The 72,089-nt window shown below is 39.9% G+C and overlaps 6 protein-coding genes across 6 annotated transcripts; 1 reads left to right on the top strand and 5 right to left on the bottom strand.

Moving 5' to 3' along the window:
- Window positions 1–6,813: 6,813 nt before the first annotated feature.
- LOC310926077 (transmembrane protein 275-like) lies at window positions 6,814–7,359 on the bottom strand (the record flags this gene model as incomplete). The annotated part of the gene is made up of 1 exon (XM_083888177.1): window positions 6,814–7,359. The coding sequence occupies one exon, from the start codon at window positions 7,357–7,359 to the stop codon at window positions 6,814–6,816; it is 546 nt and encodes a 181-aa protein (XP_083744303.1).
- Window positions 7,360–10,287: 2,928 nt separating this feature from the next.
- Window positions 10,288–16,815, bottom strand: mknk1 (MAPK interacting serine/threonine kinase 1). The gene is made up of 14 exons (XM_083887969.1): window positions 16,729–16,815; window positions 15,957–16,018; window positions 15,430–15,532; window positions 14,804–14,902; window positions 14,616–14,713; window positions 14,358–14,437; window positions 14,199–14,272; window positions 13,976–14,080; window positions 13,842–13,897; window positions 13,655–13,750; window positions 13,356–13,550; window positions 12,644–12,808; window positions 12,488–12,531; window positions 10,288–12,398 (listed from the first exon to the last, which is right to left on the bottom strand). The coding sequence occupies exons 2-14, from the start codon at window positions 16,008–16,010 to the stop codon at window positions 12,179–12,181; spliced, it is 1,389 nt and encodes a 462-aa protein (XP_083744095.1). The 5' UTR covers window positions 16,011–16,018; window positions 16,729–16,815; the 3' UTR covers window positions 10,288–12,178.
- Window positions 16,816–17,685: 870 nt separating this feature from the next.
- On the bottom strand, window positions 17,686–21,022 carry mob3c (MOB kinase activator 3C; the record flags this gene model as incomplete). Its single annotated transcript, XM_083887654.1, has 3 exons — window positions 17,686–17,972; window positions 18,694–18,896; window positions 20,605–21,022. The coding sequence occupies 3 exons, from the start codon at window positions 21,020–21,022 to the stop codon at window positions 17,943–17,945; spliced, it is 651 nt and encodes a 216-aa protein (XP_083743780.1). The 3' UTR covers window positions 17,686–17,942.
- An 8,263-nt stretch (window positions 21,023–29,285) lies between these two features.
- Window positions 29,286–44,960, top strand: elovl1b (ELOVL fatty acid elongase 1b). Its single transcript, XM_083887475.1, has 9 exons — window positions 29,286–29,409; window positions 38,309–38,391; window positions 42,769–42,869; window positions 42,954–43,144; window positions 43,311–43,391; window positions 43,513–43,569; window positions 43,652–43,757; window positions 44,027–44,163; window positions 44,246–44,960. Exons 3-9 carry the CDS (start codon window positions 42,800–42,802, stop codon window positions 44,597–44,599), a joined length of 996 nt encoding a protein of 331 aa, XP_083743601.1. The 5' UTR covers window positions 29,286–29,409; window positions 38,309–38,391; window positions 42,769–42,799; the 3' UTR covers window positions 44,600–44,960.
- A 1,516-nt stretch (window positions 44,961–46,476) lies between these two features.
- Window positions 46,477–56,421, bottom strand: zfyve9b (zinc finger, FYVE domain containing 9b; the record flags this gene model as incomplete). Its single annotated transcript, XM_083888176.1, has 16 exons — window positions 46,477–46,638; window positions 47,359–47,538; window positions 47,629–47,734; window positions 47,980–48,142; window positions 48,421–48,501; window positions 49,104–49,254; window positions 49,371–49,475; window positions 49,594–49,676; window positions 51,319–51,543; window positions 51,630–51,785; window positions 51,925–52,047; window positions 52,850–52,961; window positions 53,068–53,267; window positions 53,352–53,451; window positions 53,628–54,433; window positions 56,358–56,421. 16 exons carry the CDS (start codon window positions 56,419–56,421, stop codon window positions 46,477–46,479), a joined length of 2,817 nt encoding a protein of 938 aa, XP_083744302.1.
- Window positions 56,422–58,136: 1,715 nt separating this feature from the next.
- Window positions 58,137–60,407, bottom strand: ptgfr (prostaglandin F receptor (FP); the record flags this gene model as incomplete). The annotated part of the gene is made up of 2 exons (XM_083888514.1): window positions 58,137–58,460; window positions 59,616–60,407. The coding sequence occupies 2 exons, from the start codon at window positions 60,405–60,407 to the stop codon at window positions 58,137–58,139; spliced, it is 1,116 nt and encodes a 371-aa protein (XP_083744640.1).
- Window positions 60,408–72,089: the final 11,682 nt, after the last annotated feature.

The following is a 72,089-nucleotide window of genomic DNA, read 5'->3' as shown; positions in this document are numbered from 1 at the left end:
CTGCCCTGCACATCAAACCCATCCCCGGTGGGCTTCTGTGTTCAACTCCAAAGTTAAAACCCATTACTGAGCTATCAGCCCGCTTGTAATGCTGTCTAATGACCTCATTTCCCTAAGTGTCAGCCCTGTCAGTCACCAGAGGCCCTGTCAGCTCGGCCGTCCATGTCCGAGGTGCCCAGCTTGCTCAAAGGCATCACTGCCACCGCCGCCGCCGCCGCTGCACCACATCTCAGCCTGTTCTCATCAAAAACAGGATAGAATGCTCAATCTCTGGAAATATGTCATGGCAAAGTGAGTGGGGACACAGGGGGTAAGAGACTTTAGAGTGAAAGACCCGAGTATTTCATTTACCATATCCACTCTATTAGTCTGAGCGGCACAGTCAATCAGGGCCCCATTTTGATTTGAGAGGAGTCGGGGGACAGAACTGGGACACGGTTAAAATGGCTGTTGGTCGTGGCGTGGCTATTCCAGCTCTGTGTGAGGACTTATGTGCATGTATACCTTATAGGAGTCTCGCTTTGTCTTTAATTGTTAATGAAAGAGAAAACACTGAGCATGTGCAGAAGAGGCTATCAGCTGAATGTGTGTGTTCACTGTCTACTTACTGGGTCTCCCCTGTTGTAGCCCTTTGTGAACTGATTTGGTAAATATGGAATGGGGCCCCTAGGCCACACAGGCCCAGCCCCTCTTTAGGAGTGGATAATTGACTCCTTTTGCCTCCTTGATAATTCATTGCTTGCATATGCCAGCTAATACATCAGCTGAAAGCGGGGCTCTGGTCCCCGTCTCCCCTGACACACACACACACACACACACACACACACTTTCTCTCTCTCTCTCTCTCACACACACACACACGTTTGCACAGTTATTCTTCTTAGGACACTGCATTGGCTTTGGCTGATTTGAACAGCCCTAAACAAAGCATTATCCTTAACCTTAACCATAACCAGTTCATGCCTAACTCTAACCATAACCTATAACCTGCAATTCAAATCTCCTCAGTCATGAGGTTCTGCCTCATTAGGACCAGGTTTTGGTCTCCATGGGGTCTACTTGTCCTGACAAAGTCAGTGTTTATTCCAGTCCTAAAGAGGTAACAAATATAAGTACACTGTACACACCATAAAAATGGGGATGACAAATAGGAGCGCTTCTCGATGTATAAATGAATTATGTCTTCTAAATACTTTGAGCAGAGGCGACTGTCAGACACTGTCTTTTTTTAATCTGTGACAAAATATGACCCAGAGTTAAAGGGAGGGAGAGCAGGGGCTGCAGGAGAATGAGGCGAGAAATGAACGAGCAATCAGGCCATTAACATGCGGCGTCTGATTCAGCTTTGGTGGACATTTGCACATTTATCATGAGGTGGAAATGTATTACACCCCACCCACCCCCACCCTTTTTGTCATATTAATGCAGCCCCTTCCGCTGAGATAGATTAGGATTATTCCAACAAGACACAGATATCATTTGTTTTACGACAGCTGAGTCAGCGCTCGACAACAGTCGTTAGGAACCGGCCGCTGTTTCAAGGAAGTGAAGGATAAAATAAAATTGAGGGCACTTGATTTTAAGAGGTTGTAATATTAAACGTCTGTTTTCGTCCGATGACTGTAGAAATATAAAAACAGGTTGTAGAAAGAGCAGGAGCCGAGTCTGTGATAAAAATACAGCGGTCACTCACCGAGTGATATGTTCACAGACAAGGCCAAAGACACTGTGACCTTGTTATTGTTCTATCACATCTTTCCTATAGCTGCTAATGTAGGTCTAATGTAGTGTATTACCTGTGGGAAATGTTTAATTCAGAGATGACCTGGCTGTGGTTCAGGGCCTCGGGGGGGGGGGAGAGCAACCAGGCTCTCTGACCAAGCACAGCTCAGAGGTCATGATATAAAATAAGTGTAATTTGATTAGCAAGACTAAATTAAAGTAGAGTTTCAGGTGAAGACCAGCGAAAAAGAAGTCCATACAACATATTTGTTAAAATACTTGCTTCACAGACACATTCATACAATAATAATACAAATCAATGGAGGAGTTCAAGCATCTCAAAATGACAGGCTGAAAAGACAACTGAAAAGAATAAATGAATGTACCAATATTATAATAATATAATAATATATCATGCACACTCTTATGTAATATTAATGTTAAGATAGTGATTTAATTATAGGTAACTGTATAACCGATTCCACTGCACACACAGACCACATTGTTACAAATCCGAGAAGACTTCCCCCTCTTTATTGTTAAGGATCTAAAATGTCCTTTAAACGTAGACTAAACAGCATCAGAGAACAGAGAAACTGTGCACATTCTCTTTATAATTCTGTACAGTGACATCAAAAAATAATTATTATAATTATTGTGTTACTTTATCATCTACAGCTGACACAGAAAGACAGTGTGCAGGGCGATGCTGCCCTCTAGTGCCACAACACAGTATTGGGAACTTCACTTTACTCTGTGGGGAAATGTCAAGTAAGTTATTTTCTTTATTAATCATTATCATTATTAATAATCAATGCATGCACTCGAATTTAGAAGCAAAGATGGGAAAGCCATTTTTTATCTGGATCACCAGAAGAAGAAAAATACAATAACTTTAATGTTGTTTTTTTTGTTTTTTAATGGCAATTTTCTCTATAAATGCATCGGTGTGTGACGTTTTTACATCTTCTGCAGAGAAAGTTGCTGTTCTCCATGTTGCTCTTTTGATGCTCAAACTTGCAGATTTGGGGAATTAGGCAAATTGGACACTCTAAATTGACCATAGTTGTGAGTATGACAGTGGGTGTTGTATCTGTGGCCCTGTGATGGACTATCAGCCTATGTCTGGACTGGCACCAGTGCCCCCTGTGACCCTCATGTGTAGGATAAAGTGGTTAAAGATGAATGAATTGCTGATTATCTTTACCTTGGTTATCTTGCTGTCTTTCACTGATCTCTGTTTGCTTCTCTCTGTTCCCTTAACATGTAGAATTTCGCTTGTGTGATCGCTCTCTGGTGATCAATAAAGTCTGATACTGAATATGTATATGAACTTGGAGGGTCGACAGTCATAAGACTGAGCGATGTGTGTCAATGGAGCTGTTTTCTGTTGGGTATAATTGTATTCATAAATCATATGATGAGTTCTCTCATTCAACATGTGCCTCTTTGTGGTGTAAGATAACGACCTCAGTGTATTGTGAATCATTCAGCTCTCACTGTGCACTTGTGTGATTATGAACCATCAGCCTTGCAATCAGCACCATTACAGTCGCTTGTCATTACTCTAATGAGCGAGGTGGAATGAAATTAATTAAGATTGGCTCGCAAATTATGACAATTTCGTCGACGGCTTTCACTCAGAGGGATGTTCAACGCGTCATGTTAAAATGAATCCAAGAGCAGCAGAATGTCTGAGGGTGGTGTGACTGGATTATTAAAACATAATTTAATCTCATGCTGCTGCATGAGTGGAGTTTGTCTCATTGCTCAGAGTAACCGGACAGTTATTGTAAAATGAATTACCTTCACTCCGAGCTCGCTGAGGTGGAATATTACGCACTAAACTGACAAAGTCAGGAATCTGTTCTCATTTGTTTTGGTTGAGCTGTGGTGAGCAGAGGGTTATTGTCACAGCAGTGGAGGTTTTTTTTTGGTGTTTGTGAAAAGGAAGGATCCCCACAGAGAGTCTTCAACAGTGGGGACGAGCAGAAGCAGAGGCAGGGGCCAGGATGATGACTTGTTCTGCTTTTCAGCAGAATGTATTATTTATTCCTTTTCACCTGTAAAACCCTTTGAAATACTGTGATCTATCCTTACACTATACAATAGCATACAATAGAATCCTGGCTTTCTTAAAGGTCACATAGAGTGGTCCTGTTGCACGTATATGTGAGTTATGGAGGTCTACTTACATATATTAAGTTGTTTTTATGGTCAAAATCCTCCTAGTTGATGTAAACGAGCCGATTGAAATCTGTCCTTTTCGAAGCGCTTGTCAGTCGCGCTATTTCAGCCATAAATCTCGCCCGAGAAGACAGAGTGTGATGTGATTGGCCAGCCAGCGTAGAGCCTTCCCACCTGTGTTGTGATTGGCCAGGTATCTGGAAGTGACGTAATCTATCACGTCAGCTCTCAGAAGCGCAGCTCCCTCTCTGGAGCGGTGGATGCATTGCTACTCATTATCAAAACATTGTTTTAACAGTGTTTAAAAATAGCTTCGTCACGACTCTCCGCCGCAGTCCCTTTATGACTTTAAACCGGAGTCAGACCCAGAGTCAGAAGACACTGTTGCTCGTGAAACACCTCCACAACGGACGTTATTCTTCTTCTGCGGTTCAATGTACGCAACCGGATGTGCCCGGACTACCGCCCGGAGCAGGACGATCGGTTGTTCAGGAGAACCGCTGCTTACGTAACTATAACGGGATTTTCAGTGATCTCGTTGAGCCCCGAGATTACAATAAAACACAACGTTCTCAGCAATGGCTGAACTGTTTGTTTCGAACCGTCAGGCTTCATAAACAAGGTAATGACGCAGATACACACCAAAAAAAACAGCGATAATAGAAACTTCCGGTCTAGTTCCGCTTTAAAACTGAAGTCCAACCCGGTAACACTTGCTTATAAGTAAAACCTATTAGCATTAGTTAAGCATTAACCCTTACCCATTTATCATTTATAATGCATGAATACTCATTAGTGTGTAGTTTATAAATGTTTTACTCATGTGCTGAAGTGTTGGCATGTACTGAGCGACTGCTGGACACAGAGAGCCTTAAAATCCTTAAAAAACCATTCGAGTTCAAACTGCAGACTAGCAGTGTATCAGACCATCTGAAGAAATTACTGCAAGGTCCAGCAGAGGGCGCTGTGAGAGAGCAGACCCTTGTAAGTCAATCAAAGAGCTTGTTTGTTGTAGGTGGATGCTGATTGGAGTAAAACATTTATAACTGTGTTTATAAACTACATACTAATGAGTATTCATGCGTTATAAATGGTTAATTAAATATTTATTAATGCTTAACTATTAGCAGTAATGGTGTGTACTTATTATCAAGTGTTACCCTGAACCCTAATTAATGTGACAACCTTTTTCATGTCCAAAAATATCTGCAGTGAAAAAGGTCTTTTACTCCTAGTTTATTTAAGACATGCTATAAACGTTCTACGTGCTATAAACTAAACGTTCTAAAAACACTTTTTCCTCTGAGGACAATCTGACAGGGACGTTTTTCCTGAATTATTATAATAAGTGCTGTCATTTTGTACAAGAATGAATAATCCTCGTCATAAAACGAGAGGTCGTTCGCTTTAGGTGAACGTGAACAAAAGCTGGTGTGAGTCCAGTAAAATCCTCCACAATCAAAAATGATGAGACAAGGAAACGGCACAAGACTTGAATATGATGAGCATAAAAATTGGACATTAACAGTTAAAAGCAGCTGTGCTCGGAAATAACTTCCATTGTGCCGTTCTCCGGAGCGGTATGACCTCACTGTCACGGAAGTAGAAAATGAGCTGAGGTTGCCAAGACATGTCATCGTCAAATGTATGAGTAAATAAAGAAAGAAAGAAATTACCAAAACTCTCACTGGATAACTTCCGGCACTGTGTAGCCATTCATAAAAAAGAACGATCCACACATGAAAAAAGACCTTAATTGCAACCAGCACCAGCTGTTCTGTTATCTTTTCAAGCTTGTGTGTATGGATGAGAGTGTGTGTGGACAGCAGATGTAACCATGAGTAAACAGGGCTTTTGCGAGCAGCTGTTTGGTTAGATGGTTACAAGTGATGTGCAACGTGTTTGCACTGCAGTCACTGGCTTCTCTCAGATAACCAATGCATTGTATTTACAACCTGTGTTGTCCAACCGTTTGTTTTTGTGTGCAAAGAAACAAAGAATGGTTTAATGTTCCTTTAAACGGCAGACACAGTGACTTACAGCCAAGGAAAATTTGAGCTTTATTTATTAAAACACATGCATTAACATCTGTAATAAGTTAATCGTGGCACTGCAACATGACATTGTACTGAACTTTCAGGGTCACATACATATACACAATGAAAATAAAGACATAATAACACTTATGTCAGGTGCGCATATAAAAAAAAGAAGACGTTTCATCTTCTGTTCCCATGCACACAGTGACGTGCACTGATGATGATCCACAGATTAGATCCATAACACATGACTATAATAAGACAATCTGCCTTTGCACAATGTAACAACAGTAACAACAGTAAAAACACACACACACACACAGGCACTTAGATTACAGTATCATCATCTCTTGTTTCTGGCATATCACCGCTATTAGGTACACCTGTTCAATTTCTATTTAATGTAAAATATCTAATGAGCCAGTCACATGGCAGCAACGTAACGTAACGCATAGGCATGCAGACATCGAGACAATTTGGCGGAGTTCAAGGGAAAGAATGAGGAAGAAAAGTAACGTGGACAGATAAATGATTCCAAAAAGAGAAAACATCCAGTCAGTGAGCAGCAGTTCTCTGAGAGGTCAGAGGTGAATGGTGCAACTTTGAAAGAAAGGCAACAGTAAAGAAGCACTGAACACACAAAGCACATCAGACCTTGAAGCAGAAGCAGCAGCAGAAGACCACACCACTTTGTTATTGAGTGTACCTAATAAAATGGCCGATGAATATGTCCATATCATCATCATCATGCTATAATAATAATACATTTTATTTATATAGTAAAACACTCAAAGGCACTTTACAGAAATCATAATACATAACAGATTACAGATTAACAGTCAGTTCTGACAGGCTGAAGTCCACGTTATGTGGGGGAAGTCTTGTGAGCAGACAGCGTTAGTATGGGAGTCTCAGTTTCGGGCAGCTCACTGGTGTCGTCCTGGCAGGCAGGCAGAGCGGCATCTCCCCCCTGGCTGGAGCCGGACCTGTGGGACGAGCTGGGTGAGTTGGTGGGGCTGAGCTGGACGGCTGTGGTGTCCTGCAGCGTGTGCTCGCTCGTCTCCATCTCAAACGCCGCCGTGCCCATTCGCATCAACCCCCACTTTTCGCCGCCTTTCGCCTTGTGGGCCATTTGGGCCCGAGGTCTCCTGCTGACCACGCAGCACGCGGTGAAGAAGGCCAACGCCAACAGCAAGAGAAGAGGCCCAATGATGATGGGAGGGTTGCCAGTCGGGACGAAGGTGCCAAAGGCAAAAGCTCCCACCAGGGTGATGTTAATGCCGGCCAGCATGATGCACAGGCCACAGGCACAGCACAGAGCCGGGGAGGGCAAGCTCTGGTGCCGCAGAGAGCACGGCTGCGTGACCCTCTTAGGAGCAGATGGTCTGGAGGTCTTTTCAGGAAGTACCATGTCTAATGAAGAGCTCTGAGGAACAATTAGAGACTGTTTTATAACTGTTTATTAGTCAAAAAACCTTTATTGTCAGTCATTATTTATTTGCTAACTGGCGTACTGCCCAGGGTGTACCCCCCCATCGCCCTATGTCAGCTGAGATAGGCAAAGCACCCCCCGCAACCCTCCGGTGGAGGATAAAGCGGTAGATGATGGATGAATGGATGGACTTATTTGCTATTTCACCACCAAAGAATTCGGGGCAATAAGAAAGAAGACCATGGACTTTTGTTCAAACTTGGGCGGGAACAAGTCTTAAAAACCAACTGTGTAGACTAGAAGTGTATCAGACCATCTGAAGTAATTACTGCATGGTCCAGCAGAGGGCACTGTGAGCACATTGATCCATTTTGAATGCCTTCTTGGCTGTCCTGAGAAGACCATCATTAAACCAAAGCATCTAAAATATCAACTGTGTGGAAGTGACTCACCTGTTAGCTTAACGCTAAGTCTTGTATGGGTGTCTTTGTGAGGACCAAAACATGTTAAAAAACATGGGGAGTGAAGACATTAATTTTGGCTGGTCCTCATGCCTTAAAAGGGCTTTTTGATGGTGAGACTTTGTTTTAGGGTTAGGGTTGGACATTTACGTAATTGTGATGTCTATGGTTAGGGTAAGGGCCGAGGGCAGGGGTCTCAAACTCAAATGACCTGCGGGGCCACTGAGAGTCTAGTTTGTTCAGTAAAGTGGGGAAAAAAAAAAGTCAAACTTTTAGACTTTGCTTTATGTAAAAGATGATATTTCACATAATTTCAAAATAAAAGTGTAAATGTATTTATGATGCAAAATGAATCCAGTAATAACAAAAACCCACACAGAAATAACTCATTGTAACTTGATATTAAGTGTTGGGCCGCATGAAATTGATAAGGGGGCCGCATGTGGCCCATGGACCACGAGTTTGAGACCTCTGGCTGAGGGAATGCATTATATCTGAGTGTATGAGTGTCCTCACTATGAATGATGCACAAACGTATGTGTGGAGTAAGCCATGTAATATTAATTTAATGTTGTTTTTTTGTTTTTTTATGAAATAATAGACTAACTGAAAACTTTTGCATTCAACAGATTATTGGCAAGGTACATGACAACCTCCTCTTCACAAATAACAAGCACTAAACTCTATTGACATTTGTAAATGAAACCGTGAAACTGTTAATGCCCCCAAAATTCCTAGTAACGCCCCTGCACAGCAAACAACATCACATATATCCAATAATATCTACAAACTTAGAAAGGTGTCATTATAATAATTACTTCTGACGGAGAGGAGGATGAAAATTAAAGTTTGTGACTTTTGAAAAAAGAAAAAATGTTTCTTAGCAAAAATATAAAGATAAATGAATTTCCTGCAAAAAAGTTGTACAGCAAAGGCAAAACGTGTCATTCATGAAACAAAAGGAGTTGACGCTTATTATGAAGCTGAGGCGACGCAAAAATCATTTTTTTTCTTTCACGTCACGTTGCCACACTTAATTAAACATTAATATACTGATATAAGTGCAGTCACTTACATTGGTTCAGACCCATAATAATCCAGTGCTGTGTTCTCCCGTGGTTCCCCAGTCCATCCTGCTGGACAGGAGCTGGAGGTGAGAGGTGGAGGAGAAGAAGGAGAAGAAGGAGGAGAAGGAGGAGAAGATGGAGATGTCTCTGTTCTCCAGCAGGTCAGCAGCAGAATGAGCTGCTGCTGCTGCTGCTTCGGGCGCTGCTGCTCACACACACACACACACACACACACACACACACACACACACACACACACACACACACACACACCATGCTATGATGACAGACTGCCACTGGGGGGCGCTGCAGAGGACAGCTCAATCAAAGCAGTGAAGTGATTAAAGGTATATTATGTAATAAATGTATAATAAATTAATTATGTATGTTCAATGTAATACATTTCCTTACACAGACTTAAAGGAAACATGTTTAAATTGTATTTATATTTTGCATATTCACAGTTTATGGCCCTGTGATGGACTGGTGACCTGTCCATGATGTACCCCCACCTTTTGCCCTATGTCTGCTGGGATTGGCACCAGCGCTCCCTGTGATCCTCATGTGGAGGATAAAGAGGTAGATGAATGAATGAATGAATGAATGAATGAATGAATGTTCATTGTGAGCTGCAAACTGTGTTGATGTTTTTTGACCTGTCACGCCGCCCAATAATGCAACTGATTTGGTGTTTTTCATTTAAAACAAATAAAAAACATAGATGAAAAAGAGGAATTTGAAGACAGAAATCGAGTCCGCAAACCTCTCAAACTATATTGCTGCCTCATCATGTGATACTTACCCACTGCTCTGACTGAGTTTCTGCTTGTATGACACACTTTCACATTTAATCTCCACCTGATGCTTGCAAAAATTAAACAAATAGGTTTGAATTTGATAAAAAATAAATAAAACAGGCAGTGGAACAGTAAGTTATTGTTTCTGTGTTTGGGAAGCCACTGTATCTGGCAACCCACGAAAGCCTCGAGGGTTGTCCTCAAGGGACACTTGGATATTTACCAACATACACACAGTTTTGCACCCTTTTAGTTTCTTCCATGTGCACGCAGTGAATACATGAAAATAAAAAAAAGTAATCTTGTAATCTAAGCATTTTACAAGCAGCCACATGCATAATAATCTCCGCCCCTCTCCTTATTCCTTTAGAGCTTATAAGAACACTTCAGCCACAGCTGTGAATTTCTGGTGAGAGTGGGGAGGTTTATTACACCCTCTTCCTGTCAGGTTTGTATGGAAGGACCTTCTCTAAGTGAAAGAATAAAACCAAAAGTACTCATTAATTCTGCAGTGAAAAGAATAAGAAATTAACAGTTTACATCACGCAGACAAGAGAGAATGTTTTTTTTTTATTATTGAGCACGGCACACGAGTGAAAATCTGCTCTGCAGTGAGAGTTTTCTGCATAGGACCCTGCAAGAGCTTTGACAAATAAGAGTGGGACCACAATTAAACATCATTACAAACCAATTAGACTACCGTATCTCATTCAGGGTCATTACAAGTTGATGTGGGAGAAACAAACACATTCCCTTCGTGATTCATGGTGAGAGTAAGAGGGTTTTAATGTGGCAAGGGGTTGTTTCATAACGCGCATATTTGCTCTGTGCACATCTCTGTCAATCCCTGCCAGCCTATGAAGGCCCTTAGTTGCTATAGTGATTGCGTGTCCATGGCAACAGTGTGAAATCTGGGGAAATGTTATTGAGATGGCAGCAAAGTAACAGTCCGGGGGAAAAAGGTTGGGTCCTCAATTAATAAACCATTAAAGAAAAAAAAAGTATGCCTTTTAAGAAAATGATCAAAAGCAAAAAAAAACAATAAATAAATAAGTTGATGGAGAATTCTTGTTTCGTTCACCATTCATTCAGTAGGCACGCTCACAGAATCCAAAATACAAAACTGAACGGTATACAAATACTACAACGATTTACAAAAATAAATACTTTCAACACCACCATGGAATAATATCTGAGTCACGTGCAACCTCATCGACTTAAAATAACATTATAATTCCACCTGGCTACTGTATTGTACTGCACACAACCCATAATATAAATCCTCACATTTAAGCTTATCATTAAGATGCACAATAAGAAACTAAGTATTTTTGGGATGACTTTGCAGTTTTCAACAAACATGCATGCAAGTAAGACATTGTGCAAATTAAGAGTCTATGGTAATGTTGGACTCATTAAAAGTCATTAAAATGATCAAATGTTTAATAAAAGGTGATGAATTCACACTTTTGGATGAAACCGATTTATTTGTTCTCCCTTTGGACGAGATGGTGACCTTTTCTTTAAAGTACATTAGTGCTACAGGTAGCTTGTGTTGGTGCGTAAGCTTAAAAGTAAAAATATAAAAACACTCTATTCAATGAGTCTCCACTAAAACTATTCATCTGTTCAGACTCATGCACTTCCTGTAAGCACTTCTTAAGTGTTTTTGTTTTAATCATCTAAACCAGGGTTCTTCAATCCTGGTTGTGGGGACCCACTGCCCTGCATCTTTTACAAGATTCCTTGCTCCAACACACGTGATTCAGATGATCAGGCTTCTGCAGGGCTTGTTGATGAGCTTAACATTTGAATCAGCCGTGTTGGCGAAAGGAAACTTCCAAGACATGCAGGGTAGTGGGTCCCCAGGACCAGGATTGAAGAACCCTGATCTAAACCTCATATATCCACACACACACAGAGACACATCAGACCACATACACATACAGGCTTAAAAAAATAAAACTTTTCTTTAAGTAAAATAAAGTAAGTAAGAAACAATAAGCAGCATTTAAATGACATATTAAGAATTCACTGTTGGACAACAAGAACAAAAATAAAGCCCATTACTTGCCATGTAACACATTGCATTAGAACAGCAATAGCTGTGTAATCGTACTGAACTTATGCAATGGCTGTTGTAATATAGCATAGACTGTAAATTAAAGCGGTTTGCTGTTCACGGGGTTAACTCAAATAAAAACATTTTTAAAACCAAAAGCTGAAAACAGGCAACTTAAAAAAAAAACACCTGAACAAATCTCTGGAGTTTCAACAATCTCCAAGGATGATTTGTCCCCTTAGTGTTCACACTGTAAGTGCCAAGATTACTGGCTAAGGAGAAGAGCTTTAACACCAGGAACAGCTGGTCACTTCTAATGGCTCATTTTACAAAGCACCCTATGAAACAAAAAAACACACACAGGGAGCAGGCAAGAGGCTCAAATCAGTCCAAGAACGACTGTGAACGACTTCAGGCTGCGGGGTCGTCTGAAGCAGGCGCAAAGTCACTGTTGCGCATGGAATTGGACTGTGCGCGTCTGCGAGCCAGTCTGGAGTTGGAAGGTGGGGAAAGCCTCATGGAGCAGACGATAACCGCCACGTCCTCCTGCTGCTCGTCGTGCTGAGAGAGCTGACGGTTAAAGGCAATGGCTTCCGCTGCGAACTGAGTCAGGTCTTTGGTGCTACTGTTCCTAAAAGAACAGAAGAGGCAAAGGAGGATTTAAGAAAAAAACCATGAGTCACATCATGTAATTTATGATAGTATTAGTATATGCCATACCTTTGTAGAACATGAGGAGTTGGAAGACCTCTCTCTGGGGCATTCTGTTAAAAAAAAAAAGGAATAAAAGGAATAGTTTACCTCACCACACCTTAAAATAAAACTGAAATGACACTGAGGAAATTTTAAATTGTGTACATATGAAATGATACATACCCCCTGCACCCATGGGTGCTTTAGAACCTGAGCAGCACTGAGGCGAAGTGTGGCGTCCCGAACCAGCAGTTTGGATATGAGATCCTTGGCTCCTGCAGTGATGTGAGACCAGTCCTTGTCTGGAAACTCATACTTGCCCTGTTGGATGCTCTCAAACAGGTTTCTCTGGAGGACAAACAGTTAGACAATATTCTGTTTAGCTGTTCAGCAATCTGTGTTGCTGTTATTTTATTCATGGGGAAACAGAGTCGACTTTAAACACCTGGTTCAAATTTAGTTCAAAGTCAGTATTCACTGCAGATGTTTTTTTAGTGCTTTTCAATAGAAGAATCTAAAAATACTTAGGTATTGATTAATGTGTCCTTTACTTTTTTGGGTTAATTTTTGTTTTGATGATTTGGAGAAAAATGCACAGAAAAAGCATCTCGGTTTGTGGCCTTACAGTTCACACCCAGGATTATTCAGTTCAGAAATTGAAACAATATTTGCTATTGTACTGTTATTATTTAATTTGACTTTTACACCTTTATTTTTCATTCATTAAGGCAGGGTATGGTACAATGCTTATAAAAGTTTTTACAAAACACCAATGCTAACCCTAACCCTGTTGCACAACTAAAAACAACCTTGAAACACATCATAACTATGAGAACTGAACACTTCCGCCAGTATAAATCAAGACAGACAATGAGTGATTGCGTAGTCTGTTTACCTGACAGGTTCTGCAGGTTTCTCCCCGGTCCCAGCCGCAATCTGTGCCACAGTGACCTGTGAAGGGAGGACTGCCGCTCAGCAGGATGTAGAGGATGACGCCAAGGCTCCAAAGGTCACAACGCTTGTCATAGAAGGAGGCCTCATCAGTGAACACTTCCACTACTTCTGGAGCCATGTACTCAGCTGAGCCACACTGGGAGGGGAAAAAAGCACACAGGAGTAAGTAACTTTATTGTTTTGATATTGATATCCTTTTCATGTCTGTGATAAGAATTAAATTAAAAACTAGGCTGTTACCGGTGTGGTGAGTTCTGGTGTCGTTATGGGGGTACAGGCACTGCTGAGCTTCACTCCACTTCCCAAGTCAAAATCACAAATCTTTACTGGCGACACCTGGGTGGAAAGATGGAGGAAAAACATTATTATTAAGTTAATCTCTGGGCTTTTTTCTCTAAAGTCCATGTGAAAGTGTCTTGTCCTTTACCTGATCCTTGTATTCACAAAGGATGTTCTCCAGCTTAAGGTCTCGATGAGCAATGCCTGTAGACAAGCACACTGTCACCATGTTGTTCAACACCTTCCCTGTTTGCTAGGATAGCTGTTGGGATATTTACCCACCTTTAGTGTGCAAGAAGTCAAGTGCTTGGGCAATATCCCTGACCACTTTACTGGCCTCCAGCTCATCAAAGTACTTTCTGTTCTGGATGTGTGTCAAAATGGAGCCTGAGGGAAGAGGAAACACTTGAGGCAATCGCGTCATGTTGACGAATGAGTCATATGAAACAGGAATGTCAACGTGTACAAAGACACCATCATTTAAGAGTTAGTCATTTATGCTTACCTCCACGTAGCTTTTCAAAGACCAAATAAAAGCATGAGCTGTCTTCAAAGAACTGGATCAACTCCAAAATATTCCTGAATCAAGATATTTTCACATGATTAAAAAATTGTGTGATTCTTTTCATTTAAGAATCTCTATCTGAACTCTAAATACACTCACTTGTTCCCTTGACACTGGTAGAGAGTCTCCACTTCTCGAAAGACTCTGCTCCGGCTGTGTCCTGCACTTTTTTCAATGATCTTTGTAAAACAACAGAGATAGAAAATCATAACATGTTGATTTCACCCCGTTATACAAACACAGCTGCTTGTATTCTTTATTTTCTTACTCTTGTATTTTTATTTTAACTCTAAACAAACAAAGCACTGCAAATTTAATAAATTAAGTTGACTAAATATTTGAAATATCCTCACTAACCTTCACGGCAAACTCCTGTCCATTCTGCAAGCCGATACATCCTTGAACTTTGGCATACGCTCCCTGACCAAGCACTTCATCTGTCAGCTTGTAGAGGTCTGGAAAACAAAGAAGAAGATATAAATTCAACACCAGGAGTGGAATAGTGGGGGTTTTTCATACTGTATGTCTCACAATTATTTTCTTACCATCAAAAGAGCCTGTAAAGCTGTCTGTTGCCCTCGTTCTTTTCTTCTTCTTTCTTTTAGATGTGTCTGGGATGTTCACTGGTTGGCTTTTTTCCAAATCTGCAAAATTGAAAGCAAAATGGACAAAAGGTAAATGGACTGGATTTATATATTTTCAAACAACCACATGAAACCCTTTAGCACAGTTCACAGTCACCGATTCGCACTTGTATACTTTTACAAACAAAACAAAATCCAGACGAGCATCTCAGCTCCATAGATATAATCTGTATCCAAACCAACACTAACAACATTAATCACATGAAACATTTATTGTGAACAGTAATTACATCTGCTCATCTGCAGTTGTTTGGCTAGTTTCAGAAAGTACTACCAATGAGGAACAACAACGGTGAAAGGTCACAGTAGGTATTTTTCTTACAAGACCAAACACGTTTTAAAACGTCTCAATTTGTGGGGCTCAAAGGTGTCAGAGTAGTGTGGATGAGGCATATCAGAAGGATTTATGTAGTGAGGATGTAGCCTTGATCATGTGGACTTAAGAAGTTAATGATTGAATCACAGACTAATAAATGCAAAACTTTGCTGTGTAGTATGCAATTCTGAATAACACAGTGCTGTTGTACCTGATGTGGCCCCAGAAAGGTGTTGTCTCTCCTCAGAGGGGGTGTCATTCTCCTGAGTTTGTATACAGCTCTGCTCCATGTGGCCCAAAGCCAGGGAGTTACTCTGTAACAGAAGTAGTCGCATTGGAGCGTGAGAAAGAGGGTAAGCACAAAAGTAAAAATCAGGAAGTAGCATGGCAGGGAAAGGACAGGGAGGATAAAGTAGAACTAAGGTGTTCTGCCTGCAAGGTCAATACATGTAACTGATCAGCAAAAAATGTAACCACTATAGCAATTCAATCAAAGTGCTAAGCATTACTGATCACGTTCCACTTTGGCAGCCTGCCATAACAGTGGAGCGATAATAATAGAGGAAACATCAGGACAGGCCTTATCTAACCCTGGATATTACCAGAAACAGTCACACTACCAAACACAGTGCATGACTCATAAAGAGTGAGTGAAACTTCTGTTTCATTATACAGAACGTAGTGTGGAGCAGCATGTTTCAGGAATGACCAGTAATAACATTTCAGAGTAGATTGTACCTGGAGAGAGTGCTGGAAAGTTTGCAACTCGGTCATCATGCTGTCCCTCACCATATCTGCACCTGAGAAATAGCACGTAAGAAACATTCAGTCAGTGTGGAACAAACTGTATCAGCAGGAAAACTTGTTTTACAATTAAGGATGTTTATAATCAACATTCAAAGGCTATAATTTGTCATTCTATTTTTAGTTGTTCTTTGATCTGTGCAAGTACAAAAATACACAGACCTATTGATACACACTTATTTATAGAAATACCACAATGACAAATCAGAGCAAAGTCCAAGCCAGTCAGACAACTATTAAAACAGAACAGGTGTCCTCCTTCTAATCTATTAATTTCAGATTGTTTCCAGTTATTGGAGAGAGAAACCTCAAGTCCAGTCTGTTTTAAATGACCTCCCTCATGAGTAAAGAAAAATATGCTACGCTAAACAAAGCAACGGACTGCTATTGATGATACTGATATTCATGTCGGTGTTTCATTAAAAACCAATAACTACCACGTAGAAAACTAGAACAGACGATGTCGTTGTACACACTTATATGAGCAAAATGTATAAAATAAGGATGTTTACATGAAAAGCTAGAGTTTGAGTTGAACTGAAAAGCCGAACTGACGTTAGCTCCAGCTAGCTAACAACAACCTGTCGCTAGCATATACGCTGGACTAACGTTTATGTTCTATTGTAAATTCAGACACCGTTTGTATAGCGTCAAAAGATAACATGTAAATGCAGCAACAACAAAAACAGCAAAGTTGACTTCTTACCTTCCACACTCCACAGATTCCCTCTCGCTCTCTGTCAGAGCCTTTGCGAGCTGATGTAAGCATCCATTACTAGTTGAAATCCATCAGTTAGACAGCTGGTGACGCACGGAGCGGGAATACACACAAAACAGACGTTTGTCCCGCCCATTTCAGCATTCCCCCGTCTCCCATTGGCCAAGAATGACGCCGTAAGAAGCACGCCAAACAACGTGTTCACTCTCGGCCCCGCCCACTCCACGTAGGAAGAGGAGAAAGAGGGGGATTTTTTGTGTGTGTGTGAGCAGGAATCTGAATTTCAAATGAAAGGTTGGGCAGATCGTGACAACAGTTAACAAAGCATTTCACATACTCTGTACTTTTTTTTTACACATCACTTTTTGAATTACAGTTTAGATTTAAATATCACATTGTCTATATATATCTATATATAACTGCAATATTACACATGCACACACATAGTGCTTAACACATTTATTATAACACCTGTCATAAAACGAGAAATAATATAAATAAATAAATATTTTAGAACAATTTCAAAAATGTATTTGTTATTTATTTGGCAAATAACAAACTAAATTGACCTTTTTATACCCAAATTTGAGCCGACTCACTGTTGAATTCTGTTGAGGAATGCAAGTTGTGGCATGAACTTTACATTGGGTGGTGGTCTAATAAGTGTGTTATAGTTGTAGTTTCATTGTTAATGCTGTTTTTGAGTGTTAAATGCACATGAACGTCGTTTTTGTTCAGGAAGAGAGACCCTAAAGAAATCCTAATAGTAATTTTGTGTGATGCAATGCCTTTCAAAACAAAACAAATCCAACATATTGGTCATTTTAGACTGCATTTTATGACAAGTTTAAACTAGAAAACAAAAAAAAACTATATAAAAGAGACGAACGTTCATCAAAAACAATCAATCAATGCTGTATATCTGGACATATACAAGAGTCAAACAAAAACATACATGCACAAGCAAAGGAAAGCTATAGTATTTGCATTGCATTATTAAGTAAAAACACTGGTGAAAGTATACAGCGCCACCACCTGAAGGAAGGCGGTATGTAACTGGAACCTTCCCAGCAAAAGCTTTGAAACCACTCGCACAGATTGGTGTAAAATTGTTCTTTCTATTGAGTATTTCGAAGCTGATGATTTCTCACACGGCTCAGATTACGTCAGAATGTAAACTCCTTTGTCCACATGGTTTTTGCTCAGTTGCATATCTTTTCCGTCATCTCTCTCTGTGGGGGAAAAGGAAAACAAAGGACACGTTTAGCACATCAACTTCATGTAATACTGAAGGAGATGAACGATTGTTATGAGGAGCGCAGAAACACACTGTTCCTCAAGGACAAAAGTAATCACCATGGTTACTAAAGATGGGACAATAAAGCCGGGGGGTCTGTTGTTCACAAGACATATCTGTTCTGAATTGATATCAGTGTCTCATCTCTGCTTAATTGTGTGAGGGGAATTATGCAACATAATGATGATAACAGAAGCCTTTTATTGATGCGAGGAGAACCGTTTTCCATCAGCTCGTGTGTGATGGAGGTCCCTTTACTGCAATTACACAACCTATTTCTCACTGTGGCTGCACACAAAGTCAGCAACTTCTCCAACGTGGGCTGTTGCTTCAAACAAAACTGTTAGTGCAGAGTACAGTTAATGAGTTTCTTTTATTATGGAAAACTGGGGAGTGTGAGAGAGTGAACACTGACTTCAACCATTGTGTCAGACGAAAAGTTATGTGTTCGTGTAGCATGCGCATTGCGCACGCACTAACAGGGAGAAACACAGTGAAGCTCATTGAGAATGGTGCACAGTGAGGTCATGGCAATAGAGGAGGACACATATTTTCTAGCGGCGTGACAGTCGGGTCAGGAGCATGACACAGACAAAGCCTCTCTCTTTACACCCTCACTTCACCCCAACACATCCGAGGTCAAACGTTTATCTCACCAGGGGCTCCAGTTCTGAGTGATCGATGAGGTTGAACTCTGAGATGAAGTAGTAGTAGTGCTTGTAGCAGGTGTTTATGTGCGCCTCTGCGCCCATGTTGCAGACGCTGTCAAAGTGATGGATGTAAACGTGCACAAAGACTCTGAAGAGACGGCTCAGGATCTTCTTGCACACCTGCTGGAAGTTCTTAGGGAAGGGTACACCTAAAGAGGAGGAGGGAAACAAGTGTTACGCCATGATTCACAGTGCCACGTCCAGTGGATGAGAGTCTCCTGCTTGGTTTAAGTGGATCTATGTACCTTTCTCAGCTCTTATCTGTTGATTTTGAGTGATTATTGTAAATAACTACTCTGGTAATAAACACAAATACATAGATTTATATATGATAACCGTTAGATTAGTAAGAGAGAGACAGACAACCGATCCTTCACCTGATATAATACAGTATACAGTCATTTTAAACCTACACAGTGTTTTCCTGTAGTCGTTGCCTCCACTTTCTTCACATACAACGGCTAAAATAAACATAGCTGCGACGCATCCAATGTGAACCAGGCCTCAGACAAATGAGGAGATTTCAACCATAAATGCAATCATTCTTATGATTGAAACCTTCTCACAGATGCATCATCATTTCTCTCTATCAGCCCTTCTTCCTTAATAGACCTGAATTGTATGGATAATATTCAATTAGAGAACATCATTTTAAGCACTATTTTCAGGTACAGTGTTGATTGTACTGGAATAAAAATAAAATTGCACCTGTATTTGAAAATGTTTAAAGTAATATTTCAGACATGCAAGACTTGCAGGGGGTGACATATTTGTAAAATGCAGCAATGCAATGGTTTTAAACCGGTGCAGGAACTTCTGCAGTAGTTTTATAGTAGCTCAGCTTTTTTTTTGACAAAAGCGAAGTCATGTAAAAGAACACGCGACGAGGAAACACATTCTTCACTGTCACAGTAACATGGAGACTCGTGCAAACAGGAAGTCCAAAACCTTTGTCCTTGCTTGTTACTTGTGTCCTACTGGACTGGAGCACATTTGTCCATAAGACTTTTATGACTTTTATCTTTTCTTATTTTGTTGAATCTGTCCTCACTATCTCTCTCTTATCTGCTTTTAGGGATCACAGTCTCATGAACCCTCTTGAATGCCCTCCCCCTCCTGGACAACGTTTGGTTCTAACAGAAAGCTAAGTGTATTTTAACATATCTTTGTCTCACTCTCTTCACAGAGTTCCAGTTTATGTGTCACAAAAACCGCTCGTTATCAAAATGACTTCTTATAGTGTGATTTGTTAAAATGTGTGGTGCACATACTACTGCATTTTGCTGTATGGCAAAATGCCCTTCTGGGATATTGAGGTTAACTTTGAACGTCATGTTCTGTGAGCCTTGCTGTGTGCACAGCACCATTTGGGGACTGAGAAACACCATAGACAAATGACTAGTCTATTACGGGAAAACATAAGATAGACCTGTTCATATCTGTGAGTTTGATATTTTTTTTTTCCACTGTAAACGACCCCCATGTCTATGTCTTAAAGTCCATAAAGAAAAGCAGACGATTGGTCAAAATAAAAGTGCCATTTCACTAAGTGATATGTGCTGCCCCTGAGCTCATGCCACCATTATGCATGAAATTGTCACGTCCAACAAATGTTGGTTGTAAAACGTGGTGCAGAGATAAATTAACACCTCTAAATGTCAGCCCGTATTATTTAATTAACCTCTGCATGAACTTCATCATCTCATTTGCGATGTTGATGACGAAGAACCGTGGGGATCACTCTGCGCTGACACTTGAGACCCCCGCTGCAGCAGAGCATTAGTGTGGGCTGCAGTCAATCAGGTATCAGCTTACACATTCAATAATGGCCTTCATTTGTAGACTCCTCACACACACCTACTCTGGTGGGGAAGATGTCCTCATTATTGATGAGCGACTCTATCCAGTCCATCATCAGGTTCATGTACTTCAGAGCGGGCAACTTGGTGGGTTTCTTGTAGTCGTCTCCGTCCTGCCACCTGTACTCGTACCTCAGACCCCCGGACATGATGGGACACGTGCGCTCTGTGCAGTACTCGCTCACCGTGCCGTAGATCAGGTTGATCCGATTAAAGAAATCCACCACATGAACAGCGATCCAATCATTGTGGCCCTCTCCCTCGGGGAGTTGCACCACTTTCCTCAGGTCCAGACCAGACTTCAGCGAGGCCTGGGCCTTCTTGTAGAGTTCAAATCGCTGGGTCCCAGGCTCAAACCTCTTCTTTGGCCTAAATGTTTTGTCTTTGATGAACACTTGTCCAAGACACAACGCCATTGACTTTTTTCCTATCCCCTTGAGATATGGGGGGAATGAGCTCTCCAGAATAATATTTGGTATTGATTTTTTTTTATAGAGCTTAGTCTTCCCGAGAGAGAGAGGCAACCAGGCTGGTTGCAGCTACAAGATCCCGTCACACAGGGTCAGCATCTGCCGTGCAGAGATTGCAGCGAGCTCTTGTTTTCAGGATGTGGAACATCACCTATGAAAGAGGACAACAAGAGAAGTCAGATTTCTGCTTACCTCTCTACTCATTGTTCAGCCAAGGATGAATGAATAAATAAAAGACAACAAGAGACAATATGTTAAAACGTTCTAGTCAAACATTTTCAAGAACTTGGTCATTAAAATGACCAAAGTCCACACTGAACAGGAAACGGCACAAACCAGTGACTCTATCTTGAATGTGTCATTACATTTATTATATTATATTATTATATTACATGTTGCACTATTATTATAGTACAACAACAGGTCACTGGAGTCGGTGACAGGTGAGAAAATAAATGATATGCTGCAACTCACTGGGGATGTGAGTAGATTTCACAACACACTTGAGTGTAAAAACACAAAACACAACATGGCAGCTGTTAGGAACCAGAGAGTTGGTTACTCCCCCTGGGAAATTAGTCTTTGGATATGACACAAACAATTTTTTTTAATACCTATTAACCATCTGGCAGATAATAACATACTGATTAGGAGTGAGAGCTCGCTGCATGATGTTGCCGCCTAATACCTTAATTACTATCATGAAACGTATCACATAAATGTTAGCAATTGAATATGAAAGGGATCATCCTTAAGTGTGGTTGTATGAAGTACTGCCATACAGTATAGTTATTGCTAGAAGCTTGTATCATTGACACAGCTGCCAGCAGGGACTCCATGAAAAACTGATTTCAAACCAATTAACAAAAGGCTAAAACCTAATAAACTCGAGGAAATTCTGAAGTGTATTATATTCTAAGAATACCAGTGCAGTACTTGAACCTCAGGCTTCACCTGATGCAGCGTCACGTGCATGACGCACTGACTGTCTTGAGTTATCTGTACCATTTCTACTGATATATCTAATCTGGCTCGTTTGTCTGTCTGTAGAAAATGACGCCACAAGATTGTAAAGCAAAGGCCTTGCCAAAAGTACATACTAAAGGCACCCATACAAAGATACTTATCGGTTATATGTACATTTCACAATCAGCAATATTCCTTTGTGCCTCTCACATTGCACAGGGCAAATTTCCTGTTGTTTGCATGGGCTTTGGTCGCAGGGCAGAGTGAAATTTTGACATGGTTGAATTATACATTATCCACTATATTTGACATAACTCAATAGATACAGAAGTAATCAGTTGTGCATCAACTGGCACTGCAAGTACCAAGATTGAATCCGTTGAAGGGAGCCATAAAAGATTGAAATCCTCTGTATGTGAATATGTTTGGACAGATCATTTAGCGATGTATCTGTCACATTTCTACCGATATCTCTCGCATTTCCTGTCCAAACAATAGACTGGTGCCCGTAGCCAGTCACGTGTCGGCTTGAAGCCTGTCAAGCAAATCATTGGACAGTTCTGTGATTAGGACACAGACAGACGTTCCTTAGATTAACAGAGTGATGATTGCTTCTTTTTCTCTTACTGTTAGGCAGGTTTTTCCCATTGGAAACTGAAGTTTATGTTGCTAAACCTCACTCCACGACACCAAAGTCCATAGAGGAAAAACATAATTCTACTGTACATCACTCCACACAAGTTGTCGATCGACCACTGCCGACATTGGTCAATTAAAAAGTGTTATTTTGAGACTTCTGTGTTTGAATTCCTTAACTTGGATTTGCCTAAGCAACACAAACGTAAGTGAATCAACAGAAAACCAGTAGCTGTAGCTCTTGTCCCTGCAGGTGAAAAATTTAGATTTCGGTGTTCAGATTGACTATGTGACATACTCTTAAGTTATCTCAGATTTAAGTAGATGGAGATTTTATTGGGCGGCCAAAATGTGCTTTTCCTTGCCTCTGCTGGTAGTTTTAAGTGAGGATAAGTTTATGAAAATGATAGAACACTGAGGGCATGAATGCACTTTAAATAACCTGAATGATCACATTTACTGGACTAACATGAAAAGGAGAGTTTATTAGAAATAAAGTCTGTCACAACATTGTATTGGTTTCACTGCACTGGAACGTCTCCAGTGCTTTGTCACAGTAAAGATTTTTGGACTTTATTTTCGTACTTTGGAGGATTAAAACACATGTTGCCTCTCTAGATTTGACACTGCAGTCACATTCACAAGTGACTGTGTGGTTGCAACATGACACTACATCCGCATTTGTGTCCTGAGTCCTATTCTGAACTGCGAGTCTTAACATTTCCTGTGGCTGTGACACAAATTGGTGGAAGTTTCTGTCCCTGCATTATCGTCTGACCTCGCACAAGAGACCAAGCACTGATAGGACTCTTTGTTGTGAATGTGAGTTCACTGAGAGAATTGTTCCAGAGCCCTCCTCGCTCTTTGATTAATTCCGAGTAAGCCCTGTGTATAAAATGCACTCACTCATTTGATATTTGAGAGGGGTACTTTTACTTTCCACTAGCTTTCACAGTCTGTCTGAGCCCAGTCTTAAAACTCACCACTGGGGGAGCATGAATACGTGGTCATGAGATGGCTCTGAAATGTCCATAACAAAAGAGCTTGTGGGAAGTCTCACAGTTATAGTGTTTCAATCTCTCCTCAAACACACGTTCAGCCAAACATTTAACTTTAGATTACTGCAGACAATGACTTTTTTAATGTACAAATGTGACAGCGTCAGCATGTGAGACAGAAGAACCCTGTGTGTCTCTGCGTCATGCCTCAACTGTGTCCTGCACATCTTAAGCATGTCTTAACAAGCACTATTGGCAGCCCCTCCACACATACTTTCATGGTTGTTATGAAGTTACCCTGCAGCCATGCATGACAGAGGTCATACAAAGGGAGGGGGTGACAGGGAGAAAACTGAAGTTTCAATAAATAAATAAAAAACACTGCAGAAACTATAACGCAACAGAAGAGAGAGGTAAATCAAAAACAATGAGAACTGAATGGGAAAAGCCTGTCTGGACTGTACCTGGCTGAAATCCTAGAATACTGGAGCAGGGTGGAAAAGCTGTGGGAAGTTGAGTGAGGATTTGGGCGGCTGGTCCTTTTACTTTAAAGTTCCCTGTGTGTGCCAACTCCGGCCACTTTTCCCCCTCCAGCTCGTCTGGATCTTCTCTATCCCTGTCAGACGCTAACAGTCCGAGAGGCTCCCACTTCACTCGGCAGCAGTAAAGGGAGAAAAAGTTGTTTGGCTTCTCTTCCTGTTGATGATGTCACATCCTTACTTTGTCTGCTGGGCCCGAGCTGTCGCTGTCTGTGTGTGTGGATAAGTGGGTGTGTGTAAAGAGGACCTATAAGTTGAAAGAAAAGAAGTCTTTCCAAACCCCTCCTCTGCCCTCCCTCGGCTCCATTTCCCCCCCATTTTTTCCTCATCCTGTAGCAGAGGAGCCAGCCCACTTGTCCCGTCAAAGCCTGGCCCTCTGGTGAAGGTCCTGAGAAAACAACCCTTCTTCTTGAGGCCACATATGGGACTGAAGGAGCAGAGTAATCCCACAAACATTTATGGATGTTTGGCAGTGCGTGCTGTGAGTGCTGCTCCTTTTATTTGTGCAGTCTCAGTAACATGTCATTTGAATTCTTGGTATTTTAAAGACATAGTTGAACTCTGAGTTTTAGCCTTAAATAGTGAATGTGCAACTCACGAAAAATGCTCTTCAAAGCAAATGAGAATCTGTATTCGATGATGAAGGCATGTCTAAAAGTGCAGCAGTCCAGTTTCCCTGTGCCCTCGAGGGCTGGGTGTACTTGTGATAGCTGCCATGACTGTTCCCTTTGTCTTGAATGTCAAAGGGGAACACTAACATGCAGGGGTGTCTATTTCTCTAATGTGTAATGAAACACAAACCTGCAAAAAGAAACTGGCTACACTCTTTGTGACTATTGTTAGTGGGATAAAACACCATGGTGGCACGGTTTCAAGTGACATAACAGTATGACATGGGATTAGATTCAGTTTGAACACGTTTTACATACTGGTGTTTGAATGTGTGCAAACACACCGATTGCACATAATATTATTCAATATATAGACCAACAACTAGAGGCAGCACTTGGTTTAATCCTGACAGCCAGTGCATATTTGTTACCACTTTTATTGAAGTGTGTTATTTAAGTGCATTAATGAAGTAACTGCAGTTCAGCAGCAGCGTTGAGAACTTACAATCCAGATGTCCTCCATGTAAAAGTAAGACAGATGGACATGAAATGTCAGAGCATTATCAAATCATATGTCACACAACGCTCAGTGTGAGTTGTAGAGTTTATTTAAGAACTCATAAGTATTATTAATGAAAATAAAGGTTTACTTAGTTCTGCAGAATCTCAAGACTGAGAAAAAAAAAATAGTTGCAATAACCCAGCATGTCCACGTGGGGTCACTGTGCCAGTGAATAAAATATGGTCTCCCAGCACAACCTTCTTCTTCTTTATCATCTTCTTTTAAAAGTTTAAAAACCTTCATGTGTCAAAAATATACAGTCACAACGTGGCTTTAATTGAAAATGTAATATTGTAATAATGTAATCAGGATGGTATAAATATTTGTATGGGTATGGAATATCTAATATTATATATATATATGTATATATATATACATATATATATACAGTATAATCAAAATCAGGTAGGATAAGTCAAATTTAGATTAGATTTAAAAAAGCCCAAAGCCCTAAAAAACTGTACTCACTAAAATGTGAATGATGAGTACGAACAACAACAACAACAACAACAGTGGTGATAACCACAGGACAGATGTGTGACTCATTGGACCTGCTGCTCTTTCACTATGTCATCATCACCCAGAAATGTGACACACGCAGGGTGAAGTGTAACCAGTCAGGCCTTCTTTCACCTTTGATCACCATTCAACATTACTACTCTCTCATTATTCACCGAATCCACACACAACCTGTCACTCAGAGCCTTTAAAGCACTCACAGATTCCAAACACATTGGGGACAAAGTTCAACTCAGCACACCTGAGGAATAATCGGAGGAGAGTGATGCATCTGTATATATACTGTACATATATTCTGGTATTCTATATTTATGCCAGGAAGATAATGCATCATTATAATATGAGTGCATTGTATTATTACAGCTAATTTATGTGTTTTATCAGAATCTTCTCTGGTGAATCCACTTTTCAAAGATAAAATCCAAAGTGTTTTACAAACAAAAACCAAAAACACAGTAACATATATGTTTATATATATAGATCAGATTGTGTGTCAGATGAATTGTTCTTTCCTCCCCTGGCCATCAAAGATAAGGGGATTGTGTTCGACAGCTCAGAGGGCGGATGATTTATGATTATGTGAACAGGTGACTGTGCTATAAACTTAGCTGCAGGCGCTTGCATACATTGTCTCTGTAATTGAGTGTGACACACACGCAGACTGTCATTGATTTGAAGCCTGAATAATAGATAATAGTTTATTGCTGTGTTTTACAGCAATTGGTATCTAAAATGTAGCATTACTGCCTTCTACTGGACTCTGGAGTCCAACTTTCTTCTTCTTCTTCTAGTTTGGCATTATACTGTATAAGGAAATTAAATCAGAAACATTTGTATAAAACACATAAAACAAAATACTCTGCTGTGAGTCCGTTTGCCTAATGTTATATAGACTACATCATTCACTGAATGCTGCTGTTTTCCTGCTCTCGTACACCAGGTTTAGTGCTATACATTACTATTCATATACTCAAATAGTCTTATATTACCTTCCTTAAGTGCACATTTGTCAAACTCTAGGACCGCGGGCCAGACGTGTAGCCTGTGAGTGATTCATTGGTCTTAAAAATCTGTGTTAAAATAGGTCTATGCTGCTTTAAGGCATGCATTGACCATAAACTACATTTCCCACAATGCATGGCGATTGCATTACCCGCAAAGTGACGGCATCATGCCACAATGATACACGTCGTAGGGTATCATTGTATATGCATCATGCGAAGAGCGAAATTGAGATTGCGACTGTGATCGCAGCAGAATGTGTTCACAAAAGCCACAACCAAAAACGATGTGGCAGTGAAAGCTAGCTTTATTGGATTTTATGATACGGTGGTGTGGTTTTTTTTTTGCAAATGTTCAAAAAGTTCAAATCTTATGCACAGTATATGCAATAGCAGTATTTTTTATTTACTGTCTTTCAAACGGCCCTGTGTATGCAGGTCTGCCCCGACCAGATACAGACTTTTAAAACTGTCAAGAAACACCATCCCGGACCGGGTTACATCTATTATGCATTATATTTGTAACTTGAATAAGTAATAAATACAGAAAGTTATTTCACAATATGTTACGGGTTAGTTACCTTTATTTTACATTATATTTGATTACATTTAGTTACATTTACTCTGTATGACAGATACATCTGACCCTTTGAGGGTAACCGTTATGCTGATGTGGCCCTCAGTGAAAATGAGTTTGACACCCTCGCTTTAGTGTATTTCTGTCTGTTTCTACCATTTGGACCTTGAGTTTGGCAATAAAGTGTACTAAATCAAACTTATCAGCCACTGCTGTTCCAGATTTAACTGTCAGTGGGGTCAAGTGATTCTAGCCTATACTGCGTTAATAATCTCTAAGTGGACATATTTAAATCTTAGTGAATTGCATGCCACATGTAATTACAATAAAGACATTCTATTCTATTCTATTCTATTCTACCACAGCTATTTCAGTTATAAATATTGGTATTTTCAGTTGGACATTAATTCACGAACATATTCTGCTCCTTCATGTAAAACAGGTTGATGCCACTTAAAGGTGCCATATGTAAGAATGTGGCCAAAAACGGTTACTACATTCAAATTCATAATACCGAGGTCTTTTAGGTTTCGTTTTCTGATGTAACTGGCAACCCTTGGTTGCTCGGCAGCTGAGACTCTACTGACTGCAGTGATTGGTAGACGGCGGTAGGTGGCGCCACATGCTAAAACATGATTTCAAAACATAAACATGATTTGCAGTTTGCAAAATGTATTTTTTTTTTAATGCAAATATTTTGGCTTTACTGTTGTTGTTGGTGAGTTCAGTTTGTTATATGAACATTATTCCTGAGTCTCTGTGACATATTAGGAGGATTTTATGGCCAGTTGCTTTAGATTTATCACCTTTAAAGGTGCATTATGTAGATTTATTACATAACACAACATAACATTACACAACAACAGTACAGCCAAAATATTTGCATACATTTTTTTTTGCAGACTTCAAATCATGTTTATGTTTTGAAATCATGTTTTGGCATGTGGCGCCACCTACCGCCGTCTACCAATCATGGCAGTCAGTCTAATCTCAGCTGCCGAGCAACCACGGGTTGCCAGTTACGTCAAAAAATGAAACCTAAAAAGTTTTTGAGGTATTTTGAATTTGAATGTAGTAACTGTTTTTGGCCACATTCTTACATATGGCACCTTTAAGTGAATTATGTATCATAGTAAAAAAAAAAAAAAACCTGTGCATTTTTCCTTTAATGTCAATCCTGTATTGTGTGACTACTTGTTTGAAAATGAATAAAAGAAAGGATGCAATCAGATTTATTTCAGTTAGAAACTTCAGAAGTTAAATAATTAAATATATATATAGAGAGAGATGAAAGGTAACAAAAGACATGTGAGTCACAGAAAGTTAGTCACATGATGTGACTAAGTGCTAAAAGATATAACATGAGTATAGAGCTCATGATAGTATGCATTATGCATTTATTATTATTATTACACATTGTCTAAGTTTCACCAACTCACCCCTGTGTCTTTGCTCTGAAATAATTACACTTAAATACATACTATGATTCAGATGTTTATGACTTAATTTCCCTACTACTAAAAAAAGATATAACATATAATAACGTAATTGTTACACTTAAGTGGCCTCAAGAAGAAGGGTTGTTTTCTCAGGACCTTCACCAGAGGGCCACAGTTACAGGTTATGTTACCTATCGTGACCCACCGCAGATTTACAGTGGAGTGCGTCCATATTAGGCAGCAACAGCTAACTCGAAATGACTCCACCTTTTTCTGTCAGCAGCACCATCAAAGCTGGGCTGGGTCATGAGGAGGAGGAGGAGGAGGAGGAGGAGGAGGAGGAAGATTTAACCCGAGAAGAGGAAGAGGAAGCGGAGCTGCTGAGTCAAGTCGAGACAGTCACAGCGCGCGCGGCGGCTGAGCCACACCATCCTCACGAGGTCCACGCACTCCGCGAGGGTTTTCTTTTTCTAAACTCGACACAAGTGAGTATTATTCTGCACATAACTGTGAACACGACATGGAAACACGTTCACCTGCGTCGTCGTCGGCGGCTTTTAGGTCACTTTCTGCGTTTTGTCTCACGCGGGGGAGGGGAGATAAAGAGAGAGAGAGAGGGAGGGGGTGGGCGTCGAAAACTGTCGACATTGTTTCAAAAATGTCTGCGTTTTGTGTCCGAAATGCACTTCCGCGTTTGATTGGTGTACATTTGTAAAGTGTCCGTTTTTTTGCCGGTGGTTGCGAGTTAGATGCTCGTGGTTCTCACCTGTGCAGCTGAAGACGGAACGGTTCGTGTGTCACCTCTGCTGTTTGAAGCTGTCAATGACCTTTAGTAGTGAGTTTGTGTGTGTCTGAAGCTGTATGGACAAATCTATCCCTGTGAGGACCACACGACTTTAACAGTTATTTTTGTATGGTTAAGGTTAGCTTAAGACATTTAGTTGTGATGAGTAACAACTGTGCGATTTACAGGGGGGTCTGGGGGGGCTAGACCAATGCAAAATTTGAGGGGGGTCTAACCATGTTAAAATGTAATTGGAAAACATTTTTTTTTTCCTAAGGATTTTTGTAATTTCCGTTTTACACACACACACACACACACACATATATATACATATATATATACATATATATACACATATATATATATATATATATATATATATATACTATTTAAAATGGGAAAAATAAACATGTTTGTTATCTCAAAGTGCATAAAATCAAAAAGTCGTGCAATAGAAGCATGTGTTTCTCTTTAAAATAAAGAGAAACCAACACCTCAACGTGCCTTTCAGACTACTGTAGTGGGAGTGGCATCTTTTGAGGGACAGTGAAAAGTGATTCTTTAGTATTTTTCTCAGTTTTTCTGGTGAAAGTTGAATAGACTGGGGTTAGGGAACGCGTTATGTCGTGTGAACAGGTAAGTTGTGACGTGTCGTGGGTCTCCAGTGAACTAATGTCCGTCTCTTTTAATTTAAGGTCAAAGAGCTTAAAGGTGCATTCTTCTTCTCTTAAGTATCAGGTGTTTGTCTCCTTGAGTGTTATTCGATTAATTAATGTCAGAGGTGGTGCAACTGCGAACATAAAACATTGTGAAATCACCTTGAGCTTGACTTCAATTAGTCAGCCAGTTTACAAAATAGAATAATAAAAGAGCAATAAAACAATAAAAATTTAAATTAGCAGATGTCACTCTTGTCTTCATATACATACATTGTTAATCCATTGAACAAACTTTGAGATAGAACCTCAGTGTGTGACATGTTTCCTTTTAATAAAGAGTCATAAAACCACAATTAAGTGGTTTTTTTTCAATATTAAGCAGATTATTTTTTTATTGCTATAACCGTTATAGCCATATTGCTATATTGCCAGTTGTAAAGGAAAAGCATAAGATTAATATTATGCCATAACTTTATATGAGGGCTCGACTTGCATCATTTCCCCTTTAACGTGCAGAGACCTGCGATAAAAGAACCTGAATTATAAGGTCAACGCGTTCAGTGTCTTCATTTATTAGTTTTATGAGCAGGTTTTATGGTGTTTGTTTTTCCTTCAAAAGATAACTAATTAAAGAGAAGTTTCCAACTCATTTATGGAGCACACTAATGCAGTGAATGCATTTAACAGCCATATAAATATTAATGTCCCAATTCCTGTTAAATATTTGCAGCACTGCATCTGCAAATGATTGAGGATAAGTTAACACTGCGTGTGATAAATAGTCGAAATCCTACGCTTTAAAAGAGGGCGGGAAACGAATGCTTTCTTAATCAGTAACTGCTTGCACAATTTGCAAAACATGCACTCTCCTGTAGACAAACCTTACCTGCAGGCGCAGATAATCTGGGTGAAAAGCATGTGTGTGTGTGTGTGTGTGAATGGTGGTCTCTCATAGCAGATAACAAACCATTCACTACATGTGTGTGTAAACATTAGCTGTAGCTAACGGCTGTGGGGTGGAAACAATGGGGCCTGAAGGTCAACTGGCCCAGGTGTGTCTATGATGCTAATGTAAACACTCCGGCAGTGCTGGGACTCATCGGCCTCCAGCGCTCACGCCCTGAAGTGCTCGCATCGACAGAACAGATGTTGAAGCTTGATTCAGCCCCGTGGAGATCAGAGGTGATCTGGTTGTGTTTATGCAACAGTGCAACCCTCAGACAGACGGGCCAGTCTGTTCCTGATGCAGCACGAGTGAAGTGTACGGCTAAAAAACTAGGACAATGGGTTGTCATATTCACCAGGGCTCCGCTGTCAAGACGGCGTTAACTACCCGGCAACTTGATTCACTGAGGCGTGAAGTGGCGTCATGTCACTGATAAAGATCCTGAATGCTTTACAACGTCGTCTTCTCTGACTGTTTGAACATCGCTTTAGATAAGGATCTGTGCCATCGCCGGCAAACTGTTCAACTGCTCCCTGTTCCAGGCGATTTACAGGTGTATGTTTGTACTGTAAATATTCAAATCCTGTTGGTCTGTATACATTAAAGGTGAATTATTGAGGGGCTGCTGACATGTTTGAACTGCAAGAACGTCCTCATTGCAACGGAAATTTAAAGCCATTTTTAAGTCCTAGGAAATCCTTAAACGGTGCTCTGTAATGGATAATTGACTGTACTTAAATGAGGTGTTCCAGAGCGCAGGTGTTAAGGTCGCTTAGGGATGCTGTTATGTTTTTAATGTTATGGTTTGTTGTGAGAAACCGACGGGGAGAATGTGTCTTGTGTGGCGTCTGATGTCGGTGCAGCAGTCGTTCTATTTGCACATACAGCAGCACTTCGGCTGGAAACGGCAAAAAGAAGACAGCGTCACTTCTCTGTGTGTGTGTTTATGTGGGTGGGGCTGGTAGGGGTGGGGGAGAAGACCAGGTTATAGACAAGGTAATTACTCAGAACTCCACAGGGGATGATGGAGTTTCCACACCAGAGGTTTAACTTCGTAATGCATGGAAAAGATCTCAGAATTTTCTGAAGTCTTTGCACCTGTGAGAGAGCTGCACATATGTCGTGACATAAGTAAAGTCGGCTTGTGCAACCAAATGCAGTTGTGAAGTGCTGGTTTTGTACAATATGTCATGACGGCATTATGACTTGGTGGTCTTTGACCAGCATGCCCTGAGAGGTGCTTCTTGCATAGTCATTCACAGTAAAGTCAATCCCCTGCTTTGTTTATGACAGTGACGTCATCTGTTTTGATTACATTTCAACAACAAAAAATCTGATTCTTTGCAAAAATCTGAACTGCGTGCCAAAGGTCTGTGTGGAATGATGCACACCTTGAGGCGGTGTGACGTGTATCAGCATGCTGGTTAGCGGTTTCCAAATACCAGTTTCCTTGTTAGAATGTCGAAATGAAAATATTTGCATTTTTATGTGTTTGGTAATTCAGGTGTTTTCCTTTTTTTTTAAAATCAATATCAGCCCATTTACAAATGTGGGCCTGTGGAATGTCGAGACTTGAATGTTTGCTCCAAATAAACCTTGCAGTAATTACTGTTCAGACACCGGTAGTTTGTGGTCTAACATGTTTCAAGTTATAACTCGAGTTTTTGGTCTTGTTTAATCCCGCTCAGATTAGCAGGATGGCACAATACCTAACATGATTGCTGAAGTCACAGTCGAGACTTGTCGAATTTTGTTTAGTTCTGAGCTGGCTGATTTTTATTTCTTTATTTTTTCGTCAACTACAGAACTCTGTTGTTGTATTAAACTCGACACAAGAGGCACACCAGTGAGTGCTGACACACCGCTGCCTCAGCAGTGCCGAGTCAGCACCTGAATCGAGGTGATTCCTCGTGGTTTAAGAGTTGGATCAAGAGCCATTCTTATTCTTTATACTAGACAATTAGCAGGATTGCAGTTGAGCTGCACCTCCCACAGGTGGCGCTAAACCTGCACAAGGTTTCCTACTTTCTACTTAGCATGTTTCCAGTGCTAGAGTAAATGGGTTAGACATTAGGGGTGGGTTTAAAAGAACTAAAACAAATTGACGATATATCGTCGTGCAATACGATAATCGATACACCGGGGCAAATATCGATATTTTAATTACGTGAACACTAGTCCCTTTGACGGAGTGACGGACACTTAAAAAATGTTTTGTGCACCCGGAGACTCCGACAGCCTCTCCGTTGACGTAGAGGGGTCTCCGTAACCTACGTAGAGCACTTTACGCAGACATTGGGTGTTACTGCTCCTCCTCCTCCTCCACCACCTATTCGCTCAGACACCCACATGCAGTAAAGGGAAGAAAAGCAGCTCCCATGTCATAAACATGTCAATCCAAAATCAAGTTCATCAACATTCTTGTATTCGTGGGGGGGGGGGGGGAAACCCGCTCCACTTGGATATCATTCAGTCACTGGTATTCATTCTTAACGTGCCACAAATCCTCCGTCAATGGCTCGAGACCAACGGGACATTTGTGTAATCTGAAAGCAACAAAAACGTGGAATGTTTTCCTTGTTTTGAATTCTGTTTGGTATATTAGTCTGCACATGGTATTTAATTACTCTGGAGTAGTAGTCAAATGTCCACAAACAAAAGACATCCAGGTTACTATCACAGAGGAGCAAATTAACCAATAATTCATATTAAAGACGCTACATTAAAAAGTCAAACTGATCATTAAAATAATAGGTAATTATTGTCTTTGTAGTATGCCACTAATTGTTGAAACACTAATGAGTCAGATAAAACATTCAGAAATCTTAAGTGTATTTAAACAATTGAATGCAAATTGTATTACTTTTGTAAAACATTACTGCACTGCAATTTTCTGGAAAAATTAATTCCTAAAAACTTGCATGAAAACATGTTTCCAACCCGACTGATGCTTTCAGGTTCACGCCCTCTCTCAGTCACACAGTGCACAGTTCACGACAGGTTGTTTTTGGTTTTTTTCAAAATGTTCAAAATGCCCATAATTGCGCAATCGTCGAAAGAGAAGTTACTAAACTGAGGCATTTCCTCTTTTTGCAGAATGTCATACTAGCATACCTTTGCACGCCATAGGAATGTTTGAATGAGATTGTTAGTCCCATAGTTGAAAAAATGAACGCACAAGTAGCAGAACAAGTTTAGATGAGGTTGAGTCTATGTCATGTCAGATATGTCTGTGCTGAGAAGACCAGGGCCCGGGAAGAGCACAGTGTCATGCCTTGTTTACTCTTGAGTTTGACATTCTGCAGGACTGACTGAAGCTGCTGCTATTCAAGACTATATTTACCCAGTAGTTTCAAAGTTGTGAGCATGTGAAGTTTAAAGGTCTCTATTATACCCTATTTCTCCAAGTTAAACTAGTTCCCTGGTGTCCTAATAAACATGTCTGTGACATGCTTTGGTCAAAATACCATAAGGATGAAGCAGTTCAATCACCCTGGCAAAACAGCCCTGTTCAGAACGCTCGGTTTAGTAGTATCTCTTTAGGTCCACCTTAAAAAAAAAAAGTAAAACAAAACTTGGGGACAGAAAAGGCCACAGAGTCTACTGGGGGCTAACAGCAGTTAGCATTTGGAGAAGTGATTATGAGCCGGCACATTGCTGTCATATATAACATGTATCCACTGGACAGATAAATCCTCTCAGGCTGGTAGTTTGTGGAGGACTCTGTGCTGCACTGTGGAGACAAGAATAGAACTTTTCACGGACTTCCCGTTTTCGGATGCAGTTGCCCTCGCCAGCACTCTCGCGTGTTTTACGGACAAAGTGGAGCTCCACGAAACATTTGTTTGTCCAGTGATAAAGCTTTGGCTGCAGAGACTGTGACTCTTCTTGACTCCTCACACCTGTGTGTCACATGCTGATGGAAATTCTCAAAGTCATGTGCTCGTAGCTGTAGTGAATCCGCCTGCAAATGTCTTCTGCATTGACGCTGAAATCCACATTTAATGGTTGTGAAACCACTCTCTCTTCCTGGGAAGCTTTTTAGACTTTTAGACCCACTGCTGCAGTTCTTGATTTTCAAGATCGAGTTGCAGATGTGCAGCTAATCGGAGCGTCGTGACTTGTTTTATTGAGCAGATGCATTTAATTTGACATTCTGGAGGCAGTTTTTTTTTCCCCCTCTTAACCTGTCTTGCCATCTCTGGAAATGTACCAACACTGTTGCAGAAGCAGATGCATTTGTCTTTAAAAAAAAAAAAAAAAAAAAAAGTTTACGCCCTGCTCATCCTATGTAACAGCTAAACAATCTGCAAAATGAGCTTCTGATGTTTCTCTTTCAATTAAATGGTTGACAGTAAAAGACTTGGCTGGTACATGCTCACAGTGTAGAATGAAACCAGGTGTAAAATTTACACAGACTTGTCTAAACAATGTCAAGACGATACCTCCTTTATCAGTATGCCTTATATTCTCAAATGACTCGGTTAGTTGTTTGTCCATAAAATGCTCTAAAATGTTGATCCGTGTTTCCCAAAGGATCATGGGTCGCTTACTCACTCATCTTCTACCGCTTTATCCTCCACATGTCCGTTGACAAAAGGCGAGGCCACACCCTGGACAGGTCACTGGTCTGCTTGGGCCGATTACTGATATGTAAATAAACATTTCTTCCCTGCATCCCGCCGCAGAGGTCATTTAGGAGCTCGAAGACGAGTCACGGTCAATCTGCCAAAGTATTTATCGGCATCTTGGGAACCCTGAAACCGAACATTTGTGTGTAGATGACCAATATGCTACTTCTTGGAAAAAAACAATGATTTCATAATCCCATCTCTAATCTTATTAGATTATTAGATGTTGCTGTCATCGTAATCCTCTTCTTGTGTTTGGAGATTATTTGGTCTTGTTGTGCATTTATGATTTTTATTGTCTCTCCGTATTCCCCCTGGCATTCTGTCTGTTTCTGCCATTGTAAACACTGGAATGTGTACCTTTCAGATTAAAGTTCTGTTTAAAAATAAATAAATATAAATTACGTATGCGCACACTCATTTACTTGGATGGTTTACGTAAAATATTTTCAAAATGACCTAAAAAAAGGGTGGCCTTAATCTGTTCTGTAGTGATATTGACAGATTTGTCATGCACTTGTGTTGCAGCAGATGTTATACATTTACTTCATTGTGCAAAATAAATAAGCGTGAAATAATAGTTGTAAAGCTAAGATTGCCCGGGACCAATATCATACTGATACTGACTGTTATTGTGCATCCCTAACAACGACGACAACCTCAAGTATTGACCCAGACCAAAGATGAGCTAAGAAAACAATAACCGTATCGGTAGCAAACTGAATATGTATTTTTAAATGACTATAATTGACATTTCCATTCACTAGGGTAGAGGTGTGTTGGTTTCACGAGAATTCCATCACATCTGAAATGTCTCTGTCAGCAGGAAAGCCGTGATCTATTTTCTCAGGTATGTTTTGGTATTTGGAGGCGGGGCTAAAATGTGCTGAGTGCTGCTGCCACCACTCTCCCTCCTCCCTCCTCTCACTTACCCCCCTGGGGCCAAAAGTGACAGGTAAAACCAGCCCAGTTAGTCGGATACAGTGCAACTCTGGGGAGGGTATTGACATAGACGCTAGATCAGATTAAACACCTCGATTTCTTGGCTGCTGTGTTCCTTTCATTAATTAGTCGACTAAAGCTAAATTACACGGTTAGAATAATGAAAGGCACATTTTAAACTCCCAATGTGCAAACAGTTGTGTGCAGTTTTGACACATCTGCATTTCCCTCCCATGTTTCACCTGTAACTAACTATCTCCCTTTCAAAATACTACACAAGCAGAAAATGTAAATCCCTATTAGTAATGGTGCTGATTTAGATTTTTTGATCTTTTGATTGACTGGGCGTGCTGGTGAGATCAGTGTTTTTAATTTTCGTGGGGGAGAGAACAACCTCCTTACAACACACTCGGGAGGAATTTTGAGCATTATCTCACGAGTCACCGCCTCGTTTGCATCAATCGTTGTCTTTGCCTGCCATTAGCTTCCCTGTCCAACCTTGGGTAAACATCACAGTTATGACACTATTGATGTTGCAGAGTGCTGTTGACTTTTCTCACTGGCCTCAACTGGACATGTGTGTGTGTGTTTTCGGATTTTGAGGATTATGTTGCAAGGATGTGGTTAATCTTTCCCTGATACGATTATAATGAAACTATAATTATAGCGACAAATGACCTTATTATCAAGTTGAAAGAAACTTGCAGTTCACAAGGAGACGTTGACTTTTTCTGGGGTTTTTTTTGTTTGTTGTAGTCATGATATGATAAATATCCCACAACACAGAAAAAGAACACTTTTGTTTCATGGGTGTTGGCCGAGTAGACAGTCGGTAAACAATGGCCCCCTTCACGATAACAGAGTCTCTTCTGATTTCTCGCCCGATGCCTTTGAATAATATTATCAGCCCACCCTGACAGAAAACTTCCAGGCCTGCTCCCTCCACAGTTATGTGTGTGTGTTTCAGTGGGAGACGGGTGTGACCAGGAGTGGGAAAAAAAAAAAGGGAACCTTGCACATGTTGAGTTCAGGGCGGCGGTCACACGAGTAACTGGGTGCATTTTTATTTGAGGTGGTGAGGGTTTAAATTGGCGCCATCTCTCTCCTTCACCCCGGTTGTACTTTCTCCACACACACACACACACACACACACAGTGCTCTCTCTCTCTCTGGCTCTGCCTCTTTGGTGGTTATTCATCCACTGTGTGAGTCAGGGAGGGTGGGGATTTGGACGACTGCTGTACCAGTCACACTTTGTCAGTTTACTCTCTCATTCTCTCCCTCTCTCTCTCTCTCTCTCTCTCTCTCTCTCTCTCTCTCTCTCTCTCTCTCTCTCTCTCTCTCTCTCTCTCTCTCTCTCTCTCTCTCTCTCCCCCGCTCTGCTGTTTTCCTGCTCGCTGCTGCTCGCCTGCCCACTCTTAGAGTTTACAAAGAGCCTTTGCCGTCCTCGGGAAAAGGGAGTCGCCGCTCCTGCTGTGGATCACGGGGAAAGTTGTAGTCCTGAGGTAAGTCGTTCAATGTTACATAGGTGAACTAACGTGTGTGTGTGTGTGTGTGGAGTTTGCCCACATGTTGGAGCAGCTCTGGGTGTGTGTTTGTTTGTTTATATCTAATTTCCTCCTTTTACTTTGGCTTTCCTCGAAGTAGGCTGCCATTGATCTGGTGTTTAATTATCTCATACTGGCCTCTCTGTAATCATCTGTGGAGTAATGGGTTCTCTGCCGTTCCTCTTCCTGTGTGCATCTGTTCTCTTGTCGGTTCATCATTAACTCCCACCTTGTGAGCGTGAGCTCCCTTTTTCCATCCCAATGAATCATGGACATGGGAAATGTTTCCCCTCCCTTTCCATCGTACTACCGTCTCCTTGGTAGATGTAAACCACCCACCTAAGGTAGCTGAGGTGGGACAAACACTGTTTAGACAGGAAGTAACAATTTTGTTTTTGTGATATAATTTTGGGCTGCAAATGATGAAGACTGGTGTTTCAAGTGTTATGTGTCTGCAGCTACTATTGGCATCACTCTGTCATGGGAATAACGCAGGAGACACTTTTTAAGTATTAACACAGTTATGAGGAAGTAGTCCCCTGTCCTCCTGTAGACTCACTACCAGTATTTTAAAATGGCAGAACATCAAAACACAATCTATTTACTCTGCCTCTGCAAAATCTGTGGGAATTAGAAGTGGTGCAAATTTGGATCATTGAGCTGTCATCGTTATGCGTGACTTCCATCAATGACCATATACAAGAGACTAAAGAAATAGTTAAAGGGGCAGTAAATGCTGGTAGTCGTCCTTTGTGAAATAGTAATGGTTTCACAGAGTTGGAGTGGAAGGGGCTGCATTTTGGGTTTTCTTGGAACCTTTTTTTTATTACCTTCATATGCGTCTTAAAAGGTTGTTTTTTTGTCATAAGTGGTACAATCACGAGACTGTATCCCCCTGACTTCAAAAGAAAATCCTCCCTAGAGTGATTCACATGGTCTGACAGAAATGAGAACATTTTAAATCGCTTTTACTTAAAATTCTGAAGCCAATAGATTCTCGAATCTCTACACCTTCTACAAAATAATTTGAACCTATAAAACCAAACAGTTTTCTCATGAATATAAACAAACTGACAAACTATTTCATTTATTTCCAACAGAATGTAAATATTTATGTAAATAAAGGCTATATCAGTGAAGGTTTCCGCTGATAACCTGGTCGTTAAAGTGAAGCCATGTGCTCAAGGTCACCGTGTTACAGTAATCTAGAGCCACGACTAACCCGAGTATGAGTATGATCTCTGTAACTGTTGAGCATTTTTCCTCAGAATAAGACAGACTGCACTACAGACATGCTGGGACTCTTGTTCTCTCTCTCTCTTGAGGAGCCTGACCTAAGGCCTCATCACCAGTTCAAAAACAGCCACAGCTTTTTGTGTAAGAGTTTTCTGAAATGTCATGAGTCTAATCTGTTAACATTGCACTTACACCACTTCACAACTGCAAAGTAGACGTTGCTCCAGTTTCACCACGTCAGTGGGAGGAAGTTGGTTTGTAGGTTTGAGTTAAGTGCAGCTCGGAATGCTGGACTCAGTCACCTGGAGGCTCAACAAGAAGATTGACCAGAAGGACAAAATGGTGTTGACGTAGCCCAGGGATTTAACTGTGAAAAAAATCATACTACAGGGGGTTTATCTACAACAGGAAGCAGAAGGTCCTGTGTGTGACACAACAGCAAATGAATTGGAAGTACTACTTTCATTTAATTGAACATGAAAGTGGTTTAAAAAAAAAAATTGACTTTCTAAACACAGATTAGGACCTTTTATGAATACGTGTGCATAATATACAGTACTGTGCAGACGTTTCAGGCACGACCAGCTCTGTTGTTTTTTCTGTTTGTCAAATTCTGTGATCATCTGAATTTGGAATGAAGTGATGCGACTTAAAACTGCTCTTATATATTAGCGAGCTGTCAACATGTGTTTGCAATGCTCAAGCATGTCTTGAAAAAACCTGGCGTAATAGATGTTTTTTAACAGCAGATGTTTCTTTAAAGGTGAAGTAAGTAGTTTATAGTGCCATCTAGAGGAGAGGCTGATCCAATTTACAACAAAGTACTGCTGCTCTGCTCACCCCCTCCCTTCCCTGAGCACTGCGGTGTCCGCAGCTGGTCAAATGTCGTCCTCGTTGTCTTTCTCCGTGTCAGCAGATGAGGTTCGTGAGGTGAGGGAGAGGGCGAGCTACCGCGGCCGTAGCAGACGAAACGGAGAGAGTGGAGGCGGGACTTCCGCTACAAGTAAAGCGACGCTTGATTTGTTCTCTCGCGTTTGTCCTTACAGGCTCCGATAGAAACATGGCGTCTCGCTGCTAACAGTGGCAATGCAACCGCGGCCCGCGACCATGTTATTTTACATGACTTTTTGAAACACTACGAAAATGAAACAAAAACTATTATACAGCGACTAGACAATGCAGGAGCACATAATATGTATAAAAGAGTGGATTTTTTGGTTATATAAACCCATAAATACTACACATTGTCCCTTTAAATGAAATAGTAGGACAAACACAGGATTTACCAGTAACATTAATTAAAGGTGCCATATGTAAGAATGTGGTCAACAATGGTTACTACACTCAAAAACTGAGGTCTTTTAGGTTTCATTTTGTCCGCCATTGTAGCTCAGGCGTAACTGGCAACCCGTGGTTGCTCTGCAGCTGAGATTCTACTGACTGCAATGATTGGTAGACGGTGGTAGGTGGCGCCACATGCCAAAACATGATTACAAAATATAAACACGATTTGCAGTCTGTAAAAGATTTTTTTTAATGCAAATATTTTGGCTGTAATGTTGTTGTGAGTTCAGTTTGTTATATGAACATTATTCCTGAGTCTCTGTGACATATTAGGAGGATATTATGGCCAGTTGCTTTAGATTTATTACATAATGTACCTTTAAGGTTCCACTCCAGTATTAACAGAGCTGGGTTATTGTTCAAGTGTAAGGGTAGATCACCTCTACACCTGTAGGATGTTTTGTTTTTTCCTGAATTTGACAAAAGAAACCACATACATATTTTCTGGATGTGTTCCAGTAAAGTGAAATAGAAATAATGATCCTCTATTGTTGTTACAGCATTGCTAAAACAACAAATCTAACTGGCCTAAGACTTCTGCACAGTACTGTATTCTGTGCAAATGTAGGAAGTCACTTATTCAGTTGTCCTGCGACACTGAAACCTTTTAAATGCTGATTACTAAAGTAGGCTGGGAATAAAAAACTGGAATATAAAGTAATAATTGTGCTTTTACATCCAAAGTTTCTGTTTTACCTTTTCCCCTTTCTTGTCATTTTTCTAAGCAGCACCTGCATGAGCTGTGTTCCCTGGCCTCCGTTTCGTAACGTCATAATTATTTGCTTATACGTGTATTGGCTTAAGGAGTGCTGTGTTGTTTTTTTTTGTTTTTTTTTTTTAGTCCTTGGGAAGTGAAATTTCAGAGCATTGAAGATTGCACCTCAAACAAAGGCTCCCTCTGCGTCCAGTAAGGACACCACACCCTGCTTGTCCTCTACATTGTGTCTACAGTTTACACTTGATACGATAATCCTGTGTCAACAGAAACTTTTGCAGGTCTGAAAACCATAGCAACATTCCGATGTGTGAGGCTGCATATGCTGGCGCTTTCAGTTTAGCAAAAGGCTTCTCATTACATTTGATGACATGATTGCGTTTGCAGTGACAGACTTCCAGCAAATGTGGTTTGCTGCGGCCTAAATATCTGTGTCAGGGTTCAGAAGTTCAGTGATGAATGACTTTCCCTTATTTGCACCACGTGTGGCTAAATGAGTGCACAAGTCAAGCCTGAAGTAGATTGCCACCTCACTGTGAGATGAGGGATGTCCTCACAGTTCCCTGTAGCACCACCTTTCTAATATCAGGCCATGTCTGCGAGTGGCTGGAGCCAGAGCAAAGCATCCTGGGATTTTTATGTGGGAATGTTTTTGTTTGAGGGATGAACTCGCTGTATGCTAAAAATTGCCTTTCAGTCTCACAGAATCAGGAAATGTCATAAAACTTGAAGACATTTATTGGTCATGGGTGAATGACACATAAACATGTAATGTTTCCATCACTTGTATTTATGCAATTCTGAATTCCAATGCCCATGTCTCTAGTAGTATCAAAAATCCATACAATGTGCCATTTCCACAGGAAACAAAAGACACTGGGCGAGGAATCAGTCTGGCACATTTTATTTTTTTTTAGTTGCCAAATAAATCTTAAAAGTCTGATACTGGATGAGGAAGTTTCATCATGCTCTTTTGAAATGCAGTGAAATGTTGTTTCCTGTAAATGAATTGCATTTGATTTTTACATTTCTTTTTGTAGCTAACTGGGGCCACAGAACAAGACGGCAACCATGCTTCAAGAGATCAAGGAGGTTGGCTCACATGCCAAGGACATCTATGACTACCTCTTGGCAGGCATTGGTAGGTGATCCAACCAACAAAGAAAAACAATAATACTTGTTAATTTTACATTAAATGGTTACTTTCTCTGTCTTTTCTCTATAGATCCACGTCTGGCAGACTATCCATTGATGCAGAGTCCCATTCACATGAGTGCGATATTGCTGTCTTACCTGCTCTTTGTACTGTACCTGGGTCCTCGTCTGATGGCCAACCGCAAGCCTTTCCAGCTAAAGGAAGCCATGATAGTCTACAACTTTATGCTAGTGGGACTTTCGATATTCATCGTCTATGAAGTAAGATAATGTCTCCACTTGATACTTTTGCACACATGCACAATTTTAGTGTTTCAGATTCTGGATGGGTGCTTTGAAACTGTTGGATTTCTATTTGTAAGGATGTGTTTTGAAAGGTGCTCGTTGTGATGATGATCAATAACTGAATCATTTTCTTGTCATTTAGTTCTTGATGTCTGGTTGGGCCACAACATATACCTGGCGATGTGACGTAGTAGATACCTCAAACAGTCCTCAGGCACTACGAGTAAGTTGCACATTGACTCGAGGGGAAATTATTGATTGATATGCACTGAAATCAATATTCACTATCTGTTGCACTTGTTTGCTAATGCTAATAATTTACTTCATCCTGCTGCGTGCCATAGATGGTCAGAGTGGCCTGGCTGTTCTGGTTCTCAAAGATTATTGAACTCATGGACACAGTAAGTCCTTTTCGTCAAAGGTGTCACTTTTGTTTGCAACTTTTTTTGGGCTTAAACTAATCAGTATCCTCTTTTTGTTCAGATCTTCTTTGTGTTGAGGAAGAAGCATGGTCAGATTACCTTCCTGCACATCTTCCACCACTCCTTCATGCCCTGGACCTGGTGGTGGGGAGTTGGCTATGCTCCCGGTGAGTACACATTAACTACAACTGGTCTCGTCAAAGAGTTAGAAACTGATTAATGAATGAACAAATGCAGCCTGGGGTGTAGTAAAGTCAGAGCAGTCTTTTGCATGCAGACTTTGACAATGTGATCTTATTGACCTCCTCAAGAAGCTTTGTGACGTACTGGACTTGTTAGAAAATGATTAACCTGTGCAACAAAATGATTGACGGGCACAAAACATCCACATGTGAGGTCTGGTGTCTAACGTGTTTGTGTGATTCATTATTTCAAGGTGGAATGGGATCTTTCCACGCCATGGTGAATTGTTGTGTCCACGTTATCATGTATTTCTACTACGGCCTTTCTGCTGCGGGACCACGCTTCCAGAAGTTTTTGTGGTGGAAGAAATACATGACTGCCATTCAGCTTGTATGTAAACCCTCATGCAGTTGTTTGCCCTGCTGTGGCACCAAGATAAGTGTTTAACTTGCTACTGATGTCTTCCCAACAGATCCAGTTTGTGCTAGTATCTCTCCATGCGACCCAGTACTACTTCCTGGACAGCTGTGCCTACCAGTTCCCCCTCATTCTCCATCTCATCTGGATATACGGAACCTTCTTCTTTGTGCTCTTCTCCAACTTCTGGATCCAGGCTTACGTGAAGGGCAAGCGGTTGCCCAAACACGACGCTAAGCAGTGCCAGAACGGCGCGGCAGTGTACAAGAACGGCAAATGTCACGAGAATGGTAAACACCATGAGAACGTTAATGGCATCAAGTTCGGAGTCACCAATGGAACCAGCAGCAATGTTTCTGCTCACCATGAGAATGGCAGCTCTCACACGGGCAAGATGAAGAAGGCGTAGGATCTCCCAAAGAAAAAGCCCAAAATGTATGATCCAAGAACCTGTTAAAACGACTACAGATTCCAAAGATAATTTTGGCTTACTTTTCCTGTTTTTAGTTTTATATGCAAAAGACAGGGTCAATGATTTCCACAGTTGGGGCCTTGCATTCACATCATTGGATCACAATGTATGAAGAGAAGATGTTTTTAAATGCTATCTTCACTGATGTTGCAAACCGCCTCCTAGTTCAGTGTCACACTGGTGGCCTTTCACCTCACTTGCCTTCACTACTTTCTTACCCCACCCACACCTCAAACCCCCGTGGACAGACGACTGTACAGTTTCTATCAAACTTGAAAAAAACAACAACAGCGACGTTTTGTAAATAGTTTTACATCAAAAAAAGATAACTAATTGTATTGGTGTTGCTTTAGAATTTCCAAATTTTGTTACTTTGTATTTAAAACAAAACAAAAAACAAATGCCAATAAATTTCATTTTAAATCATCTCATTGTATACGGTTTTTCTTTGTTTTGTTTTGTTTTTTTTTTAATTTGTTCTGCTTGTGTAACTCGCTTGTTGATTGTCGGCAGTGACATTGTGCTTTGTTGCAATGAACTATTTGCATTGCGTGCTTGTGCCCCTTGTCTTTGCCATCTCAAGTATGCAGAGCAGAGTAGGAGGCAGAACAAGACACCCATTCATAACAGGAGGAGAGAAGGCATCCCGTGCATTGGAGGAAAAAATGTGATGCATCAAAGTGATCATATTTCTGAATTGGTCTCGTGAAGAGGTTTCTTTTTCGTTTGCTATATTTCAAGTCAGGGGTCTCAAAGTCAAAGTCCTGTCAGTAGGGGGGCGGTCAAATGAAGAAGTCCAACTGTTTAGCTTCAATTATATCACAATATTCCATCATCAGCAACAACATTTGTGACAAAAGACACATGAAATCGATTGCTTGGCCGTGAGTTTGAAGCCACCGTTTTAAGTGACAAGCGAAATCACTAATGCACTATGTGAAGTGAAAGCACTTCAAATTGGAGTCTGTGCCAGCAGCTTGTCACACCTGTAAACTGATCTTCTCAAAGTTGAGGTAAGGTAATTGGCTGTTGATAAATGAAGCTTAACAACTTTACAACTAATATTAAAAAAAACTACTAAAGTACTTGGTCTGCTATGAAATCAAGTTTTATGAAGACAATTCTAACTAGTTAATAACAGATGGAGAACAAGAAACAAAAAAAATGGATTAAAAACGAAAAAAGTGTGATTTCAAGAGGGTTAGGTTTAGGGTCCTTGAAAATCACACGGACGTTCCTTCATTGTTGCAAGTTTAATTCAAAGCTGACATTACATTTCATGAGCAGTCATTAAAATGCATCCAGTATGAAAACATTCTTTGGGCATTCATTCATTCATTCAGTGTGCATCGAGTTGCTACAGCTCTACATACAGTACAGTTACAGTACTTCAAGTCATTCTCTTTTTGTGTTTGCTTTCAGGTCGTGCGGCTGAATCCAGCTCCCACTTTAAAGGTATTCTCTATTTTGGCAATAGTTTGGAACGTTGTGGCATGGATGATAACAAGCTATGAGAATGCTACTACAGTGCTAGTAAAGCACCCAGATCTGATGGTCCATCAAAGGTTGTCATGCGTGCCCAGATCGCCTGCTACACAGGGGCAGAGCGAGATCAGAAAACCGCTAAAGAGCTGGACCACTCCTGTCTACTCATGAGTGGATGAGATTGATGCAGACCTTGGATGTGGTCTGGTTCACCCTTTGAATGCTTTTAATGCCCCGGAACCGAAGGCAGCACTTATATGAGACGTGCCAAAGGGAGAGTTGTGGTCAGGGTTAAAAAGATGAAGTTGTACAGAGTGCGTGTGTGTGATCTAAGTGATGTTCTCCAGGATGTAAAAGATGAGCTCCATCACGATGGGCTCGTCGCCCCTCTTGCGGCCCCTGCTATGGATGACTGGGATGAGCACGCTATCCAGGGCATTGAGGTACCGAGCTGGGAGTGGCTGCCCGTTGCTCCCGGCCACAAATCCCACCTGAAATTACAAAACAAGCCTCTGTTTAACTTTTATATAGTCACAACACAACACAAGGTGCATATTCTATGTATATCTGGTAAATAAGTATACTTAGTATAAGACATAAGTATAGTCATCACTGAAGGTAAGAAATCTATTGTATTAAGTCATAAAATTGCAGTGATATGTCTTTTAAATTAAGGAAACAAACAAATTAATGTTTAATTTAAAGCCTGCAAGCTCTGCTCATGTTTTGAGTTTTGTCTTTTGGCCAGTTGCACCGCCCAATAATGCAGCCCTTCAACACCCTGGTTGCCAAAAGAGTTATGCATGAGCACAGTGCAACACCGGGTATAAGTGGAGCTTCTTGTTTCCTTTTTTCTGGGGCAAATATCTGGCAACCCATGATAGCTTTGAGCCTGGAGAAGAGAAGGCAACACTGTCTGATATTGTGAATTTGGAATGCATTACACATTTAGAACACTAATGGCTGCAGTTTTACAAATGAACATATATAGCCCCTTTAAATAAAGTAAACCTAAATGTTACCACAGTTTTAAACCTTCATTTTATGGAAATTGCATGTTTCATAGACATAGTCATATGTCATTGTACTACTTTGTATATCAAATATTAACGTCAGATTTCTGTCTTTATGCTATGTTATGAAAGCCAGCTTCATCATGTGTCTAATTTTTCTTCTTCTTGGACGCATTAAAGCATTAAAACTTTTCTGACCTCTTGAGGATCAAAGGTGACGCGCAGCCCCAGTTTGGCCATCCCGTCCTCCTTCAGCAGTTTGAGATGAGGACAGAGTGCCAGGCAAAAGGCTCGGGCGATCCGCTCTGTCAGGCGATTGTGTTCCGCAGAGTCGCTCGCTCCTCCTTTGGCATGATCCACCGTCTGCAGGAAGAACACCTGAGACACAACACATTGAGACACAAACAAGTCAAAGGAGACAGTTTCAGGTTAGGGTTGATCTTCTCATCAGATTGTCATACGCCATACTTCTGTCCAGCGGATGATCTTCCCGTTTTCTTTGTATTCAGACTTCTGGAACATTTTCATGCTGTCGATGGATTCCATGGATTTCCCATCTATGGGGCTTATTACTCTGCAGGGAAACAAACAGGTGCCAGCATTTTGCAAATTACACATGTACAGTTAGGTTGCATTGTCCCACAACTTTTGGATTACTATTACCACCATTGGATTAAAAGAAACACATAGGGTTTTAAGTACATATAGATTTTTTTGTATTCATCAGTGATTGAATGATGACTGTTGTGTTGTTCTCTTTGAGCTCAGGTTCATTGTTTGCAGCAGAAACATGAACTTTAAACAGGTGGACGCACTCACCCCTTATTCACAGTGCATTTTTCCTCCACCCACTGTACACAAACAAGCTCCTGGCTGTCTGATTGGTCAAGCCGTCCACAGGTGACGGTGTAGTCTTTCATCTCCCGTAGCGACCGGCGGAGCTCTGCCATGGTTTCCACGGTGATCTGCACCATTAACCCATCTGAGGAGAGGCGACAGCAATACTGGAAAAACACACAAACAGACACCAACACACAAACACACATGCGCTCTCACTCACTCGCATCCACATGTACACTCGCCTTGACACACAGTCTGTTAAAATATACACAGACACACACACACATATACAAACATCGACACACTCTGAATACACCAGTTTGAAGGCAGGAGTGTCAACATGCACTATACATGTATACAAAAGCAGGAGAGGTTCATAAAGTCAAGGTGAACTTGACCTCCCTGTGTACGACATCCTACCTTCTACAATGCTAGACTTGGCCAGGTATCCTGCTGATGCTTTCAGAGCACTGCTGAATATAAAAAAGCACGATCCAGTAACTGGAAAGAAAGAAAGACCAGCTATGATCAGTGAAATCAGTGACAAGACAATGTAGCATCATCTAGTGTCAATTCAGGGTAATTACACCACTCACAAGCTACAGCTAACATGAATATTGTTCATTTTGTATGGCAGCATAAAAAAAAGAACAAATTGGCATCATTTTTTTCATGCATTGTGAAATATTTACTATTCCTGAGAATGTGTCTAATTTGCAATCCATGTCTATAGGATGCTCTTGCCTTTGCAGCAAGAAGACCCCGGTTTGAGCCCCAGTTGGAGCAAGGGCCTTTCTGCATGGAGTTTGCATGTTCTCCCCGTGTGTGCATGGTTTTTTTCTCCGGCTTCCTCCCACAGTCCAAAAACATGCAGATTTGGGGATTAGGTAAATTTTCACTCTAAATTGACCGTTGTGGTCGTGAATGGTGGGAATGTGAGAGTGAATGGTTGTTTGTCTCTGTATGTGGCCCTGTGATGGACTGGCGAACTGTCCAGGGTGTACCCCGACCTATCGCCCTATGTCAGCTGAGATTACAACCTTATTACTACTTAATCACAGGGCATTGAGTCCAGTCTCTTCCAGTGTAATGTTGTGCTGCACCTTTGCGTGGCTGATTATGGATGCTGATGGCCTGGGTCTGGTACTGGCCGCCCTCTCCTTGCACACAGATGAGGTGAGAGTCTGCAGTCTCATTGAAGCACGCCCCTATGGCCAGCACATGCTCATTGGACTTATTCAAAGCCCTCATTAGCTAATGTGTGACAGAGTCCGCAGGGCAGAGAGAGAGAGGGAGAGAGAGAAGGATAACACATGACACAAAAGTGACACAAGCTGAGTGCTGAGTGTCATTTGAAGGCTCAGTCTCACCTCATTATAGCCTGTGGTCGGTATCTTAATGCAGGTCCTCTGTGCCTCGAGATCCACGGTGAGCCCCGGCACCACTGGGAGGCTGTAACGATAATTCCTAAAGTCCTGGAATGCAATGGGATAAAAAAAAAAAAGAGTTCAATATGTAATTTGGTAGGTTTGCTTGTATCACTAAACTTCCCATTAATGATGTGAAGAAGTTAAAAAAAAGTGTCACAATCACCACAAGTAGTCTCATAATGGTGTGACCAATTTCCCCAAATAAGGGCTTCCTGAAGCGCACGCTGTACAGAGGGCACGGGTAAACTGCAGGAAGAGAGGAAAGAAAAGGGTGTAAAGAGGAATCCTGAAGTATTACAGAAGATGTAATATCACACCTGGCTTTAATAATTGGCCATTTCTGATGTATTATTTATTTCATTATTATTTTTCCACACCAATTATTACTTATTTATGTAGGTTACAGTGTTGTGTGCTGCACTGAAAAATTATGTTATCATCCAAAAGTTTGTGACAAAGTTTAGTTTCTTCATGACCAGTTTTCATGTGTTTAATGTGTAGTTTGTACATTATTTTAATTTAAATTGAATTATGTAATAAATCTGAAGCAACTGGCCATAAAATCCTCCTAATATGTCACAGAGTCTCAGGAATAATGTTCATATAACAAACTGAACTCACCAACAACAACAGTACAGACAAAATATTTGAATTAAAATAAATATTTTGCAGACTGCAAATCATGTTTATGTTTTGAAATCATGTTTTGGCATGTGGCGCCACCTACCGCCGTCTACCGATCATTGCAGTCAGTGGAGTCTCAGCTGCAGAGCAACCACGGGTTGCCAGTTACGTCAGAAAACTAAACCTAAAAGACCTCAGTATTTCGAATTTCAATGTAGTAACCGTTTTTGGCCACATTCTTACATATGGCACCTTTATTTAAAATATATAATTACACTGCAGGGTAACATGTGTTGCCTCATAGACAAAAGGTCACCGTTTTGTACTAACCAAAGTAACAAAGTACAAATACTTTGCTACTGTACTTAAGTTCAAAATTCACATATCTGTATTTTACTGTTATTTATACTTATAGCAACCTTTACTTTTACTTCAATACATTCCACTACTTTAACTGTCGTTGTTACCCGTAACTACCAAATAAAGTCAGAACAAGAAGAGATGGTAATGGTCCGTATTTATATAGAGCTTCAACATGAGGATATGTTTCTTGCTCAACCCACAGCCTTTCAGTTGAAACACAACTCACCCTACCACTGAGCTGCAATGGCTCAATCCCAACTCCTCACTTTTTTTATACTTTTACTTCTAAAACTTAAGTACATTTCATATCAGAAAATGACTTTTGATATGTACAGTAAATGTCATAGACTTTAAGACTTTTACTTTAGTAAAATTATAAGAACTGACTACAACTTCTACCAAAGTCATTTTCTGGTAACATACTTGTACTTTTATTGAAGTACTCCATGGTTTTTCTGTGGTTTCCATGGTGGCCCCACCCATGTATGCCTTCATAGGCTACCCGCTTGGGACCCACATTTTCAACCCGAATATAACATTATGTGGCCCACAAGGACATGCTGGCAGGGCACAGTCCAAAAACATGCAGATTAGGTTAACTGGACTCTCTAAATTGACCAGGTGTTAGTGTGAGAGGGAATAGTTGTTGGCCCTGTGATGGACTGGTGACCTGGTGTACCCCTGCCTTTCGCCCTAAGTCACCTGAGATTGCATTCAGCCCTTTGCTACCCTCATGTGGAGGATAAAGGGTTAGACAATGACTGAAAATACTTAATTATTGAACATACATAAATCTGATAAATATTTTATGAAATGGAGGAAAATGAGAATATTGGCCAAACAACATCTGCTGCCTTGATTCCTAAAGAACAACACCTGCGTTGGAAAAGCTCCCACTTACATCTGTACTCGGCCCCCAGTCGCAGCATTAGACGTAAGGGAAAGGCTTTGGCCCAGGCCACCTCTGCTCTGTGGACCAGCAGGCCAAAGAGGTAGGGCTGGTTTGGCAGAGGGAGACCTTGAAGGGACTGAAGAGTGGAGTGAACATACAGGAAGCCTGCATGTTCCTCACTGCCTAAGAAGCTACCACCAAACAGGGAGAGTGACAGGTGTTTCACAACCTTCCCTAAGGGAATAATGAGACAGAGGTGTAAAAAAACCCAAAAAAACACACACTTAAACACAATAAAAGTTATTATGTGTGTCTCTGACCTGTCAGTGTGTCCCTGTACAGCTGGATGAAGTGGCTGAAAATGTCTTTGGGGAAGCTTTTCTCCTCAGGCAGGCACTGCAGCAGCACCACCACCTCCACCTGACCCACAGCATGCATTCCCTTTGTCGTTACACACCAGCACTTCCTGTTCACATCTGTCACACAATCAAGGAACGACATCAGTATGGACACTTTAAAAAAAACCAAATCTGAATTATCAAGTGTAGGACATAGTACCTAATACATGTACACTAATACAATTACATTTTATCATTCAGCTAAAATAACACGTACAGTTGACCAGCTTGACCATAGCAAGTAGGTTGGCATTGAGGACAAACACCAGAGGCTTGGGCCTGCTGCTCTCCAGCTCCTGGATAAGCAGCATCTCAGAGGGCTGCTCCTCCACAGTGTAATCTGAGGGGAAAAAAATAACATAAATTCACTGACATTAGACATTTATGGACTGGCGATCTGTCCAGGGTGAACCCCACCTATCGCCCTATGTCAGCTGAGATTAGCACAGCACCCACCCTCATGTGGAGGATAAAGCAGTAGAAATGATGGATGGATTGATTAGACATTCGGTCTGGAACACATTCATCATAATTACATTTTGGGGCCACACGGTTGGTGTACACTCTTAGAAATAAAAGTGCTGAGTAGAACCATATAAGGTTCTTCGGCTTCATAGGAGAACCCTTTTTGGCTCCACCAAGAACCCTTTTAAAACCTTTTCTTTGGGAAAGGGTTTTTCAGAAGCAAATGGTTCCAGGTAGAACCTCAGCCTTTGTAGAAGGACCATTTTGGAACCCTTATTTCTAAGAGTGTAGTGGTTAGCACTCTTGTCTTTGCAGCAAGAAGACCCCGAGTTCGTTCCTACCACAGTCCAAAAACATGCAATAGGGGAATTAGTTAAATTGGACACTCTAAAATATAAATTGACCATAGGTATAGGAGTGTGAGAGTGAATGGTAGGTTGTCTCTATGTGGCCCTGTGATGGACTGTCTGGATCTGTCCAGGGTGAGATTGGCACAGCACCCCATGACCCTCACGTGTAGGATAAAGTGGTAGAAGATGGATGGATGGATGGAAATTCATTTGACTAGGTGTTGCAAGAAGTGGCTGAGAAAGGAGTCTTAGTGTGAGACAGGCTGTGATTGGAGCGTGAATAATAGATGGCGGTCAGTTGAGTGAATTGGACCCTCCTCGTCTTACCTCCTTTGACCCCTGTAGAGGTGAGGATTGGAGGGAGGCCCTCCAGAGGGATGAGGTTAGCAGAGTTGCTCACTAAAGCTGTGGTGCCCCACCCGTAAGGACCACATGCCTCCTGGAGGAAGAGGGAGGATGAGGAGGAGGACATAATGTCAAATCTTGCCATATGTAAACAACCTTGCTTGTATTTTTATATAGCGTCATGTTTTGGGTGATCCTACACTAATAGACGTCCCGACTGGCCTCGAGCTTCTCATGATCTGCGGCGAACCAACAGGACTTTTGGCCGACTCGCCCAGCACTTGTCTCATCAGCGGTGAGAACACCGGCTCTCTAACTGGCGTGGTGGGAGCCGACTCTGACTGCCTGTTGGCGAAATCGTCAGCAAACCAAACCCTTCTTTTCCCGCGTGGAGGTGTCCCTGAGGAGAGAAGGTCAGAACACTGACGCAAAATCTCCTGACGAGACTAGGATCTTTTTTGCCAAGAAATGAACATGTCCTCACTTTTGATGAGAGTTGAGTGACAGGAAACACAAACGCGTCCCTCCTTGCCATCCAGATGAGTGAGTCTGAACTTGAGATTGGAGCAAAGTGCACAAAACACCTGACGACACACACGTGCACATGCACACACAAACACACCACCAAGGGACAGATGCACACAACACACGTTTTGACACATCAACTATCAAGTCACTTACTTGTGGACGTCTTACAGTAACATTTATTTATTTTTTTTAAAATCCTGCACAACACAGCCATAACAAAAATTCTCCTCACCTTGCCACAGGCACGGCAGTGGTGCCTCCTCTTTGTGAATGTAAACTTTACCCCACACTTCATGCAGACCTGTGCGTGAGCATCAGGGATCCACACTGGTGCCACCTCTCCGAGGACGTTGCCCCGATCCTTTGACAGAATACCAGCAGGACTCAGGTGGTTTTCATTATCAGGATCTCCAGGGTTGACTCCAGAGTCTCCCATGGCTCCCTCCACACCTGCTTCCTCGCCATTGCTGGTGTTTGTTTCATCTTTACCATTAAAGTTTGCTGCCCTTAACTGACTCTGAGGCTCCACAGACACCCTGCCACATGCCTCCTCGTGTGCTGCAGTTGCATGTGAGCTGCACGGCTGCTCCTGCTGCTCCAGCCCACTCTCCTCCAGCTCCTTTTCCTCGACCACAGAGTCCTCCTTCGACGGGAGAACCTGAGGTTTCCTTTCCTCCACCTCAGCTCCGCCCTCCTCCTCCTCTGGCCATGCAGCCTCAGCAGGACTCAGCACCAGGGGGCTGGATGACTCCTCAAAACAGCTCTCCCCCCATGAGGAGATGGCGGTCACAGTGCAGCTGCCTTCCTCCAGCTGGGAGGGTGAAGCAACTTTGGCAGGATGTTCAGATGGTTTCTGATCACATTGCTTAAAAGTGGTTCGGACTGTTGCGTCTGAAGCGGCTTTGGACGGAGACTCTGGTCTGATCTGAGCGCAGTCCGATCCAGGTTTGGAAACATCCCCATCTTTGAGCACCAGCAGGCAGGGTCTGTTCAGCCAGTGATGCTTGGTGTTCTGCAGAGACGGGTTGTCTCCTTCATCTGTGTAGACATGATGATGACATGTCAATACATGCATACCTGGTGATTAATCACGACTCATTAGGTGGAAAAGTTGTGTTCACACGTTGGCCACTTAAATCGCCTGCGTGTGTGTGCTAATGCACATCATCACATCATATTTTCAATCATCTCTAAAGGCAGCGTTGGCGTGCGGTCGTCCTTGAGAGCTTGTGTGGCTGAGCCCATTGAAGAACGGACTGTACACTTTTAAGAAAACAGACTCGGTCTGAGTGAGATATTGATGCTCAATCAATACGCCTTGAAGATACAATGAATGACGTCACATGGCTGCTGCTCTCAAGAGAATAACAAGTCGTTCACTATTGATAGTTGGCTCTATACTGACCACTGTATACACACGTGAACATGTTCAACTGCTTGTTAGTGGGAGCAATGAAAACATTTTGAAACAAAAGGCTGTCAGTGAGGAAATACTTTACTTTACAGTCAATTAAAGGTAATTTAACTTGTTCTTAATGTGTTGATGGTGTCATCTGTGTGTCACATCAATCTATGAAGTAGTAAACACTGATCTTGCCATTCAAAGAATTGATTGTGCTGTAGTATAGGGAGTTAATGGTTATGGAGTGTTGTGCAGAGGTGCAGTTTGTGAACAGGCAAGGCAGGCAACTGCTTGGGGCCCCGAGCCGATAGGGGCCCCCCGACACTTGGAGCCTGAGGGCTGTTTTTACTAAAATGTGCAGTGACCAGCCACATCCCAGTCCCCCTTAAACAACAATGGGCGATTTGCAATGACATCTCTGTAGGAAACCTCCTAAAGGGGCCCTACCTCACATTAACGTCTGTGAAGTTATCGTTCTGCAAGTTGTAAAAGAAGCTGATGGAAAATGAAGAGGACTATTTACAGTGTAATGCATATCTTTTTTTTACTAAGTTTATATAGTTGTTTAAAAGCTATTTACAGTATTTTATTGTTCTGACAATACAGTAAGTACATTTATATTTTCACATACTTTTTAATTACAAGGTTTTTCCATGTTATTTCATTCATTTTGAAAAGAAAAATATTTTGAGCTCATACACATATTTCGTTGGTGTCAGATTATTTATAACATAATGGTGATGAACACTGGTTGGAAGGGCCCCCTGCAAATGTTTGCTTAGGGCCCCTACAGACTCTAGAATCGCCTCTGGTGTTGTGACCCAGGAGCTCATGGAGAAAACAAGCACTACAGTATATGTAGCGTGCACAGCAGCTACAACAGCTGGTAGTACAGTATGTACAGTGTGTACAGTGTGTTCTGTTTGTATTACACATTGTGTTTAATTGACACAAAAACAGGTAAATGAATGAAAGAATGAAAGAGCTCCTCTCAGAATGAAGATTTCCCCTGACACAGAGGCTGCTGCACTGACATGATGTTTGTGCTCTCTCTCTCTCTCTCTCTCTCTCTCTCTCTCTCTCTCTCTCTCTCTCTCTCTCTGGGACAGTGACCAGTGACGCAGTCAACACACGTGCACGTGTTTCATTTGCTCACAGGCGCCGAGGCTGCCGGCGGTGGCAATGCGACACTCACAGTCAACGACCCCGCATCCCGTTACATCACATCACATCACATCACATCACATCACATCACATCACATCACTCTGCTGAGGTGACGATGCTCACTGAGGCATTCAACAACACACGCGCACATGCACATACATACACACACACACACGCACGCACGAGCGCGCGGATCATGCTGACTATGCGCGCTGTCAAATATGCTGTATCAGCAAATGTGTGTGTGCCAAACACAGCAGCATCAGCATCATTCTGCAACACACGGGCAGTGAATGGGGGGGGGGGGGGGGAGAAGGCGAAAGCATCTCCTCCACTCCAACCCCCCACCACCACCACCACCACCACCACCCCATTGAAATCAGTGCATTTCTTACCCTCTGTTATTGCTCCTAGAAGGCTTTCGTTCTCGTCATCCCGCGTAGAGAAGAACTTGAGCATTTTATCCTGTTACATGTGAGTGGCGAGAGAAACGGATTTGGAGATTGGAGCAGCACAGCAGCCGAGTCTTTATAATAAGACAGTCGGAGGATGGGGATGCTCTCGCCTCCCTCTCTGTGCCCCACTCAGTGTGATCTCTCTCGGTGCCTCCTCCCCTGTGTTTCTCTGCAGCTCTTTGAAGAAACTCAGGAGGTGGACAGAAATGTCCCTCCCCAGTTTGCACATCCCGCAGAAAGAGTCATGGTGCCAGATGTGAAACGCCTGCCTTTTTTTATAAACAGCATTTCAAAAGAAATGTTAATGGAAATCATTTTAAAAACAGCAGAATATTCATGAGTGAGAAACTCAATATTACATCACTTTTTCATAGAAAAACAAATGTTGTGTGATGTAAACAGTAACGATATGGTGAATGAATTAAAAAAAAAAAGAAGCTCTCTGACATCCTTGGGCCACTGCACATTTAAAAATGTTTCATATAAAACACTGTATGGTGATGTATTCACTCTGATATGCTGCATTTATTTGATATGGCTTTGATAGAGTAAATCTACATATACAATTGTGCAAAAACAAATGTTTATTATCATGTTATTATATGACTTTTGTGTCTTACATTGATGTAGAAAGCTGCATTGGCCTCGAAATCAGGTGTGTAAAGATTTTTGGCACCAGTATTGTGTTTAACTGAGACACAATACTGTAAAACATGTTTAAACCAAGATTAACTAACACACACAAAAGACAAGCTGTGACCAAGACATATTTTATTCATTATTAACAGCAGATCAACTGTGTATAACAAGATCTCTGTGATTCACTTAAAAGATATACATTTTATTACTGTATTTTTTAAATGGATATATATATGTATATATATATAGTATTTTCTTTTATGTCAGTCTTCTGATACTTATCTGTTACAATAAATAAATGAATGCAGACACAGATGCTGCATGTTTAATCTTCACATTCTGTCGGTCTTCTCTCCCAACTCACTGGCTCATAATCTCTTTTCATTTGGCATATGATTTAGACATTTCCCAGATTTTCAAATAACAATTTAACAGGCAGATTAATGGTTTGTTGTCTCTTAAAATCAGAGTTTTTTTTTTTAAAGATCATACTCTTTACTATACTGCCATTTATAAAGTTAAAAAATATACATTTTGTGGTGGTGCCTTCGTCATTTGATTCTAAAGTAACAGACCAGGCCTAATATTTTGGTTTCATCGCCCGATATGTAGCTGACATTGTGTTTTGATCCCTGTCACAAACTAAAACTACATCTGATAAACATTTATCATCTTGTCCTATGTATTAAAATGTCCATATCATGTAAAAACAACATCGTCACGATGTGTTTGACCTGGACTGTACCAACAACAGGAAAACACATTAGTCCACCAGTAAACATCAGTTAAAACCATGGAGTTGTCATGGAAACATTCAAGTTATAATGAACAACAGCAACATTTCCGATACAAAAAGCACAATGACAAAACATCAACCATCGTAACTCCAACTCCCTTGACCGACATTTTATGAGCACTGTGTATCCGTGTTACACCACAGCAGTGCCAGTCCACATCGATCAGTCAACATGAAAACAAATATTCTACTCTATGTCATCATGTGCAGTTTCCCAAACAACAAAGGTCTCCACACCTGAACAAGGTCCTTCTGTTGAATAGATCAGAACCAACAAAAGTGTTTCAAGTGATGGAGTTGATCACAACATCTGGAGGAGGTAACGTGCCGTGGCAGCGACAGTCGGATGGAGCGGCGCCAGAGTTGCTGGCATCTAAAGAGCTGCGGAGCACGCTGCACTGCCAGCCGTGAAGGTTACCCAGCTTTGAGCCCCAGCAGCAGCAGCAGCAACGCAACAACGTGAAGATTTTCCTCAGCACCGCCCTCCTCAGCAGGATATAGACCCAGGGGTCCAGGATCTGGTTCCACGTGGCCATACGTATCTGCGTCAACATAGTGAACGGTGCAGGCTCATCTCTGGTTCTGGCGCTGTAAATGATGACATGAATCTGGTGGTACAATGGAAAATAAGAGAAGAAGCTGAGAGACGACAGTTGCAGATTTTTTGTATTATTACACCAGAGGCCCTTCCTGATGCAACCCTCCCATTTATCCAGGTCTGGGAGTGACAGTAGGAATAGACTGGAAGTCAATTTAGAGCGTGCATTTAACTATGAGAAATGGGGATTGGGTTTTTTACTAATATACAGAGGTAAATGTGTTATTCGATCATCAGACACTGTGGATCAGAGAAACAAGTCTCATTCCCACAACAACAGAGGACGTTGAGATTGAAAACAAATACATAAAATTGAAAGTCGACGTCAAAGTCACTTCCTTCAAAGAAAATAAAAGCCCCACAGTGTTTCTGTCAAGTTTTATGAGCAAAAGACTCAGACTCTGTGATAGAATGTGAATTTAACAACTAAATGTATTCTTCATTGGACCAAGTGTGGGAAAAATAAAAAAGCCCTTTCAATAATATAGATCTTAATGAGCAGAAATATACAAATGCATAATTAATGTTACAAATTAGGTGAGTCTAAAGTGAATTATTTAACATTACTGATGCAAATGCCTCAGTCTGAATTAAGAAACGAGTGGAATGATTGAGCGTTTTCCTCCTGCGTTTGCCTTTTTGATGTTTTTGTTAGATACACTGTACAAATGCTTTGACAGTCATTGTCACACAGTCAACAGCAGCATTTATGTGTTCTAGCTTTGTTCTTGGGCACGATAATCATGAATGTGCACAAATTATTTCAGATCATGACTCAGAGCTACAGAACAGTTGGTGACTAAAGTGAGCAAAGTTTTAGAAAATGTGAAAAACAATTTCTTGCGTGTTGTATGAGTATAAGGAAGGGACCAATCTCACAGAGAACATTTGTGAAGAAGGGAAAAAGAGGGTGCAATGAATCCACATATATTTATTGTCTAGATTTGTTTTGTTTTATTGCCATGTGTTTTGTAAAGCACTTTATGAAGTTACTTGGATGAATGCTCAGGGAACGTGCAGAAAAAATGTCCCCACTCTCACTGGGCCAACATACAGACACAAACCATCCACACAACACTTTGCTGACTCAACACTGTACAGAGCTGCTGCAGTGTCAGCCTGTGCTTCTTCTCTTTTTTTTTTAATGATGAGAATAAGTTCTTACCAGTAACGGGCCCCAGCAAATGCAGGACACCAGCATGATGGCCAGGAGCTGGCAGATCATCTCTATGTGGTACGAAGTGCCTCTGCAGTAATGCCTGCGACGCAATCTGGCCTGCAGCAGAGAGCAGCTCGTTACAGCGTTGCACACGATTGAGAGCAGCAGGGCGAGCAGGCCGAGCACGGAGAAAAGCAGAGGCAGGAACACATCCAGCCAGTCTTTGGCTTCCTCCATGTGGAAGAAACAAAAGCTCCTGGAGCTCTGAACCTGATAGGGCCTCCAAAGCAGCACGGGCAGCGCAGCCACCAGGGCGGCGAGCAGCCAGGTGAGAGCCAGCAGCCTCTTCATGTGGTGAGCTGCGATCACTGTGGAGTGGAAGATGGGCCTGGTGACGCCAATACAGCGCTCTACTGCCATGGCACTGCCCAGGAACAAGGGGCTCAGACCAAAGAACACCAGGGAAGCCCCGAAGATGCTGCACACGATGCGGTGAGGGTCAAATGTCTCCCATTTCTTCTGAGAACTGTAAACAAAAAGCACCATGGTGCCGTTGATGAGGTGACCCAACAGGTCTGTGACCACCAAGCTGCTGGCAAACAGCAGGAAGGACGCACGCGACTTCGCGCGAACGCGGTTGTAGGATTTGATCAGGATAAAGATGGCAAGGCTGTTGGAGAAGATGCCCACTGTCATGGAGATGACGGACGCGGTGATGGACAACTTCTGGTTGTAGGTGTTGTTGTTCGTGCTGACCTCTGACCTGCAGTCTGACTCTGAGCTCTTGTTGGCCGACATGGCGAAAATACAGTCTGGAGGGCAGAGTGAATGGAAGATGAAACAATGATTAAAACGTGTGATTTAAACTGTATAAGCGTATATAATGTACTATACTCAACTGCTTATACTGTACCATACTTTACTGTACAGATCTGCATTCTACTGTCTTATACTGTACTATACATGTGTGTACTATACTGCATTCTATTATACTATACTGCACTCTATTACATTATAGTAACAGAGTGCCTGACAAACAGTATCCTTAAATAGACACTTCTTGTAACAAGAAACAAGAACGCATGCTGTGCACACACACACACACACACACACACACACACACACACACACACACACACACACACACACACACACACACACACAAAAAAGAATGTCCAAAATTTGACAAAAACGTCATACTATACTATATCATCTAAAATTTGGCAATTTTTTGAAAAAAATGTTTTGGTCCAAAATATGACAAAAACGTCATTCTATACTATGTCGTCCAAAATTTGTCCAAAATGTCATTCTATACTTTGGTGTCCAAAATTTGACAATTTTTTGGAAAAACATTTTTGGTCCAAAATTTGACAAAGACATCATCATGTGGTGCAAAATTTCAAGATTTTTTTGAAATATTTCATACTATACTATGTAGTCCAAAATTTGACTAAAACTTCAAACTATACTATGTTGTCCAAAATGTGAAAAGTTTTTGAAAAAACATTTTTGGTCCAAAATTTGACAAAAAAGGCATGCTATACTATGTGGTGCAAAATTTCACAATTTATTTGAAAAAAAAGTGTTGGTCAAAATTTGACAAAATGTCATACTAAATTATGTAGTCCAAAATTTGTCAAAAATGTCATACAATACTATGTCGACCAAAATTAGACAAAAACGTCACACTACACTATGTCGTCCAAAATTGGACAAAAACGTCATACTATACTATGTCATCCAAAATCTGTAAAAAAAAATTAAATTGTGGTTTTAGCCCAATATGTGACAAAAACGTCATACTATACTATGTCGTTCAAAATTTGACAAAAACTTTATACTATAGTATGTCGTTCAAAATTTGACAAAAACTTCATACTATAGTGTTGTCAAAAATTTGACAAAAACGTCATACTATACTATGTCGCCTCAATGTCATACAACACTATTTCGACCAAAATCTGACCATTAAAAAAATATATATATTTTGGTCCAAAATTTGACAAAAACATCATATTATACTATGTCGTCCAAAATCGGTAATTTTTCTTAGCCCAAAATGTTACCAAAACGTCATACTATACTATGTCGTTGACCTCAATGTCATATCACACTATTTCATCCAAAATCTGACAATTTTTTTGAAAAAATAATTTGGTCCAAAATTTGACAAAATGTCATACTATACTATGTTGTCCAAAATTTGACAAAAACGTCATACTATAGTATGTCTTTCAAAATTTGAGAAAAATGTCATTCTATACTATGTTTTCCAAAATTTGACAAAAACGTAATAGTATACTATGTCGTCCAAAATCAGATATTTTTTTTTACATTTCTTTTTGCCCAAAATGTGACCAAAACGTCATACTTATACTATGTCGTCAACCTCAATGTCATACAACACTATTTCGTCCAAAATCTGACAATTAAAAAAAAAAAAAATGTTTTGGTCCAAAATTTGACAAAAACGTCATACTATACTATGTCGTCCAAAATCTGTAAATTTTTTAGAATTTTTTTTTTTAGCCCAAAATGTGACCAAAACGTCATACTATACTATGTTGTCGACCTCAATGTCATAATTCACCATTTTGTCCAAAATCTGACCATTAAAAAAATAAATAATTTGGTCCAAAATTTGACAAAAAACGTCATACTATATACTATGTCGTCCAAAATCGGTAAAAAAAGAATTGTCCCAAATGTGACCAAAACGTCATACTATACTATGTTGTCGACTTCAATGTCATACTACACAATTTCGTTCAAAAATCTGACCATGTTTTTGAAAAAAAAGAAGTTTGGTCCCAAATTTGACAAAAACGTCATACTATATACTATGTCGTCTAAAATCTGTAAATTTTTGGGAAAACATTTTTTTGCCCAAAATGTGACCAAAACGTCATACTATACTATGTCGTTGACCTCAAAGTCATACTACACAATTTAGTCCAAAATCTGACCATTTTTTGGAAAAAAAAATGTTGGTCCAAAATTTGAAAAAAATGTCATACTATACTATGTCGTTGACCTCAAAGTCATACTACACTATTTTGTCCAACATCTGACCATTTTTGTGAAAAAAAGAATTTTGGTCCAAAATTAGACAAAAACGTCATACTATACTATGTCGTCCAAAATCTGTAAATTTTTTGGAATTTTTTTTTTTTCCCCAAAACGTGACCAAAACGTCATACTATATTAGTCGTTGACCTCAATGTCATACTACACTATTTCATCCAAAATCTGACCATTTTTTTGAAAAAAAAATGTTGGTCCAAAATTTGACAAAAACTTCATACTAAAGTGTTGTCCAAAATGTGACCAAAACGTCATACTATACTATGTCATCCAAAATTTTACGAATATGTCATGCTATACTATGTTGTCCAAAATTTGACAAGAAGTTAATACTTTCCCTAAGTGTATCATTAAGTTTTTGCCAAGGGGTCCTCACTGGGTAGTCGCTAAACTGCCTTGAAAGGGATTTGATCCCCAGCCATTCACACCAAAGTCTGCAGACTTGACCACTGAGCTATACTCAGTGTCCAAGACATCTGTCGTGCGTTGTATATAATTTAAAAATATAATCTGGTCCAAAATTTGACAAAAACGTCATGGTATACTATGTCGTCCAAAATCTGTAAAAAATGTTGAATTGTGTTTTTAGCCCAAAAATTGGACCATTTTTTTGTAAAAAACGAATTTTGGTCCAAAATTTGACAAAAACGTCATAATATACTATGTCGTTGACCTCAAAGTCATACTACACTATTTCGTCCAAAATCTGACAATTATTTGGAAAAAAAAATTTTGGTCCAAAATTTGACAAAATGTCATACTATACTATGTTGTCCAAAATTTGACAAAAAACGTCATACTATACTATGTTTTCCAAAATTCGACAAAAACGTCCAAAATCTGTACATTTTTTTGAATTTTTTTTATTCCAAAATGTGACCAAAACGTCATACTATATACTATGTCGTCGACCTCAATGTCATAATTCACCATTTCGTCCAAAATCTGACCATTTAAAAAAATAATAATTTGGTCCAAAATTTGACAAAAAACGTCATACTATACTATGTCGTCCAAAATCGGTAAAAAAAGAATTGCCCAAAATGTGACCAAAACATCGTACTATAATATGTCGTCCACTTCAATGTCATACTACACAATTTCGTCCAAAAATCTGACCATGTTTTTGAAAAAAAAAATTTGGTCCAAAATTTGACAAAAATGTCATACTATACAATGTCGTCCAAAATCTGTACATTTTTGGGAAAAACTTTTTTTTGCCCAAAATGTGATCAAAACGTCATACTATACTATGTCATCCAAAATTTGACAAATATGTCATACTATATACTATGTTGTCCAAAACTTGACAAGAAGTTAATACTTTCCCAACATGTATCATTAAGTTTTTGCCAAGGGGCCCTCACTGGGTAGTAGCTAACCTGCCTTGAGAGGGATTTGATCCCCAGCCATTCACACCAAAGTCTGCAGACTTGACCACTGAGCTATACTCAGTGTCCAAGACATCTGTCGTGCGTTGTATATAATTTAAAAATAAAATCTGGTCCAAAATTTGACAAAAACGTCATAGTATACTATGTCGTCCAAAATCTGTAAAAAAATTTGAATTGTGTTTTTAGCCCAAAATGTGACCAAAACATCATACTATACTATGTCGTCGACCTCAATGTCATACTACACTATTTCTTCCAAAATTGGACCATTTTTTTGTAAAAAACGAATTTTGGTCCAAAATTTGACAAAAACGTCATAATATACTGTCGTCCAAAATCTGTAAGAAAAAATAATTTTTGTTTTGCCCAAAATGTGACCAAAACGTCATACTATACTATGTCGTCGACCTCCATGTCATACTACACTATTTCGTCCAAAATCTGACCATTTTTTTGAAAAAAAGAATTTTGGACCAAAATTCTTTTGTCGTCCGAAATCTGTAAAAAAAAAATTACATTTTTGTTTTGCGCAAAATGTGACCAAAACGTCATACTATACTATGTCGTTGACCTCAAAGTCATACTACACTATTTCGTCCAACATCTGACCATTTTTTTGAAAAAAAGAATTTTGGTCCAAAATTTGACAAAAATGTCATACTATATACTATGTCGTCCAAAATCTGTAAAAAATGTTGAATTGTGTTTTTAGCCCAAAATGTGACCAAAACGTCATACTATACTATGTCATCCAAAATTTGACAAATATGTCATACTATACTATGTTGTCCAAAATTTGACAAGACGTTCATACTTTGCCTACATGTATCATTAAGTTTTTGCCAAGGGGTCCTCACTGGGAAGTAGCTAACCTGCCTTGAGAGGGATTTGATCCCCAGCCATTCACACCAAAGTCTGCAGACTTTGGCCAAACGTCTGCAGACTTTGGCCAAACGTCTGTGGTGCGTTGTATATGATTTAAAAATAAAATCTGGTCCAAAATTTGACAAAAATGTCATACTATACTATGTCGTCCAAAATCTGTAAAAAAAATTAAATTTTTGTTTTGCCCAAAATGTGACCAAAACGTCATACTATACTATGTCGTCGACCTCCATGTCATACTACACTATTTCTTCCAAAATCTGACCATTTTTTTGAAAAAAAGAATTTTGGTCCAAAATTTGACAAAAACGTCATAATATACTATGTCGTCCGAAATCTGTAAAAAAAAAAAAAAATTGTTTTGCGCAAAATGTGACCAAAACGTCATACTATACTATGTCGTTGACCTCAAAGTCATACTACACTATTTCGTCCAACATCTGACCATTTTTTTGAAAAAAAGAATTTTGGTCCAAAATTTGACAAAAATGTCATACTATATACTATGTCGTCCAAAATCTGTAAAAAATGTTGAATTGTGTTTTTAGCCCAAAATGTGACCAAAACGTCATACTATACTATGTCATCCAAAATTTGACAAATATGTCATACTATACTATGTTGTCCAAAATTTGACAAGAAGTTCATACTTTGCCTACATGTATCATTAAGTTTTTGCCAAGGGGTCCTCACTGGGTAGTAGCTAACCTGCCTTGAGAGGGATTTGATCTCCAGCCATTCACACCAAAGTCTGCAGACTTTGGCCAAACGTCTGTGGTGCGTTGTATATGATTTAAAAATAAAATCTGGTCCAAAATTTGACAAAAATGTCATACTATACTATGTCGTCCAAAATCTGTAAAAAAAAATAAAATTTTTGTTTTGCCCAAAATGTGACCAAAACGTCATACTATACTATGTCGTCGACCTCAATGTCATACTACACTATTTCTTCCAAAATCTGACCATTTTTTTGAAAAAAAGAATTTTGGTCCAAAATTTGACAAAAACGTCATTCTATACTATGTCGTCCGAAATCTGTACATTTTTTGGAAATTGTTTTTTTTCCCCAAAACGTGACCAAAACGTCATACTATACTATGTCGTTGACCTCAATGTCATACTACACTATTTCGTCCAAAATCTGACGTTTTTTTTGAAAAAAAAAATTACATTTTTGTTTTGCACAAAATGTGACCAATACGTCATACTTTACTATGTCGTTGACCTCAAAGTCATACTACACTATTTCGTCCAAAATCTGACCATTTTTTGGAAAAAAAAATGTTGGTCCAAAATTTGACAAAAATGTCATACTATACTATGTCGTCCAAAATCTGTACATTTTTGAGAAAAACTTTTTTTTGCGCAAAATGTGACCAAAACGTCATACTATACTATGTCGTTGACCTCAAAGTCATACTACACTATTTCGTCCAACATCTGACCATTTTTTTGAAAAAAAGAATTTTGGTCCAAAATTTGACAAAAATGTCATACTATATACTATGTCGTCCAAAATCTGTAAAAAATGTTGAATTGTGTTTTTAGCCCAAAATGTGACCAAAACGTCATACTATACTATGTCATCCAAAATTTGACAAGAAGTTCATACTTTGCCTACATGTATCATTAAGTTTTTGCCAAGGGGTCCTCACTGGGTAGTAGCTAACCTGCCTTGAGAGGGATTTGATCCCCAGCCATTCACACCAAAGTCTGCAGACTTTGGCCAAACGTCTGTGGTGCGTTGTATATGATTTAAAAATAAAATCTGGTCCAAAATTTGACAAAAATGTCATACTATACTATGTCGTCCAAAATCTGTAAAAAAAATAAAATTTTTGTTTTGCCCAAAATGTGACCAAAACGTCATACTATACTATGTCGTCAACCTCAATGTCATACTACACTATTTCTTCCAAAATCTGACCATTTTTTTGAAAAAAAGAATTTTGGTCCAAAATTTGACAAAAACGTCATAATATACTATGTCGTCCGAAATCTGTAAAAAAAAAAAAAATTGTTTTGCGCAAAATGTGACCAAAACGTCATACTATACTATGTCGTTGACCTCAAAGTCATACTACACTATTTTGTCCAACATCTGACCATTTTTTTGAAAAAAAGAATTTTGGTCCAAAATTTGACAAAAATGTCATACTATATACTATGTCGTCCAAAATCTGTAAAAAATGTTGAATTGTGTTTTTAGCCCAAAATGTGACCAAAACGTCATACTATACTATGTCGTCGACCTCAATGTCATACTACACTATTTCTTCCAAAATCTGACCATTTTTTTGAAAAAAAAAATTTTGGTCCAAAATTTGACAAGAACGTCATACTATACTATGTCGTCCAAAATCTGTACATTTTTTGGAAATTGTTTTTTTTCCCCAAAATGTGACCAAAACGTCATACTATACTATGTCGTCGACCTCAAAGTCATACTACACTATTTCGTCCAACATCTGACCATTTTTTTGAAAAAAAGAATTTTGGTCCAAAATTTGACAAAAATGTCATACTATATACTATGTCGTCCAAAATCTGTAAAAAATGTTGAATTGTGTTTTTAGCCCAAAATGTGACCAAAACGTCATACTATACTATGTCATCCAAAATTTGACAAATATGTCATACTATACTATGTTGTCCAAAATTTGACAAGAAGTTCATACTTTGCCTACATGTATCATTAAGTTTTTGCCAAGGGGTCCTCACTGGGAAGTAGCTAACCTGCCTTGAGAGGGATTTGATCCCCAGCCATTCACACCAAAGTCTGCAGACTTTGGCCAAACGTCTGTGGTGCGTTGTATATGATTTAAAAATAAAATCTGGTCCAAAATTTGACAAAAATGTCATACTATACTATGTCGTCCAAAATCTGTAAAAAAAAATAAAATTTTTGTTTTGCCCAAAATGTGACCAAAACGTCATACTATACTATGTCGTCGACCTCAATGTCATACTACACTATTTCTTCCAAAATCTGACCATTTTTTTGAAAAAAAGAATTTTGGTCCAAAATTTGACAAAAACGTCAATCTATACTATGTCGTCCGAAATCTGTACATTTTTTGGAAATTGTTTTTTTTCCCCAAAACGTGACCAAAACGTCATACTATACTATGTCGTTGACCTCAATGTCATACTACACTATTTCGTCCAAAATCTGACGTTTTTTTTGAAAAAAAAAATTACATTTTTGTTTTGCACAAAATGTGACCAATACGTCATACTTTACTATGTCGTTGACCTCAAAGTCATACTACACTATTTCGTCCAAAATCGGACCATTTTTTGGAAAAAAAAATGTTGGTCCAAAATTTGACAAAAATGTCATACTATACTATGTCGTCCAAAATCTGTACATTTTTGAGAAAAACTTTTTTTTGCGCAAAATGTGACCAAAACGTCATACTATACTATGTCGTTGACCTCAAAGTCATACTACACTATTTCGTCCAACATCTGACCATTTTTTTGAAAAAAAGAATTTTGGTCCAAAATTTGACAAAAATGTCATACTATATACTATGTCGTCCAAAATCTGTAAAAAATGTTGAATTGTGTTTTTAGCCCAAAATGTGACCAAAACGTCATACTATACTATGTCATCCAAAATTTGACAAGAAGTTCATACTTTGCCTACATGTATCATTAAGTTTTTGCCAAGGGGTCCTCACTGGGTAGTAGCTAACCTGCCTTGAGAGGGATTTGATCCCCAGCCATTCACACCAAAGTCTGCAGACTTTGGCCAAACGTCTGTGGTGCGTTGTATATGATTTAAAAATAAAATCTGGTCCAAAATTTGACAAAAATGTCATACTATACTATGTCGTCCAAAATCTGTAAAAAAAATAAAATTTTTGTTTTGCCCAAAATGTGACCAAAACGTCATACTATACTATGTCGTCAACCTCAATGTCATACTACACTATTTCTTCCAAAATCTGACCATTTTTTTGAAAAAAAGAATTTTGGTCCAAAATTTGACAAAAACGTCATAATATACTATGTCGTCCGAAATCTGTAAAAAAAAAAAAAAATTGTTTTGCGCAAAATGTGACCAAAACGTCATACTATACTATGTCGTTGACCTCAAAGTCATACTACACTATTTCGTCCAACATCTGACCATTTTTTTGAAAAAAAGAATTTTGGTCCAAAATTTGACAAAAATGTCATACTATATACTATGTCGTCCAAAATCTGTAAAAAATGTTGAATTGTGTTTTTAGCCCAAAATGTGACCAAAACGTCATACTATACTATGTCGTCGACCTCAATGTCATACTACACTATTTCTTCCAAAATCTGACCATTTTTTTGAAAAAAAAAATTTTGGTCCAAAATTTGACAAGAACGTCATACTATACTATGTCGTCCAAAATCTGTACATTTTTTGGAAATTGTTTTTTTTCCCCAAAATGTGACCAAAACGTCATACTATACTATGTCGTCGACCTCAATGTCATACTACACTATTTCTCCCAAAATTGGACCATTTTTTGGAAAAAAGAATTTTGGTCCAAAATTTGACAAAAACGTCATACTATACTATGTCGTCCAAAATCTGTAAAAAAAAAAAAAATTTGTTTCGCCCAAAATGTGACCAAAACGTCATACTATACTATGTCGTCGACCTCAATGTCATACTACACTATTTCTTCCAAAATCTGACAATTTAAAAAAAAATTGGACGAAAATTTGACAAAAATGTCATACTATACTATGTCGTCCAAAATCTTAAAAAAAAATTTTAATTGTGTTTTTAGCCCAAAATGTGACCAAAACGTCATACCATACTATGTCCTCGACCTCAATGTCATACAACACTATTTCGTCCAAAATCTGACCATTTTTTTGAAAAAAAGAATTTTGGTCCAAAATTTGAGAAAAACGTCATACTATACTATGTCGTCCAAAATCTGAAAAAAAAAATTACATTTTTGTTTTGCCCAAAATGTGATCAAAACGTCATACTATACTATGTCGACAAACTCAATGTCATACTACACTATTTCGTCCAAAATCTGACCATTTAAAAAAAATAAAAAATAATTGTCCAAAATTTGACAAAAACTTCATACTATACTATGTCGTCCAAAATCTGTAAATTTTTTAGAATTTTTTTTTTCCCCAAAATGTGACCAAAACGTCATACTATACGATGTTGTCCAAAATTAGACAAAAACGTCATAGGTTAGTATGGCTTCCAAAATTTGACAAAACAGTCATAGGTTAGTATATCGTCAAAAAATTTACAAAACAGTCATAGGTTAGTATATTGTCCAAAATACTACATTTCACTATACTATACAATACTATACTATGCTATACTATACTACACTGCACTATACCGTTCTATCCTATACTATGCTATGCTATACTATACTGCACTACACTACAACACTGCACTATGCTATACTATATATTATACTACACTGCACTTCAACCCTGCACTATACTATGCTGTCCTATACTAAATACTATGCTACACTACACTATATTTTACTTAACTATACTAAACTACATATATAATTCTATACTATACTATATACCATACTATGCTATGCTATAATATATACTATACTGTACTGTGCTGTGTTGTACTGTACTGTATTATATTACACATACTATACTATACTAAACGGTTAATTGTGCAAAGTAAAAGTATTTTTTTTTTTTAAGTTTGATTCAAATAACTACACAGAATAAATAGAAGCTTAAAGTTGTGTTAACTGTGGAGAAGCATGATGATGATGATGATGATGATGATAACGCAGTGCATCTCACTTACCTCAAAGTCCGTCTTATGTCACGCAACTCGCCATAAATCAAAAGCCTTTCTCTCAGTTTTTTATGATCGTCAGTAAAACAAAGTGACGTCTCGCAGGTGCAGCATTAAATGCCATTGGACGAACCGAAACTGCTCTCCTCGATATTCCTGTATGTGATGGAAGCAGAGATCTGTGCCATGTGTTACTCCTGCGCTCTGTTGGTGCCAAGTGTCAGCGAGCGCGCGCCTGAGCAAGGACACGGACATACATAGGCAACGCTAAAAAAAAATTGCAATAAATTTCTGCAATGTTCCGGCTTTTCGTTCATGTCAACAATGGCAAAAATAAATGAATGAATAAGCAACTATGTCAGTGCGGATTCCTTGGTCGCCCTGCTGCCGGTGTTTGCGCACACACGCAGCGCAACGACACATGTGGGACAACATGTTGTCTATTTGAAATCAAGAAATTACCTGCTGAAGTAATTTTTATTCTTCCCTATAAAATTATCAACATCCTAAAGGGTCCCTTAAGATGAAATCCCACAATAAGTAGCTGTCCAACATTCACCCATTAAAGTTTCAGCTGTGTCATCTAATGGATACTTCATTTTAAAGCAACCGTTAGGTTTTTTTCAGTAAAAATAAATAAATAAATAATAATAATAATAATAATAATAATAATAATAATAATAATAATAAAATAAAATGAAAATCAATCAATCAATATGAACATGTCAAAGGTCAAACTACACCATTAGACTGAGTTTGGCTTCATAATTTTTTGTGTCTTTGTAACAACATAATGTTCTAATGGCTTGGTCCTGGCTGTGGTTCAAAGTAACACTCTCTTATTGAGGCAGTGACTCAAACATATCATCTTACAGTGCCTCCAATACATATATATATATATATATATATATATATATATATATATGTATGTGTATATATATATATATATATATATATTCAAAAGGATGGGGTGATCATTTGTCAGATTTTCCCAGTCTGATGGTATCTATTTATTGGTATTTCCTGTGTGATCATATTTCACCTGCTCTGTCAGTCTTCCTTGGATTAATGTGGGTTGCTGCAGGAAGGACATCGGGTGGAAAAACTGTGCCAAATAAACTATGCATATATCGGAAAGACAAATTGCTAAAAAAAAAGAAAAAGTAATGTCAGGTACAAATACTGCAATTCTCGACGCAAATAGAGTTCCTTACTCAGACTCATCAGAGGACAAATCACAGATGTGTATGTTTGAAAGGAATACGAGTAATGTTGAAACCAAAACCCTGTTTTTATCCATTGCATGTGCCAATGTTT

The sequence above is a fragment of the Microchirus variegatus genome (assembly GCF_963457635.1).
Source record: "Microchirus variegatus genome assembly, chromosome: 4".
In the NCBI taxonomy this organism is placed as follows: domain Eukaryota; kingdom Metazoa; phylum Chordata; class Actinopteri; order Pleuronectiformes; family Soleidae; genus Microchirus; species Microchirus variegatus.
Note: the sequence above shows the minus strand (reverse complement) of the source record. Positions and strands in the feature narration are given on the sequence as shown.

Coding starts and splice junctions, on each gene's coding strand:
- mknk1 (XM_083887969.1), bottom strand. CDS start 16,010: ATGGTGAGGGACAGCATGATGACCGAGTTGCAAACTTTCCAGCACTCT. Junction 14,273..14,357: donor TACCAGTGTCAAGGGAACAA/GTGAGTGTATTT, acceptor ATCTTGATTCAG/GAATATTTTGGAGTTGATCC. Junction 13,898..13,975: donor TGACTTCTTGCACACTAAAG/GTGGGTAAATAT, acceptor GCTTGTCTACAG/GCATTGCTCATCGAGACCTT.
- elovl1b (XM_083887475.1), top strand. CDS start 42,800: ATGCTTCAAGAGATCAAGGAGGTTGGCTCACATGCCAAGGACATCTAT. Junction 42,870..42,953: donor CTACCTCTTGGCAGGCATTG/GTAGGTGATCCA, acceptor TTTTCTCTATAG/ATCCACGTCTGGCAGACTAT. Junction 43,570..43,651: donor TTATTGAACTCATGGACACA/GTAAGTCCTTTT, acceptor CTTTTTGTTCAG/ATCTTCTTTGTGTTGAGGAA.